The sequence below is a fragment of the Dama dama genome, chromosome X (genome assembly GCF_033118175.1).
Source record: "Dama dama isolate Ldn47 chromosome X, ASM3311817v1, whole genome shotgun sequence".
Classification (NCBI taxonomy): domain Eukaryota; kingdom Metazoa; phylum Chordata; class Mammalia; order Artiodactyla; family Cervidae; genus Dama; species Dama dama.
The window spans coordinates 61,667,965-61,738,707 of record NC_083714.1 but is presented as its reverse complement, the minus strand read 5'-3'; the positions used below and the strand labels follow the sequence as shown (position 1 = coordinate 61,738,707).

At 41.2% G+C, this 70,743-nt stretch overlaps 1 protein-coding gene across 1 annotated transcript; it reads left to right on the top strand.

Annotated features, from left to right (window-relative positions):
* Window positions 1-20,555: 20,555 nt before the first annotated feature.
* On the top strand, window positions 20,556-70,177 carry LOC133052689 (nuclear RNA export factor 2-like). Its single transcript, XM_061137582.1, has 22 exons — window positions 20,556-20,585; window positions 49,093-49,150; window positions 58,065-58,248; window positions 58,691-58,841; window positions 59,447-59,530; window positions 59,642-59,746; window positions 59,860-59,940; window positions 60,081-60,150; window positions 60,298-60,386; window positions 60,506-60,613; window positions 60,796-60,905; window positions 63,511-63,547; window positions 63,926-63,994; window positions 64,080-64,135; window positions 64,276-64,383; window positions 64,502-64,560; window positions 64,666-64,781; window positions 64,912-64,954; window positions 65,595-65,667; window positions 66,199-66,381; window positions 69,939-69,999; window positions 70,133-70,177. Exons 1-22 carry the CDS (start codon window positions 20,556-20,558, stop codon window positions 70,175-70,177), a joined length of 1,920 nt encoding a protein of 639 aa, XP_060993565.1.
* The last annotated feature ends 566 nt before the right edge of the window (window positions 70,178-70,743 follow it).

Here is a 70,743-nt window from a genome sequence, read left to right as displayed (position 1 = left end):
GCAGAAATACAATGGGTAAAGTAAAGGAAAAGTTCAGAGAGTAGTAGAAGGGGAGGAGTCTAGAGAAAGCAGATCCCAGGAAGTATGACAGCAAAATAAACTTAAATTGGAAGGAATACAAGAGAGAAGAGACTGTGGTAAAGATAGTAAAGGAAATAATAGAAAATAAAGATAAAAGTTTCAAATTATATAGACTGACAGAATAGATAACAGCAATGGATATACAAATAAATTTGTTGTAATAGGTGCAGTGTTGTGCTCTCCAGAATTGCCACACTTTTCAAGATAGAGACACTCATCTCCCCTTCTGGGGAACTGGCCTTGTCTTAAGGGAACTGCCTCTCCTTAGGTCATGCCCTCTCCTGGGCATAGCCCACATTGATGGGATAATGTAGGTATATAAATGTCAGGCCTCCTGTTTCAATTTTGGGCACCTCTGAAAGGCCATTGGATCTGCTGAGTCCTTTGTTAAGACTGTATTACAGTTCAATTTCTCTGCTAATCCTGCTTCCCTCAGAAGTGTTCTTCTGAGCATACCCCCTGTAAATTACCTACAAACTAATCTCTCTCACCAATTTCCCCCAGAAATCTACCCCAGACAAGAGGTACTGGGAATAGTCTTAAGGAACAGACTCTTTCGGAGCAGGCTATGAGATTCTGTCATTGGTAGTGAAAAAGGACAGTGAAAAAGGTGGCTTAAAATTCAACATTCAAAAAACGAAGATCATGGCATCTGGTCTCATGACTTCATGGCAAATAGATGGGGAAACAATGGAAACAGTAAGAGACTTTATTTTCTTGGGCTCCAATATCACTGCAGAGGGTGACTGCAGCCACAAAATAAAAGACCCTTGCTCCTTGGAAGAAAAGATTTGACAAACCTAGACAGCATAGTAAAAAGCGGAGACATTGCTTTGCCAACAAAGGTCTGTCTAGTCAAATCTATGGTTTTTCCCGTAGTCATGTATGGATGTGAGAGTTGGACCATAAAGAAGGCTGAGTGCTGAAGAATTGATACTTTTGAACTGTGGTGTTGGAGTAGAATCTTGACAGTCCCTTGGACTGCAAGGAAATCCAACCAGTCAATCCTAAAGGAAATCAGTTCTGAATATTCATTGGAAGGACTGATGCTGAAGCTGAAGCTCCAATAATTTGACCACCTGATATGAAGAGCTGACTCATTAGAAAAGACCCTGATGCTAAGAAAGATTGAGGAAAGAGTAGGATTAAACCTGGAAGAGTGACAGAGAGGGTTATAGTCATTAACTGTTTAGGTAAAAGGGGTCATTGAGAGTTTCTAGGCAAAAAAAAACGAAATGAGAGGGAGTTGGACTGTATGGTCTTAAGTGAATATAAAATATAATGTTCTCATTAAAAAATTAGTGTGAAGCTGGAAAGGTAAACAGGAGAGACCAGACACAGGATGTGTGACATCAGAGACTAGGGTGCTATCAGAGGAAACTGGGAGTAAGAGACAGATGAAGAGAGTCTGTGAGGTTCTCTTGGCAAGACTCTGAAATGCCAGAGCTGGGTCATAGATTTCTGAGAAATATATGAGCTCAGAGGCAAGAAAGTGGGAAAGCAAAGCTCAGCTTCAGACAGGCGAATTTCACAGTAATATCAAGAAAGTGAAAGAAGCATCATGATGTCATTAGAGGAAAGAGGTAACCTTACGATTAAAAAAAAACTTAACTAATTTAATAACAGACTGAAGTTTCCTGGGACCTTTTAATCAAGTCCAAAGAGAATTAAAAACTAAGTATTAGGACTTACCTGGTGGTCCAGTGGTTAAGAATCTGCCTTGCAATGTAGAGGACATAAGTTTGATCCCTGGTCCAGGAAGATCCCACATGCCATGGAGCAACTAAGCCAGTGTGCCCAAACTACTGAGTCCATGCTCTAGAGCCCATGAGCTGCAACTACTGAAGCCCATGCACCTAGATTCTGTGCTCCACAACAAGAAAATTCACCACAAGGAGAAGCCAGCACACTACAATGAAGAGTAGTCCCCACTTGCTGCAACTAGAGAAAGCCCACGTGCAACAACAAAGACCCACCATAGCTTAAAAAAAATTAAAATATTAAGAAAGCTTTAAGTACTAACATATCAATTGACCCATGAGACTTGAGGTCAGTAAAGTTTCACTCTGCACCTCAGTTTAAGATAGTCACTTGGAAAACAGATGTTTGGGAGTAGCAATGATAAATCATATTCTGGAAAGATAGAAGACGATTCCCCACAGATCTACTATCCTATAAACAAAATTAAATTATTAGCATAACCTCACTAGAGCTGAAAGGTTGTTGCTGAACCACAAAAGATGCTGGGATTCTTGGCCTCTGGAGAAGAATTCAATCCGGAGCCAGTGATGCGGCTTGATTGCTCAGAGCTTTTGTGTAATAAAGTTTTATTAAAGTATAAAAGAGATAGAGAAAGCTTCTGACATAGACATCAGAAGGGAGTAGAAAGAGTGCCCCCTTGCTAGTCTTTAGCCGGATGTTATATAGCTACTAGCAGTCTGCTAATTAAAGAAAGGAAATGTCTCAAAACTCAGACTGGCACCAGGCCCCTCACCCACAACATGCATTTTGAGATAACATTGGCACAAGGTGAGTTGTCCAGTGCCATAAAATGACTGGCATGAATCTTGAAGAAAGGCAGGTTTCCAAGCAAATACAGTCTCATCAACATAGCTTAAGAGAACATTTGCATGAGTAAAACATACTGGTTTGTCAAATCTGTTCTGAGTCTTAGGTTGAACAGCCTTGAAGACAGAGTCTGGGGTAAATACATAGTTCATTAACGTAGCTTAAGACAAACATTTCCATTAAGAAAAACACATTGGTTAGCTCAAGGTTTAAGAAAAGTTAAGTTCAGGTGGAGCCAGGTGTAGTCATGGCAACACAGAATTTTAAGAGAAACCTTTTTTTAAATTTGTATAGAGAAGGGGAAAAAAATCTAACACTTGTTTACTTCCTCCTGCTGCTTCAAGTGAAAGCGAAGTCGTTCAGTCGTGTCCAACTCTTTGTGACCCCGGGGATTGTAGCCTACCAGGCTACTCCATCCATGGGATTTTCCAGGCAAGAATACTGGAGTGGGTTGCCATTTCCTTCTCCAGGGGATCTTCCTGTCCCAGGGATCGAACCCAGGTCTACCCACATTGTAGGCAGACGCTCTACCGTCTGAGCCACCAGGAAATCCCTGCTGCTTAAGAGAGAGAGAAAAAAATGTCTGACACTTCTACCCTATTTCCTCCCTTTGGAGATACCTGGCCTTCCTGCTTGTTACTGTCTCAGAGGTTGGCTCCATTTATGTTTTCTTCCTTTTGTTTTTGTATAATTTTTAGGTATATTGTGGCAAGATTTCAGAGGAAGAGTTCATAAACTCTTTAATTGGCTCACTGAGGGTGGAACAATGGGTCAGAAAAATCTGTGTTGTATTTCTTTTCAAAAGATTAGCTGTACTTCAATCTTACCTCACCTAATATGTATCCAAGGAAGGAGATAAAGAATAATATAGCGAAGAAAGTAATCATTAATTTGGCATATGTTTTTCTTTTCCAAAGCTGACAGAGCCCTAGTGGGACAGGGCTCATTCCTATCCCACTGCATCTTATAGCCAGTGAATTCAGGAGGTGATTCCTGAGGCTTTCCCTGAATTCACTTCAGTGTAATATTTGTTATTCAGTGATTGGTAGCAACACTGTTATCAAGTGCCCAGGTAGCTTATAATGCAACAGGGGGAGAAAAAAAAAACATAATCATGGGGAGATGACACGGAGTGGTGCGGGCATTGGATTCAGATTCAGAAGACCTATGTTTGGAAGAACATTTTAAGCTGACTGCTTTAATGTAACTAGGGGCAGGTCATTCAACCTCTGAAACCTTACTTTTCCTCATCTGTAAAGTGAAGATTTTAAAAAACTCACAGGGTTATTTAAAGATTAAATGAGACAATGTATCAACATAGTTTCTGATGCATATTGAACTCTCAGTGAATGTTAATTAAATTAGAATATCAGGTAGAGAGTATTAGGGAGACCATGACTAAGTGCTAAATTACATGGTGGTGATGCTAAGAAAATGCCCTTTCTAGTGGTCATAGTTGTTCAACAGTAAACTGAGTTATATCAAGAAGTACTGAATACTGGCAGTGTTCAACAGCAGGATGATTATTATGCTAGGTTTACAGGGTTCTCTGAAGCATTAAATATGGGGTTCAATACCAACCTTCTCCTTATATTTCACTAACTTCACTCTTACTTTTTCTACTTTCCTTTATCTACCATTTCATCACTTAAAAAATTTTTTACCATCAAGCCCCTATCTTTGTAAGCTGCCTTGACATTTTTTGGAAATGAAGCCTGATATAAACAAATAAATTTCACAAAAATTGTATGTGGAATTAGACCTGGGAATTAAAAATTCTGTGGTTTCATTTTTTGTACTAGGAGAGATTTGATAGGAAAAGTCTGCCTTTAAGAAGGCTAAAAAAATGAGTATAAGTCACAAACTCTTTGCATTGACACTGTTTTCAGACTGTTGCTTTGTGGGTAGGCACATTTTAAACTTTTGTTTTGGCTACTCTGGGTCTTTGTTGTAGCATGCAGGCTTCTCTAGGTGCAATGCATGGGTTCTCTAGTTGTGGTGCATGGATGGGTAGACATTTACTATTAGCTAAGATTTTATAACAGTGACTATATAAATGAATAATTACACTGCCTCACATTGGTTAAGTTTGAGTTTGTAAAACATTTTCATGTCACCTTCATTATGCTCAGTTCATAGATGAGCAAAGTAAGTTTTCCTGTGATGTGCCCCAAATCACACATCTCCCTATCTGCAGGCAGTCATTATATAATATCTGCATATCCATCATAGTGTGTCTAATTTATCAAGCTTCATATCCTCTGCAAGAGTGGAACATCATTATCTACCAAAGATCTTCCCTAATTAGAAACACATGCAAACACCCAAAGTATCTGTAAAGGGGACTAGTCCCTCTTCCTAAATTGCGCTTCTCCCTAAAGAATTGACTTTTAATTCCATCAGAAAAGTTTAAATGCTGTGGGCTAAAGAGTGTCCTTTATGAGAATGCAAATACTCTTCAAAGAGTACCTTATCCAGCCATTACCAGCCACTAATTTCACCTGTGGAAACGTGGCAAAAGAGAAAAGAGACAGCTCGTGGAAGATTTGAATGTGAGAAGAGGGAACTGGAACTAGATTTGAGTATCAGTATTGGGCTAGGCAGGCTTCCTAGGTGGCGCTAGTGGGTAAAGAATCCTGCCAATGCAGGAGATGGAAGAGACGTGGGTTTGATCCCTGGGTCTGGAAGATCCCCTGGAGAAGGAAACGGCTACCCACTCCAGTATTTTTGCTGGGAAATCCCATGGACGGAGGAGCCTGGAGAGCTACAGTCCATAGGGTCACAAAGAGTTGGACACAACAGAGTGACTTAGCACACATTTGTTATCTTTTTAATTTATTGCATTCATTCTGAGACCCAAATGGAAAAAAGAGGAAAAGTGAATCTCAGAGTAGTTAAGTCCATTAGTCAAGATCATAGAGTTAAAGGCAGAGCTGGGAATTGACTTCCCATTTTTGTGACTACTTAAGCTGACAGGAAGTTCTCTATCCCTAGGGAAGGGCTAGTTCAGAATGGCTTCTAGGTACCAAGATTCTTGGCAGGAATAGGGATATCTTATCAATTAAGCACACTAGTCACAATGTCTAGGTCCCATGGTGCTTTTGGGGGTCCATGAAAGTGGTTTAATTTAGAGAAGTGGTGTCATTCAAATGGTAGTGTAGCAAACTCCTGTTCATGTATTGATAACAAAAGCAACTAAACTGGCAAAAACTCAGACTCAATTTTCACAGAACTCTGGAATCTATTCAAAATCACACAACAACCAGAAAAAAAAAGTTTAATGAAGAAAGAAGCTGTGGCATTTTAGTAAGAGAGAGCTATGGCACTTAAAATAACTCTCTTACCATCCCCATTTCCCAGACCAGCAGCAACCATGAAGATTCCTAGTGAAGGTTGCTAAGTGCCACATGGAACAGTACAAATCTTATTCTCAAAGATAGCGGTTGTACGCTTTGACTAGTATGACAGCTCTCTGAAAGACCATCTCAGGGACTTCCCTTTGTTTTTTTGACTTGGAGAGTTCCCAGGGCTGGAGAGACTTCTCTGGCAGCATTTGTGATGGTTAATTTTATGAACTTGACTGGACCATGGTTCCAAGACATTTGATCAAACATTATTCTAGATGTTTATATGAAGGTGTTTTTTGTGTGATAGAAATAATCAATAAACCTATCTATAGTAAGAATAGAGGAGAATTTTATTTGAGCCAAACTGAGGACTATTGCCCAGTGACAACCTCTCAGAAAGTTCTGAGGAACTGCTCCAGCAAAGCATAGTTTTCAACACAGTTTTATGTCTTATCAGAACAAAGAACATCAAATATGACAGAGGTACATTTGTTTAAGATTACAAAAAGTACAGATCAGCACATACACAGTGAGTCAGTATGGCATTGGTGCCTGGGAATGGAGCCTTATCATTGAAGGAATAGTAGCATTGATGTCCCAGAAAGGGAAGCATTTATCTCTGTATTCCAAATGAAACATTTCTGGACAACACATGCTTTTCTTTAATGGTTAAAGCAGATGTACAATGTATGTTTAATAGGCCACAAAACAGGATGTTCTGGTTAGCATAAAGTTTAAGTTAAACCATGAATAACCTAGAATGACTTCCCATACCTCAAGATGTGAACATTTCTTCCATCATTTATATGAATTTAACATTGAAATCAGTGAACTTTGAGTAGGGCACATAACCTTTCATAATGGGTAGGCCTCATCCAATCAGTTGAAGAACTGACTGACCTCTTACTTTTTATTTTTTTGGCCATGTTGTGCAGCTTGTAGGGTCTTAGTTCCCCAACCAGGGGCCAAAACTATGCTCCCTGCAGTGGAAGCTCCCAGGACCTCCAGGGAATTCCTTCCAGATTTTTTACTTACCAAACCTCCACCATTATGTGACTCAATTTCTTAAAATAAATAAACATCCTGTTGGTTCTGCTTCTCTGCAGAATCCTACCTAATATGGATTTTGGCACTGAGAAGTGGGGTACTGCTTTAACAAATGCCTGAAAATATAGAAGTAGCTTTGTATCTGAGAATGGATAGAGGCTAAAAGAGTTTTGAAGTGCATGTTAGAAAAAGTGTAGTGTGCCAGGAAGAGGCTGTTGGTAGAAACATGAAACTAAAGGAGATTCTGATGAGAACTCAGAAAGAAAAAAGGATCATGTGGTAGGAACCTGAAGGAAAGATGATTTTTGTTACAAAGTGGCAGATAACTTGGCTGAATTGTGTCCTAATGTTTTGTGGAAAGTAGACATTATAAGTGACAAATTTGGATATTTAGCAGAGGAGATTTTAAGCAAAATGTTGATGGCATTGCCCAGTTTCTCCTTGCTGCTTATAGTAAAAGGTGAAAGAGAGAGAGAAAAACTGAAGAAATTGTTAAGTAGAAAGGCACCATGCTTTAAGATTTGAGGAATTCTCAGTCTATCCATATTGCAAAAAAATGAGAAAACATATTCTGGAGAGAACAGTGAATTCCCTGGTGGCTCAGACAGTAAACAATCTGCCTGCAATGCAGGAGACCTGGGTTCAAGCCCTGGAGAAAACACCAAGTATATGATTAGACAGTCACTCCATTAGACTATGGATATGATTCATAGTCTAATCAGCCATCTCAGCAGAAGCGAGGAATAGAGATGGGGTTATATCATCAGAAACGTTGCCAGCTTCGACTGAAGAGAAGAGGGATGAGACAAAGTGAAGGAAGACTGTCAGACATCTGGGAATCTACAGGACAGGACAATAGACATATCCAACTGTGAACATGTTTTATCCTTCAAGAAAAGGTAGCAATAACCCCAAAGCTGAGGCTATCTCCTCCTTGGCTTCAACAAGTCAGGCCTGGGACCTCAGGAGTGGGGCTGCTACCCCAGTGGATCCAGAAGGTAGAGCTTCCATCCCTGTGAGCCTGGAGGACAGAGCATTGAAGCAAACAGGATTATTCTTAATCCTTGAAATCTAATGGAATTTTTTGTCTAGGTTTTAGACTTGCTTATGACCCTTGACAGCTCAGTGGTAAAGAATCTGTCTGCCAATGCAGCAGATGCACAGGAGATGCCAGTTCAGTCCCTGGGTTGGAAAGATCCTCTGGAGTAGGAAATGGCAACCCACTCTAGTATTTTTACCTGGAGAATCCCATGGACAGAGGAGCCATGTAGGCTACAGTCCATAGGGTCACAAAGATTTGGACATGACTGACCAACTGAACAACAATGACCCTTGGCACCTTTCCTCTTTCCAATTTCTTCCTTCTGAAATAGGACTGTCTATGCTATGCCTGTCTTACTATTATATTTGGTAAGCAGATAACTTATATGGTTTCACAGTTTCACCACTGGAAAGGAATTTTGCCTTAAGATCAAGCATCTCTTGAGTCTCCCCTATACTTGATTTAGATATTCTTTAGATAAGACATGGGGCTTAGAGTTGAGCTGTGGTGGGTTAAGACTTTGGGCTGTTGAGATAGAGGTAAATGTAAAATGCATGTGAGATGGACATGAAATTTGGGTATCTCAAGGGTAGAGTGTTATGAACCAAGTTGTGGCACCTCAAAATTCAGATGTGGAAGTCCTAACATCCCCTGCTTCGGAATGTGACTGTACATGGATATATGGTCTTTAAAGGGGTGATTAAGTTAAAATGTGTTACTTAGGATGGGCCCTAAACCCATCTGACTGGGATCATTATAAGACAATATTTGGACACACAAAGAGACACCAGGGATATGTGCACACAGAGTAAAGGCTGTGAGGACAGAGTAAGGAGAGAACTATCTGCAGGCCGAGAAGACAGGCCTCAGGAGAAATCAAGCCTGCTGACACCTTGATTTTGGACTTCTAGCTTCCAGAACTGTGAAAAAATTAATTCCTGTTATATAAGTCACCCATTCTGTGGTATTTTGCTATGAAAGTCCTAGTAAAATAATATAACATTCAAAGGTAAAAGTATCAACTGCTGTTGTTGTTTTTCAGCTGCTAAGTCATGTCCAACTCTTTGTGACTCCATGGACTGCAGCATGCCAGGCTCCTCTGTCCTCCACTGTCTCCCAGAGTTTGCTCAAATTTATGTCCATTGAGTTGGTGATGCTATCTAACCATCTCAACCTCTGCCATCCCCTTCTCCTTTTGCCTTCAATCTTTCCTAGAATCAGTCTTTTCCAATGAGTCAGCTCTTCACATTAAGTGTCCAAAGTATTGGAGCTTCAGAATCAATCCTTCCAATGGATATTCAGGATTGATTTCCTGTAGGGTTGAGTGGTTTGATCTCCTTGCTGTCCAAGGGACTCTCAAAAGTCTTCTCTAGCACCAGAGTGTGAATGCATCAGTTCTTTGGTGCTCAGCTTTCACTATATTCATACCTGACTACAGGAAAAATCAGCTTTGACTATATGGACCTTTGTTGGCAAGTGATGTCTCTGCTTTTTAATACACTGTCTAGAGTTTGATGACTCTACACATTGACATCTCCACATGGTCAATATTGAAATCAGACTGATTATATTCTTTGCAGCCAAAGATGGAAAAGCTCTATACAGTCAGCAAAAATAAGACCTGGAGCTGACTGTGGTTCAGATCATAAGCTCCTTATTGCAAGATTCAGGCTTAAATTGAAAAAAATAGGGGAAAACACTGGGCCATTCAGGTATGACCTAAATCAAATACCTGATGACTATGCAGTAGAGTTCAAGAATAAACTAAAAGTATTAGATCTGGTAGACAGAGTGCCTAAAGAACTATGGATGGAAGTTCATAACATTGTACATGAGGTAGTGGCCAAAACCATCCCACAGGGAAAAAAAATGCAAGAAGACAAAGTGGTTGTCTAAGGAAGGTTTACAAATAGCTGAGGGAAGAATAGAAATGAAAGGCAAGGGAGAAAGGGAAAGATATAACCAACTGAATACAGAGTTCAAGAGAAGAGTGAGGAGAGATAAGAAGGCCTTTTTAAATGATCAATGCAAAGAAATAGAGGAAAACAATAGAATGGGGAAGACTAGAGAATTCTTCAAGAAACTTGCAGATGTCAAGGGAATATTTCATTCAAGGATGGGCACGATGGACAGAAAAGGTAAGGACTTAACAGAAGCAGAAGAGATTAAGAAGAGGTGGCAAGAATACACAGAAGAACTAGACAAAAAAAAGGTCTTAATGGCCTGCATGACCACGATAGTGTAGCCACTCACCTAGAGCCAGACATCCTGGAGTGTGAAATCAAGCGGGCTTTAGGAAATATTTACTACAAACAAAGCTAGTGGAGGTGATGGAATTCCAGTTGAGCTATTTCAAATCCTAAAAGATGATGCTCTTAAAGTGCTATACTGAATATGTTAGCAAATTTAGAAAACTCAGCAGTGGCCACAGGACAGGAAAAGGTCATTTTTCATTCCAATCCCAAAGAAGGCCAATGCCAAAGAAATGCTCAAACTACTGCACAGTTGCACTCATTTCACATGCTAGCAAGGTCATGTTCAAAATCCTTCAAGCTAAACTTCAGCAGTACGGGAACTGAGAACTTTCAGATGTACAAGCTGGATTTTGAAAAGGCAGAGGAATCAGAGATCAAATTGCCAACATTAATTGGATCATGGAGAAAGCAAAGGACTTCCAGAAAAACAGCTACTTCTACTTCATTGACTATGCTAAAGCCTTTGACTGTATGGATTACAACAAACTGTAGAAAATTCTTAAAGCGATGGGAATACCAGACTACCTTACCTGTCTCCTGAGAAACCTGTAAGCAGGTCAAGAAGCAACAGTTAGGATGGGACATGGAACAACAGACTGGTTCAAAACTGGGAAAGGAGTACCACAGTTTGTTTAGCTGTTCCCTGTTGAAGGATATCTGGGTTATTTCTACTTTTTAACTGTTATGAGTAAAACTGTTATGAACATTCCTGTAAATGTTTTGGCGTGAATATAAATTTTCATTTCTCTGGGTAAATTGCCCAGAGTGTAATTGCTGTATTACCTAATTGCATGTTTAGTTTTGAAAAACAGCCAAATTGTTTTCCAGACTGCCTGTACAATTTTGCATTCCCATTGGTAATGTATGAGTGACTCAGTTTATGTATGAGTAATGTATGAGTGACTAGTCTTGCCTGAATTTGTTTTTTTAATTAGTTTATTTATTTTAGTTGGAAGATAATTACAATATTGTGATGGTTTTTGCCACACATAAATATGAATTGGCCACAGGCAAACATGTGTCCCCTCCCCACCCCCACCACCTCCCTCCTCCATCCCTCTGGGTGGTCCCAGAGCACTGGCTTTGGGTGCCCTGCTCCATGCATCAAACTTGCACTGACCATCTATTCTACATATGGTAATGTACATGGTTTTTCATTTATTTGGCTGCACTGGGTCTTAGTTGTGACATACAGAATCTTCACTGCATCATGTGGGTTCTTTCATTGAAGCCCATGGACTATCTAGTTGTGCACTTGGGCTCAGCAGCTGTGACATGTGGGCTCTCTAGTTGTGGCATGCAGGCTCCAGAGCACGTGGGCTTAGTAGTTGCAGTGCATGGACTTAGTTGCTCTGTGATATGTGAGATCTTAGTTCCCATACCAGGGATCAAACTCATATCCTCTCCATTGCAAGGCAGATTTTTAACCACCCGACCACATGGGAAGTAGCTGCATATGGTCTAGTCACTGTTTTCTTCAGCCATTCTGATAGGTGGAGTTAATATTTCATTGTGCTTTTAAATTTTAATTTGCATTACCATGATGGCTAAAGATGTTGAATATCTTTTCCTGTGCCTATTTGTCCTCTGTTCATGCTTTTTATCCATTTTATAGTTGGATTAAGAGGCATGAAGTTACCTCTAGAGAGCTGCCCTGGCTCAGGCTAACAGACAAAATAAGAGAATGTGAGGCCCCTTGAGACTCACTTTTCTTGACAGGGAGAGCAGAAATGGGGCTGAAACTGTTAAATGTGCCTCAAATTAGAAGTGAAATTGGATATGGAACAGGATTAAGAGGTGGGGCAATCTCTGGGTCCATCCCTGGAGATCTGGATAGGGCAAAAAATGAAGGGAGATGTGGGGAAGGGGAAAATAGTGGAAGGAGGGAAATACAGGGGGATGCCTTCTATATGATTCCTGCTCAATGGAATGCAAAAACTATTCTCCTAGACCTGTGGTTTTCAACTCTGGATATCCACTAGAATTCCTTCTAATGTTTAGAATCAACCAACTGAATTAGAATCTCTAGGGGTAAGTCCAGTCATCAGTAGCTTTAAGGTTTTCCTCAGTTGATTCTATTGAGCTGTCAAAATTGAAAACCTTATCAGATGATGTATTAGTTTGCTATGGCTGCCACAACAAGATACCACAGACTGAGTAGCTTAAACAACAGAAATTTAATTTTAAAGGTTGGAAGTCCAAGATCCATGTGCCCACAAGTTTGGTTTCTTCTGAGGCCTCTATCCTTGGCTTGCAAATGGCTGTCTTCTTACTCCTTCTTCACATGGTTGTCCCACTGCACATACACACCCTGGTATTTTTTTGTGTGTCCTAAACTTCTTTTTTAAAGAAATCATATTGGGTTAGGGTCCACCCTGACATCCTCATTTTAACTTAATCACCTCTTAAAAGGCCCTATCTTCAAACACAGTCACAATCTGAGGTACCAAAGATTAAAGCTTCAGTATATGAATTTGGGTAGGACATAGTTCAGTCCAAAACAGATGGTATGAGACATACCTTGGTCTGATAAATTCATCTCCCTTTTAGCTACCTTCCTGGAAATATTACACACTTCTGCAATCGCATTATTAGAGCGAAGTTGATCATGTGGCCATATTTGGCTGCAAGGGAGCTATAAATGTGGTCTTTTGCTAGAAACATTACTGTACAAAATAAATTAAGGATTCTTTTATTAAGAAAGGAGAATTGATATAGATTATATGCTACCACTTTTATGCCCAAAGCAGGTAGAAGCACTGCCTCAATTATCATGTCCTTTCTACTCAATTTTCCAACCACAGTTTTCATGGGTTCAAACAAAAGTGCTGCTTCAAAGACACCTGAGCTTACTCTCCCATCTTCCCAAATCCCATACCCCAGACTATGCCTGAGTCATCACAATTTAGCATGTTTAATCTATGTCATGCATTCACTCATTCATTCATTCAATAAATATGTTTTGGTTACCAATGATATGAGAGGCTCTGTGAAAGGTACTGGAGATACATCAGAGAGCTTGACAGACATGGTCATGGTTCCCATGGAGTTTATGTTCTAGAGGGGTTGATACACTCAAGAATTAAGAGCTATTAAGAAAATAATATGAGGAAATATGACAGAGAATGACTAAGGTTGGGAAGGCAAGGAAGGATTTTCTGAAGATGTGACTTTGGTCTAATCAAATAGCAAGATGTAGTCAGCAGTGGGAATATACAGGAGCTGAGCACTTGAGGCAGAGGGAACAGCAAGAAGAAAGGTTCTTAGATGTAGGCAAGCTTGGCACTTCTAGGAAACAGCTTGTGTGCCAGTTTGTATTGGGATGACAGTGTCAGAAAATGAGGTTAGAATGATAGAAGGGGCTCAATAACAGAAGGTCTTGTGGGCCATGGTAAGGACTTTGGGTTTATTCTTATTATGATGGAGCCACCGGCTGCTTTTTAAAAGGAAAGGATAATACTATTAAAACCTACTTTATTAAAGCTTACTCTAAATGTTCTATAGAGAAAAGACTGAAATAGAGCAACTGTATGATCAAGGAGACAAGTTTAGGAGACTACTGCAGACAGAGTGAGAGGTTACAGTCTTGTAGACCAGAGTCTTAGCAATGGAAGGGATGAGAAGGGGTTTGAAATGAGATATATCTTAGAAGTACATGTTATTTGTGAAGCCTCTGAAAAATCTGGTAGGGGTGGCATGTGGTTGGATGTATAAGTCAGGAGATCCTGAGAATATTCTTGCATGTGTGGGTACTCCATCACTCAGTTATGTCCGACTCTTTGTGACTTCATGGCCTGGAGCCCACCAGGCTCCTCTGTCCATGGGATCTCCCAGGTAAGAAAAGTGGAGTGGCTTGCCATTTCCTTCCTCACTGGGTCTTCCCAACACAGGGATCGAACTTGCATCTCCTGTGTCTCCTGCATTGGCAGGTGGATTCTTTAACACTGAGCCACCTGGGAAGCCCCTGAGAATATTCTTGGCAATGGCAAAAAACAAAATAAACAAGCAAGCACACACAAAACCCAACTGCACAGCTTCACAGTCTAATTCAATCAGAAAACACATGTCTATTCCATATATGAGCATGACACAACTCTAGATTCAGGAAGGGATACAAAAACATTAAAAACCAACATCACCATGGCTGATTCATGTTGCTATATGGCAGAAACCAACACAATATTGTAAAACAATTATCCTCCAATTAAAAAGAAATAAATTTAAAACAATCAACTTCACTGAGCTATAATTTATGTTTAGCATAATACATCCATTTGTTTTTGGTTGTGCTGCATGGCTAATAGGATGTTAGCTCCCTAGCCAGGGATTAAACCCAGGCTCCTGGCAGTGAGATCACCAAGTCCTAACCACTTGGCCACTAGGGAATTCCCAAATGCATCCACTTTAGGTATATAATTCAATAAATTTAGATATGTGCGTTCACGTATATAACCACTGCAATCAACATTGATATGAAGGTTTTTGAGAGCTCTATTACTTTCTTCATGAAGCTCATCATGTTTTTAGAGAGAAGGAAATGCATACATGTAAGTTAGAGAAAGGTATAAAGAGGAAAAGGATAAATTTCAATTATTGAAACAGTTCTTAAAGGTTGTGGCTTTGGAGAGAATATCCACTGGGACATGTTTGGTTCTAACGCAAATATATTTGGGGCAAGAGGCTTACCATCAACATAGAAGGTCAAGGGAGAAGTCAGGCTAAGGTACCACATGACTTTCTTGTCCCAAAATAACTTGCCAAACTGAAATACCCATAATTATTCACTACTTTGGCTTAAAATATTTAGAATTATCTTTGGATTATGAGTAGCAAAATGCACATAAATTTCCCAAGAGAGATGTGTTTAGGATATGTAGAAAGCCAACACTCCACTAACATATGCACGTGAAGTCATTTATAGGATTTGCTGGCTACCACCTTATTAGAGGATAGTGATCTCTAGGACAAATAAGGAACTGCAAAACAAGTACAATAGTCTCTCATCTTCTCTAATTATATTTTTTTATCTTTCAAGAGAGAGCTTTCTTGCTTTTAGGATATCTTAAGTCACATTGTGGTGGCAAGCCCCATTAGGAAGCATATGACACTTGTTTTTAATCCAGAGACAATGAAAATTTTGAGGGGGAGCATGAGTTAGTTCATCTAGGGATTGGAGGAAGCCCTAGCAACTGGTGTGTGTGGGGGGCATATACACAAAGTCCAAGGGCAAATTAAAGTCTAATAACTATGTTTATCCGTATTGATGAGAACACGTCCAAAGTGGCCATGGTGGGAACGATGGAGGCTATGCCCGGGCTTAACAGCCTGGGCCTTAACTTACCTAAGTAGATATAGGTTTGCTATTGTTTGATGTCCAACCTTTCAATAATAGAAACTAACATTGAGGCTGTGGAGAAAAGGGAACCCTCTTACACTGTTGGTGGGAATGCAAACTAGTACAGCCGCTATGGAAAACAGTGTGGAGATTTCTTAAAAAACTGGAAATAGAACTGCCATATGACCCAGCAATTCCACTCCTGGGCATACACACCGAGGAAACCAGATCTGAAAGAGACAGGTGCACCCCAATGTTCATCGCAGCACTGTTTATCATAGCCAGGGCATGGAAGCAACCTACATGTCCATCAGCAGAAGAATGGATAAGGAAGCTGTGGTACATATACACCATGGAATATTACTCAGCCATTAAAAAGAATTCATTTGAATCAGTTCTAATGAGATGGATGAAACTGGAGCCCATTATAGAGAGTGAAGTAAGCCAGAAAGATAAAGACCATTACAGTATACTAACACATATATATGGAATTTAGAAAGATGGTAATGATAACCCTATATGCAAAACAGAAAAAGAGACACAGATGTACAGAACAGACTTTTGGACTCTGTGGGAGAAGGCAAGGGTGGGATGTTTCAAGAGAACAGCATCAAAACATGTATATTATCTAGGGTGAAGCAGATCACCAGCCCAGGTTGGATGCATGAGACAAGTGCTTGGGCCTGGTGCACTGGGAAGACCCAGAGGGAGCGGGTAGAGAGGGAGGTGGGAGGGGAGATCGGGATGGGGAATACATGTAAATCCATGGCTAATTCAAGTCAATGTATGACAAAAACCACTACAATATTGTAAAGTAATTAGCCTCCAACTAATAAAAATAAATGAAAAAAAAAAAAGAAACTAACATTGAGCCCCAAATATGGGGACTGTTTGAATAAACTGGGCCTTTTCACCTTGAAAAGAATATTGAGTCTTTTGAAAGAAAAATATCCATACTCTAGATGGTTGTTTGCCTTCAAGGTCTCAGCCATCACCTCTGTCTGAGAGCATGCAGAGTGTTAGATTCACTATCTGTCATGAGATTCCCAGAAAACATCATAACAGATGAGGAGACCCATTTTACAACAGCAATGCATGGAAATGAACCCATGAATAGGGAATCCACTAGTCATACAGCATTCTATACCATTCAGAAGCTTCTGCCTAACAGAGGCCTGCTGAAGGCCCAAAGTTCTTTTTGGAGGCAATAGTTTAGTGGCATTGGGAATCATCCCCTATGACTTGGTATACACCATGAATAAATGACTTTTGTATGATTCTGGTCCTCAAAAGGAATAATACATTGATCTGGGAAACAAGGGGTATATACTGCAGTGACCTCATTTGCCATCATTCCAATCGATTCTCATTGGAGAAATTTGGGCGCTTGGTTCCTAGAACTCTGAGCTATTGAATTATAACCTACAAATGCCACTTGTGCACTTTATTCTCTTTGTGTCTATAAGCCATAATGCAGAAAGAGGAGTCATCATTCTGGCAGAGGTAATTGATTCTGATCACAAGATAAAGATATTATTACACATTGAAGGCAGGGAGCAATATTCTTGGCTCCCAAGTGATCTATTGAGTGCTTCTTGGTACTCCCCTGCCAAATTTTGACAGTAAAAAGAAAAATAAGACAAAGGAGAAATTTAAGCGGCAAAAGAGTTAAGTGACCAGGGATGAGGGTTTGAGTAATGTCACTTGTAACCTATTAACATCATCAGAGGTAAGTTGAAGATGAAGGGAATCTAGAATGTATAGTGGAAGAAGGAGATAAATATTAGTTGTGGCCACAAGACTAGCTGCAGAGATATGGGCTGGCAGTTATTTTTTTTTTATTTTTAAAATTTTATTTATTTAGTTTTGGCTGTGCTGGGTCTTCATTACTGCACGAGGGCTTTCTCTAGTTGTGGCAAGTGGTGAATACTCTCTAGTTGCAATGCATGGGCTTCTTATTGTGCTGGCTTCTCTTGTTGTGGAGGATGGGCTCTAGGACTGTATGCTTCAGCAATTGCAGTATATGGGCTCAGTAGTTGCGGTGTGTGGGTTTAGTTGCCCCATGGCATGTGGGATCTTCTCAGACCAGGGATCAAACCAGTGTCCCCTCCATTGCAAGGTGACTTCTCAACCACTGGACCACCAAGGAAGACCCTGGGCTGGTAATTATCGTCTCCTAAGCTTCCTTCAGTAATATAGATCCAGCGGGTCCCAGAGAAACTGCTCCCTGGATAAAAATGAAGAAATAGATCCAATCAGAGCAAAGGATAGATTGTGACGAACACAGAATCATGCTCCCTCTATTTCCTCTTAAAGGAAGGACTTGCCCATTTTGCTGGCTTTAACAACATCAGATAGCATTTGGCTGTCAGTGGTTTCAAGGATAACCTCTGCTGCAGAGAGCTGTCTTGCCCATGCATGCATGCAGGCTAAGTTGCTTCAGTCATGTCCGACTCTTTGCCCATAGTCATGCCCTTACTATGGCATTCCTCATTGACTGAGGAAAAAATATAAAGGCCCAGCCATTTAGGCCCAATGTTCGACAAATCTGGGAGAACATTTTAGCTCCACAACTCCATACAGGGTGGGCAAAAGCTATTACTGTGCCTGCATCATAGACTAATTTTTTCCTTGTCTCAATCCTACTTCCTCCTCCATTCTACAGTTGTTCATCCCTATAAGACTTTGCAATAAGCATCCAGAATACTAAACATAATCTCAGAGATTGTATTCTAGAGACCTCCTTGGGACCTCCTCCAGCTCTTCTAAATGAGAACCTACATATTCATCTGCTTTGTTCAATGCTATATTCCTAAGTATCTAGAAGAATGCCTAGAACAGAGTAGAACCTCAATGATCACTGGTTGAGTGGGAATATAAAATGGTACAAACACTTTGAAGAACAGTTTGGAAGTTTTTTAAAAGTTAAACTTAGACCTATCACTTAATCTATCCATTTTACTTCTAGATAATTACCCAAGATAAATGAAAACATATGCCTATCCAAAGACTTGTACTTCAGTTTCATAACAGCTATATTCATAATATCTCAAAACTAAGAAACAGCTGAAACATATACCAATTAAAGTGAAAGTTGCTCAGTCATGTCCAACTCTTTGCAACACCTTTCTCCAGGCCGGAATACTGGAGTGGGTAGCTTTTCCTTTCTCCAGGGGATCTTCCTAACCCAGGGATCGAACCCAGGTCTCCCACATTGCAGGCGGATGGATTCCTTACCAGCTGAGCCACAAGGGAAGCCCAAGAATACTGGAGTGGTTAGCCTATCCCTTCTCCAAGGGATCTTCCCAACCCTGGAATCGAACCGGGCTCTTCCTGCATTGCAGGCAATTCTTCGCCAACTGAGCTCTCAGGGAAGCCCCATACCAATTAATGAATGGAAAAATAAATTGTGGAGTGCTACTCATCAGCAAAAGGAACAAAATATTGATCCATTTAACAACATGAATGAATCTCAAAACAGTTATGCAAAATCAAAGAATCTGAGAGAAAGTTGGGATGAACTATATTCTTCCATTTATATAAAACTCTAGAATATACAAACTAGTTGTCTGGGCATGGGGGATGGTGATGGGGATGAAGGAGGGAGTGAGGAGGAGTTAAAAAGAAGCATGAGAAGTTGGGGGGTTAATTAATATGTTCATTGTTTTTATAGTGGTTATAATATCATAGGTGCATGCATATGTCAAAACTTAAGTTGTAAAATTTAAATATATACAGTTGATTACATGTCAATTATATATTAGAAAATCTGTTAAAATAATTATCAGTTGGATAAACTAATGAATATATAACCCAGGACTGTTATTCCCCAGAAATCTACCTCAAATGCACATTCTCTGCTCCTTGTTTCACAATGCAGAACCTAGGCCTTTGACTCTCTGGGTCTTAGGAATGGGCTTAAGAAATATGGCTGCACCCTCTACCTTTATTTTTTGTGTGGAAAAACACAGCTCCACCCTAAACCTTAATAAAAATTGATGTAAAATAAAATGCTTTTTAGACAAGCAGCTCTTACCTTGCCAAGACCAGGAGGCAATGAACATACTTGATATTTCAAGGACCAAAAAAAAGGGACTTGCTGGAATTGTTGGCTCAAGGCGAGAACCACAGCTGTATAATCTGTTGAAAAGAGACATTGTGGTCCATGACTGAAAATTCCTGTGATGAGGAGGAGCTATATTGGGAGTTATGAGAAGGAAATATAAAAATCAATATGAGAGTGAAAAAAACATCTATTATATAAAACTCTCCCATGTTTAAAAGAAGAGGGACATAAAGAAGAATCCTCTGTATGTTGAACGGGGTGATATATATGAGGATTCCATCGTGAGAAACTGAGAAAGGTAAATGGCTCCACTCAGGACAGATTTGGAGAGAAGGAAATTATTCAAGAAGGGCAGGAGCTAATGCTTATTCATCTCATTAGGCTGTAGGGAAAGGAGGCAGGTTGTCAAAGAAGTTTGATGAGGTTTTGCCCTGAAAAACCTCCATGGAAAAATTGAACAACAGAATGTGACTGGATTTGAAGATAGGGCCTTTAAAGGGTGATTAAGTTAAATTAAGGCTGTGAAGGTATACGTTAATCCAATCTGACCAGTATCCTTATAAGAAGAGGAGTTGAGAACACACAGAGAGAAACAGCAGAAGTGTATATACACAGAGAGACAACCATGGGAAAAGCAGCAAGAGGATGGTCATCTTCAAGCCAAGGAGAGAGGCCTTAGGGGAAAAACAAACCTATTCACACCTTGATCTTCTACTTCTAGCCTCCAGAACCTTGAGAAACAAATTTATGTTGTTAAGCTACTTAGTCTGTGGCATTTTTGTTGTGGCAGTCTTAACAGTCTAATACAGACGTTATGAACGTGTTTCAGCAGGCCGTGAAACAGGTACAGTTGACTGTCAGAAAGGATAAAAATAAAATGATGATAAAAAAAAAAAAAACAATGACTAGTAAACTGACCAATTAAACTGAAAGGTGGTTAATTTGTATTAATATTAGGCAAAATAGACATCCAGCAATTGCAATAAAGAAAGCTATTATCTAATCATAAAATAAAATGTATTAAAAAGATAAAAATTCTGAACTTATATTCACCTGATAACATATCTTCAAAAACATATAGCAGTAATTAATGAAGTTATAAGTTGTTGTTATTATTCAGTCACTAAATTGTGTCTAACTCATTGTGACCTCTTGGACTGCAGCACATTAGGCTTCCCTGTCCTTCGCTATCTTCCTGAGTTTGCTCAGATTCAAGTTCAATGAGTTGGTGACGCTATGTAACCATCTCATCCTCTGCTGCTCTCTTCTCCTTTTGCTTTCAATCTTTCCCAGCATCAGGGTCTTTTCCAATTAGTCAGCTCTTTGCATCAGGTGGCCAAAGTATTGGAGTTTCAGCTTCAGCATCAGTTCTTCCAATGAATATTCAGGGTTGATTTCCTTTAGAATTGACTGGTTTGATCTCCTTGCAGTCCAAGGGACTCTAAAGAGTCTTCTCCAACACCACAATTCGAAGGCATCAATTATTTGATGCCCAGTCTTTATGTTCCAACTTTCATATCCATACACAATTATTGGAAAAACCATAGCTTTGACTAGACGGACCTTTGTTCGCAAAGTGATGTCTTTGCTTTTTAATTATGCTGTCTAGGTTTATCATTAATAGGGCCCACATGGGGTCTCATTGATAAGATGGCTCATTATGTCGTCGACCGTCCCTTCAGAGAATTTTTCACTGGTGGGGTATAAGAAGGACTCCATCAGAAAGGGAGGACGCTGGTTCTCCTTAAGAGCCAGTCACCCTCTCTTTTCCCTTTAATAAATTTCCCTTTTCTTGCCTGACTGCCTGGCTTGATCTCTTTTTCTCTGCACTCGCCTTACATTCTGGTGCTGAAACCCAGGAGGGAAGATCCATCGCAAGTGGGTGGGCTCCTCTCACAAGCCCACCTCTGGTGGTCCCCTCCCTTGGACCTTGCCGAGAAACTGAGATGAGCTCCAGGACGGGACTCTCCACTTGCCTTGCTGCACTGACATCCACACACCAGTCCACATTTCATCGGTCAGTTACAATGGTGAGTGAAATCCCATTCTCTTGGATCCCCTCTCTTGCCTCATTTCCAAGTCCTAGCGCTAGGGGTAAGGATCCCCATACCCCTTGGCCCCCGGCCTTGTGCCCTATCTGACTTTAAAATAGGGGACGCCCATTTCAAAGCAGACTATTATTACTCTCTGAGAAAGTCTTGAGAATGGGGATGCCTTTTCTCTTGGACATTTCTCCTCGCTTTCTCTCACCCTTGTCTAACCTCCCTATTCAGCCACAGTGGGAAATTCTGGATCCCAGCCCTCAAAATCTATTCCTTTAGGATGCCTTCTCCAAAACCTAAACGCTTTGGGCTTCCAAGGGGAGATAAGACCAAAAAGACTTATTTACAATTCTAACACTGTCTGGCCGCAATACAGACTTGATAACAGCTCCTGATAGCCTGAAAAAGGAACTCTCAATTATAATACTCTACAGGACCTCGATAATTTTGCCGCCAAATGGCAAGCGGTTAGAAATCCCTTAAGTTCAGGTTTTCTTTGCTCTCTGCTCTTGACCCTCTGTCTGTGAATCCTGTTCTACTTCTCAAATACTCTTCTTAGCCCACTCTGGGCCACATCCTCCTAATACAATGTCTCCTGATCCCTGTTCAGACTTTTCTTCTTCCTTTGACCCTTCCTACCATAGCCCACCCCCTATCGCTCCCAATCCCTTTGCAGCCACTCCAGATACAGTTCCACAACCCTCACCTTACATCCCCTCCTCCCTCACTCCTTCTCAAGTACCGGCTGACTCCGAAGCTCCCAACCTCCCTCCCCAGCCAGTGCCGGAGATAAGCTCTGAAACCTCAGCTCCACCCTATACCCTGAGGGTCCCAAGGCTTTATCCTGACCTCCGTAGATCCCCTCCCCATACCTGGTCCCAAACAAATTTAAAACAGGAAACTTCACCGCAGGACTCCACTTCCCCTGCTCCACTCCTCCCTTTAGGGGAAGTAGCTGGACCTGAAGGCACTGTTCGGGTTCCTGTTCCACTCTTCCTCACTGATCTATTTCAGATTGAAAAGCGTCTTGGCTTCTTCTCCTCAGACCCCGATAATTATCTAAAAGAATTCAAGTATATCACCCAGTCTTATGACTTAACCTGGCATGATATTTACATCATCCTTTCCTCCACTCTTCTCCTAGAAGAGAAGGAATGAGTATGGCAAGACTCAGGCACATGCTGATGAGATACACAGGACAGATGACACTAAGCCCATAGGGGCAATGGCTGTCCCCCGAGATGATCCCAACTGGGATTATCAGGCAGGGAGACCTGGATGAGCAGTCCGTAATCATACTATTGCTTGCCTCATTCTGGGCCTTCGAAAGGCAGGGCATAAAGCCATCACCTTTGATAAGCTCTGGGAAATAACTCAAAAACTAGACAAAAACCCCAGCACAGTTTCTAGCCCTACAAAACAAAAACCCTTCAAAAATATACAAAAGCCCTAACAGAATCCCTACAAAAATATACAAAATTAGACCCCACTTCAGCAGAGGGTACCCTTGTCTTTAAAATGCATTTTATCTCCCAGTCATTCCCAGATAGCTGAAAGAAACTAAAAAAGGCAGAAGGCGGCCCTCAAACCCCTCAATAAGACCTTTTAAATTTAACCTTTAAAATTTTCAAAAACCAGGAAGAACAGTCAAAACTAGAGAAGGCCCAATGAGATTAGGCCAAATACCACCTTTTAGCCACTGGCCTACATGGCTCCAAGCTTCCATCAACCAACAACGAAAGGAAGCCTCCTGGGCCCTGCTTCAAATGCAGCAAAGAAGGCCACTGGGCCCACTCATACCTAAAGCCAAGGCCCCCTCCAGGTCCATGTCCCAGCTGTGTCATAAAGGGACATTGGAAGGTTGACTGCCCAAATCCTGCTCTAGGGATCCGGACATCCCCTCCTGGTCCCGAGCAGGAGTCCTCCGACCCAGCTCTGCCCAGCCTTCTCAGACTGGCTGCTGAAGACTGAAGGTGCCCAGGGCCCCAGGCCCTGATTCTCATCACCTGTACAGAGCCCAGGATAACTCATACAGTGGCAGGTAGGCAAATCTCCTTTCTCATTGACACGGGGACCATTTACTCTGCTATGTCTGCCTACTCCAAAAAAACCAAGGTCTCTCAGAGAGAGGGTTGACGGTTTTATATCTACACCACAAATAACTGAGTCTCTACCTTGCACATTTCAAGATACCCCATTTTCCCATTCTTTTCTCATACGATTTCTCCCAAAATGCCCCTCTACTATTCTTGGGACAGACCTTCTCTCAAAATTCAAAGCCTCTGTTACTATTCCAAGCCCATCCTCTGATCTAGCCTGGCTACTGCTCCTCAATGCCACCTCCTCTTCCCCCACCCCATTGCCCTCCTCATCCATAAACCCCATAGTTTGGGATGCAGATAACCCATCTGTTACCTCTCACCATGCTCCAATTCATATCTGTCTCAAAGACCCCTCTAAATTCCCCAATCAACCAGAATACCCCATCTCCCAAAAACATCAACAAGGGTTAAAGCCTATCGTCACTAAACTCCTACGTCAGGGCCTCTTGCGTCCAACTCACTCTCCCTATAACACCCCTATCCTACCTGTCAATAAGCCAAATGGTTTCTATCACCTGGTCCAGGACCTGAGACTTATCATTGCAGCTGTTATCCCCAAACACTCATTAGTTCCAAATTCCCATACTCCTCTCTCTCATCCCCTCTTCCACTACCCACTTCACTGTTCTAGACCTCAGAGATGCCTTCTTTACTATTCTTTTACACCAGACTCTCAAGACCTCTTTGCTTTTACCTGGACTGATGCAGACAGTCATCACTCCCAACAGCTGACATGGCCAGTCTTGCCACAAGTCTTTCATGATAGCCCTCATTTCTTTGGCCAAGCTCTACCATCAGACCTAACCTCTCTTGACCTTACTCCAAGTAGTGTCCTCCAGTATGTGGATGATCTCCTCCTTTGTAGTCCTTCACTTACACACTCTCAACAACACACTATACAACTCCTCAGTTTTCTAGCTGATCGAGGCTATCGAGTATCTCCTACCAGGATTCAGCTCTCTCTTCCTAGAGTCACCTATCTTGGAGTCCTTTTAACACCAACAAAGAGATATATTCCTACCAATAGAAAGTTCCTTATATCTACCCTACCACCCCCTACATCAAAAACAGAGATCCAGTCCTTCTTGGGGTTAGCTAAATATCTACACCTCTGGATTCCTAATTTCACCCTCTTGGCACAACTCCTATATCAAGCTACCTGAGGAGATCTTTCAGAACCCCTAGAGCTAAAATCAAATACCCGTTCAGCCTTTAATACCCTTAAGCCATTCTTAGCCCCATTCTCAGCCCCAGCTCTAACACTTTCTGATCTTTCTCGCCCCGCCCCTTTATACTCTACGCTATTGAGAGATACAAAATTGCCCTAGGAGTTTTGAGACAAAATCAGGACCCCTCCTTCACCCCTGTCATTTATCTATCAACAATTAGATACCACAATTCAAGGATGGCCAGCCTGCCTATGTTCTCTGGCAGCAGCTGCACTCCTCACTCAGGAAAGTAAAAAACTTACTTTTGGAGCACCCACTGTCATTTGTTCACCACATGACTTTAAGGACTTACTTTCTCACAAATCTATGACCCTTCTATCTCCATGCATTCAACTAATTCATGTCACCCTTCTCGAATCTACTGAGTTCTCCTTTGAATGCTGTTCTACTCTCAACCCTGCCACACTTATCCCTAATTCTTCTGATCCCCCCATCCATACTTGCAAAGAGGCATTAAAAGACCTGATTCCCCATTTCTCCCACATTTCCTCAACCCCTTTAAATAATCCTGACTTTACTTGGTATATTGATGGCAGCTCCTCTACGACATCAGAAGGGGAAAATGTAGCTGGATATGCAATTGTCTCTGACACCAAAATTATTGAATCCCAGCCTCTCCCCTCAGGAACCTCTTCCCAAAAGGCAGAATTTGTTGCACTAACTAGAGCCCTTACCCTCACAGCTAACAAGAGAACAAATACATACACTGATTCTAAACATACTTTCCACATCATACACTCACATGCTGCCATCTGGAAGGAACGAGGGCTCCTATCTACTAAAGGCTCTCTCATAACTAACACCCCACTTGTACTCCAACTTTTAAAAGCAGCTAACATGCCAACTGAAGTAGGCATCATACATTGCCAAGGTCACCAAGTGGCCTCAGACCCCATTTCATGGGGCAATGATGCCACAGACAGAGAAGCAAAACAAGCCTCACTCCAATCATCAGTTCAACAACTTATAGTAATCCCCAACATAAAGCCACTTTATGCCTCTAAAGAAAAAACACGATTATTACAAGAGGAAGCACAACCACAATGAAACTGGTTACAAAAACAGGGCCGCTATGTCCTTCCCCAATCTCAGGCCACACAGATTCTTACAGACATTCATCAGGTCCTACACTTAGGCACTAAACTTCTTTATCATCTCTTGCTATCTCTTATCATCTCTTGCTTGGTGGTGGTTTAGTCGCTAAGTCATGTCTGATTCTTGCGACCCCATGGGCTATAGCCCGCCAGGCTCCTCTGTCCTTGGGATTTTCCAGGCATTGGAAATGGATTGCCATTTCCTTCTCCAGGGGATCTTCCTGACCCAGGAATTGAACCGGGGTTTTCCGCATTGCAGGCATACTCTTTACCGACCGAGCTACGAGGGAAGCCCAATCATCTCTTAAGACCTCTTATCACCTATCTTAACCTTCCTTCACTCCTACAACAAATCACTCACTCTTGCATTATCTGTTCCTCAGTCTCACCACAGGGAGCCTTAAAGCCTATTCCCTCATTCCCAACACATCAGGCTTGAGGACATATCCCAGAAGAGGACTGGCAAATTGACTTCACGCACACGCCTCCAACATGAAAAATAAAACTCATGCTCACTCTAGTAGACACTTTTTCAGGGTGGGTTGAGGCTTTTCCTATGAGATCAGAAACTGCCTCAGAGGTAACACAATTTCTCATACAAGAAATCTTCCCTCGCTTTGGCCTTCCACTCTCTTTCCAATCCAATAATGGGCCAGCTTTTATCTCCCAAATCACTCAACAAGTAGCCCAATCCTGTTACAGAAACCAGTACTCAAGAAACCAAGCACCACACTTGGAGACTTGGAGAACTCAGGTTTTTATGCCAGCGGGCCCAGAGGAATTAACACTACAAGCTCTGAGCCCTGAACAAAGGGATTACAGAGTTTCTATAGACAGACTGTAGTGGGCAACACTAGCTGTTAATAGGCTGGTTTAAACTAAGGGGTTTCACAAACATGGGAACAGCAGTCAGGATGGGGAGGGGGATGCCTGGCCCAGACAGGCATGATTAAGCAGGTTTGCAGGGGCTGGGCAGTTGCAAAGAGCAGGACTAGGGTGAGTGTTCCACCCTGCGACTACGTGACCTACATGATCTATACTTTGCAAGGGGCAAGCTGAGTTACAGAGGCAGAAGGAGAAGGAGATTATGTAAAATTTGAACTTTTCCTCTTCAATCCCTTGGCATAACCTGGAAACTACCCTTATTTCTAACCTTCTACTTAGCCTTATTCTAACTTTCAGTCCATGTTTAATGCATCTTTTTTCAAATTTCTTCAGGATTGCTTACAACCCCTCACCAACCAAACTATCCAGGAGCTACTTCTAACTCACTCAGATTATCAAAAACTTCTACTCCACACAAAATCCCCTTGACCCACATTCCAGCCTTCTCTTATCTCACCCCGACAACACCCTTGTCCTGCAGGAAGAAGTTACAGAAGATTAACCTTCAACCATTATCCTAAATCAAAAAAGGCTGGAATGATAGAGGCCACATGGAGTCTCATTGATAAGATGACTCATCATGTCAACCTCACAAAGAATAGAATCACAATGATTCTTGAGACTGACCAAATTGCCCAAATGATATCCTTTTTTCTCACTGGTACCTATCTTCTCAAAGCTGCGAGACCACCAGATTCAAGACCTCCAGCTACGTGATCATCCCTTCAGAGAATTTTTCATTGGTGGGGTATAAGAAGGACTCCGTCAGAAAGGGAGGATGCTGGTTCTCCTTAAGAGCCAGTCACCCTCTCTTTTCCCTCTAATAAATTTCCCTTTTCTTGCCTGACTGCCTGGCTTGATCTCTTTTTCTCTGTACTTGCCTTGCAAGTTTCCTTTAAGGTTCCTCTCTGTTACATATCTCTCCCAAGGTGTTGGGCTTGTCCTGATGCCTTTAAAATATTTTTCTGTCCTTCCTGGTTATATAGAGATATTTCTTGCAGCTTTGGTTGTGTAGATCTTCCGCCAGTTTCCAATTGTGTTTTTTGTGAGAACTGCCTCACATGTAGGTGCATTTTTAATGTGTTTGTAGGGGGAAGTGAGTCCCATGTACTCCTACTCCACCATCTTGATTCCCACCCCCCATTAAAGAGATTTTTAATTGTATAAAATTGTTAGGTAGTGAGAACAGGGAAAAGGAGTCCAAAATGGCGGTGGCTAAAAGACCTGGAGGGGAAAGCCCGTGTAAATAGAACAAAGGAAGGTCCGAGGACCTGAGTGAGAACCTCAGGTAAAACAAACAACACTCCTGGCTGGCCCAATCTACATAAGACAGGCCCAGGGACAGAGAAACATATAAAAAGAGGAGCCAAAGCTCGCTCGCTCTCGCTCTCGCTCTCGCTCTTGTACGATGGGGCGCTCTTCTCTTCCCGTCTTTGAATCAACGTGCCCTCATGCCTCGAAGATGGATTTTCCTGCTATTATCTAAATAAATAGAGCTGTAACACTGAGCTGTAACACTGATTTATTTAAGAGCTATAACACAGTCTGTCCTCCGAGAGCTGTGACCCGCCAAGGGGCTTTAACGTCCGTCACTCCAAATTTTTGTTGTGACCAGACAAAGAACTGAGGAGCATACACTCGAGTGACAAAATTATTCCATATAAAAACAGATACTCTAGACTAAATTAAAATTTCAGACTCCAGTTATAGTCAACTATTGCAAGTACCTGTTAGATTTTAGAAAGCACAGGATATGCCACATTTTTCTAGATTTTGTGGGGAAAAAAGGTAGAGCATCTTGCACATTTTCGATTATAATTGGACCAAAACAGGCTACATGAAGTAGATAATTAACAAATCATCTGGTGATTTTATGGAAATACAAAGTTCACTGATATAATTTAGTCTTCAAACCTAACTTCATTCTAAAGAAAGCTGGCAAAGGTCACTCTTTTACATCATATGTGAACATATCCACCAGCATCAAATGAAAGTGTGACATTATAATAAAACAATGTGGCTGTTTATGTAAAAACTGGTCTCATAATATTTCCAAAGACAATAGTTGGAATTATTTTGGGGGTGGAAAAAATAGTTACAATGAGTAGATAACAAGAATCAAGCTAAGGCCACTTAAATTCATTTCTAACAATTTTTAAAGTCTTGAACCACACATTTATTTTTTAATGGTCTTCATGTGGATGGGATTTTCAAACTGTGAATCATACCATCACAAATGGCATAGTTTATGAACAAAAACCCTGTAAGGAATCCCAGCCTTCACACTTTTTCCTATCCACTGACCACAAAAGAAATTTTCATTGTGGATGTGATTTCTTATTTCCATAATGGGGAGTCCCCAAGAATGAGCTCATCACCTAGAGCTGTTAAATTTTACATTGTGTTGGGAGAAGGGAGCATATGGAGTACTTTGACAGGGAGCACTATCTACAATTGATTCTCTTCTTTCCCACTGTTTGATAGTAAAGTCACTTCTAGTTAATTAATGAATTTCTTAAAGGAACAAAGAAAAACATGTTTTGATTACAAATCCCATAAAGGTACAGCCATATCTGATCAATTCTTTTGAATATTATTACCAGATTAAGTCAATTTTACTTTCTTAAAGTAAATTCACTCAGGATTTCTTCTTTTGTTGTACACATTTGTGTTTGGACCAAAAGCATTTGAGTAGTTGTGTGTAGTTTTGGCAGTATCACAACTGTCTGTTATTCCCCTTTCCCATTTATCTGTGTTAAATAAAGCATGATAGGAGGTGTTGAAGCAAGGAAAATGACTTTATTCGAAAGCAGCTGACCAAGAAGATGGCAGGCTAGCACCTCAAAATAACCATTTTTTCAGGGTCTGGATGCCAGGTTCTCTTTTAGATCAGAGATGGGAGAGGTTAGGAAGCAAAGTAAAAAGGCCATTAATCTTGCAAACATTTCTAGAATGGCAAGCCTCAGGCAGGGGATGTGTTAATTTCTTCCTTCCTGACATCTATAGGTGGACAGGGTTCTGAACAAAGGCACTTTAGTTTAACAGTCTGTCAGAGGGGCAGGGTCCTTCTAAGCAAGCCATTATGTATGATTATAATAACAAAAACAATGAATAGCATGTCAAAAAACGGTTCCAACAGGGAGTCAGAATTAATTTGCTTCTTTGCAACACTAGCACTGACCTCCAAAATGTCCACCACAAAACAGAAATATAAAAGAAGTAAATGTTTCCAGTAAATCTTGCCAAATAGTATTTAAGAAGAATGGCTTACCAACTCCTGCCTCATCTAAATAGTAACAACATCTGGTAAATGCAATGTCTAAACAGCTTAGCTCATATAAGCTGTGTTCATGTAGGTGTTTATCCATAGGCTTAGCTTCCCTTCCACAATGTATATTAGAAAGAGCTGACAGGCACCCATCAGTGTAACTAAATATATTTTTTAATCTCCAAAAAAAAAAAAGAAACCACCTGGTAATCATCTCAGAGAAAAAATAAATGATATGACCATTAGTTCTGACAGGAGACTATCTGACCCTTCCCAAGAAAAGTTATAATTATAACTCCAGGGTTTGTTTTTTGGTGAGAGAAGTTGACCTCAGTAGCCATTAGTGGATTTGTCCATCCATAGGTAATTACAGAAGGGGCTTCCCTGGTAGCTCAGTCGGTAAAAAATCTGCTTGCAATGCAGGTAACCCAGATTCAACCCCTGGGTCGGGAAGATCCCCTGGAGAATTAAATGGCAACCTCCTCCAGTATCCTTGCCTGGAAAATCCCATGGACAGAGGAACCTGGCAGGCTACAGTCCATGTGGTCACGAGAGTTGGACATGAGTTAGCAAATAAACCACCACACCACCAGGTAATTACAGAAACTAGAGTTGGGACAGACATCAGCTCATGATGATTCCATCCTGTGATTGTATACAGATGCTTCCTACATCCACCTCAAAGTTTCACAGTAGGTTCTATTGTAAATATGTGGCTTCATTTTCATACTCTGCATTTACACGTGTCCCATAAATAATCCAAAATTATCTAAGAAACACCAAGTTGCCCAAATATAGTCACTCCAAGAAATCATGACTCCCTTCAAAAGGCTTAGAACTACAAACACACAGTCTGCTGTCTTTACTAGTATATTCAGATTTAACCATGGTGCAAAATTTGGTCTGTGGTATTTTCTTCAGATTATTTATATAGCCATGCCACATTGCAGGGTGCTAGCAAAATAATCCCATTGCTTGTACAGCATTAAGTTTGCCTAAGCCAGCAAGCCAGAAAGACCACTTCAAATTTATTTTGGATATACAGACAAAGCTTCATTTTTCCACACTAATCAGCAAAACCAGTGTCTGTAAAACAGCAACTAAAAATAAATATGTATATATATAGCATATGTCCTTCCCCCTTTCTCTGTTCTTTCTAGGAAGGTGCAAACTAAATGTAAATTCAGATTCCACTCATTTTTAACTTTTGGAATTCCACCAAGAGCTATAAAGACTGTCATATTTCTCTTGTAGTCTTTAAAAATAAAAGAAGGAGGTTTCCCTGGTGTCTCAGTGGCCAGTGCAGGAAACACAGGTTCGATTCCTGATCTGGGAAGATTTCACATGCCGAAGAGCAACTAAGCCTGGAAACCACAACTACTGAGACTGTGGGCCACAACTATAAAAGCCCGAGCACCCTAGAGCCCATGCTTCACAACAAGAGAAGGCCAACACAATGAGAGGCCTGTGCACCACAACTAGAATAGTCCCCACTCACCACAACTAGAGAAAAGCCCATGCAGCAGTGAAGATACAGCACAGCCAAAAATAAATAAATAAAATTATTTTAAAAAATTAAAGAAGGAAATGTTTTAACCTAGCATCTAGCATGTTATATCACCTTTTATATACACAAATACCTCATGTATTAAGGATAAGTTTATATTAAAATGAATTAAATGAATATACATTAAAATGAATCTGAAGGATTTAATTGGCTTCAACTTTGATTAGCTCTAATAATAATAATGGTAGTACTTGAAATTATTTAAATGGTATTTTAAAGAGGTCCTCTATGATCTCAACTTTTCGGTAACTGAGGATGGTTTTCCAATTAGTAGAATAAGGAAGATTGAGTCATTCTTAATTTCCTTTGGAAAATCTTGTGGGTGATCAAAACACAAAGTCTGGAGCCAGAGTGTCTAGGGGTAACCCCTAACTTGGCACCTATAAATTCAGTTACTTTTTAGGCGAATGACTTCACACATCTGTGCTTCACCTTTCTCATCTGTGAAAACTGGAATAATAATAGTTCCAGGGACTGGAACTTCCCAACCCAGGGATTGAACCCAGATCTCTCACATTGCAGGCAGATTCTTTACCAGCTGAGCCACAAGGGAAGCCCAAGAATACTGGAGTGGGTGAAAAGAAAGTGAAGGTGAAGTAACTCAGTCAGGTCCGACTCTTTGCGATCCCATGGACTGTAGCCTACCAGGCCTCAGTCCATGGAATTTTCCAGGCAAGAGTACTGGAGTGAGTAGCCTATCCTTTTTCCAGGGGATTTTGCAGACCCAGGAATTGAACCCTGTTCTCCTGCATTACAGGCAAATTCTTTACTAACTGAGCTGTCTGGGAAGCTGTTTATAGAATTACCACTATTAAATGAGTTAACATAATGTTTTAAAGTGCTTGACACACACATACACAAATAAAGTGCTTGACACATTGAAATCATTTATACACATTTTGTTTTTCAAATTAACAACTGAAATTCACTTACTGGGTTTGCTTTAATTTCTCTTAGACTTGCATGAAATTAAGTCAACAAAGCTTACCTATACCCACCACTTAGGTTTTTTAAGTAGTCCTTACAATACGGCAACAGTTTGGGTTTTAAGGAGGACTGTGTAAAGAGTAGGACATGACTCAGCAACCGAGCATGCAGCATGCACAGTTCATTGTTATGCATTAATTTATGTATTAAATTTCGTGTATTATTAGGAAAAACAAAATTAGCACATTAAAGAAATTTACTAGCACATTAAAGGGATTGGATTAGCCAAGGCTTGTGTGCTCAAGAAGATCACCCATAGACACCACCGTCAACGGGAAAACCAGGAATGTGAGCAATCTCGGATCTTCAGGTCTCAAAAAAAGAACGGTTTCCTGAAACACGCAGCCACGAGAACCCTACTGTCACCGTCACTCAGGAAGCTGATCCAGCTTGTGATTATCCTGGGTACCTAAGGCTGTGGTCACTTGGATGCTGCCATCTCGTGGACACTACAGATGCATGGCAGGCCCAGACCTGCAGATCATGTCAGCATCACGAGATCTTAAATCCAAGTCTCTCTGGACCGATTGCCATTATGATCATGTCAGAGGTCCAGCTTTTCTTTCTTTTTTTTTTTTTTAAGTGAATTATAACATTTATTTTTGTTTATTTATTTATTTTATTTATTTTTTGGGGGGGCTTTTGTCATACATTGATATGAATCAGCCATAGAGTTACACGTATTCCCCATCCCGATCCCCCCTCCCACCTCCCTCTCCACCCGATTCCTCTGGGTCTTCCCAGTGCACCAGGCCCGAGCAGGTCCAGCTTTTCAAATCACTAGAGTACAGCGGACTCCTAAACCTTTCACATCGTGTGGATTCATCCTGTCACGTGGCCTATACTAGCTAATAGCATGTGGAAACCTCAGCCCTCCAAGTCACAAAGATGACCTGTTTCTTAGAATCATATGGATGCTATGGTCCCCCTTGGTCACATAAGAGGCTCAGCCATCTCTATCTTGTAAATATTGCTGGCTACCCAATCAAGATCCCTGCATCAACAGTGACATGGCTCCTACCATCACATGGCGAGCAAACTGCTTGCAGTCATATGAACAACTGCACCTATCCAGTGGCTCTTGGTTGTGTATATTCATTCTATGGTCCATGTGACATGCTGTGGTCACTTGATGGTCAGTTTTCAGTTACATGAGGATTGAGAGCTCCTGATCCCAGAGGTGACTTCGATCTTTTTATTACGTGGTCCATGCCCGTCAAACCCCTGGAAGTTCTGAGCGGGGCGGGGGCTGGTGCGCCCCCTGGTGGCGCACTACGTGAATCTCGCAGTCACGTGACTCTCTATGTTCGCGCGAGAGGGACCGCTGTTAAAGCGTGTGGAGAGCCGCTGAATGGCGCTCGGTAGCTCAGCTTAGTCCTCTGAGGAGTCAGACCAGTCAGTGAGGAAAACCTTTAGATTTAAGGTATGTGTCCTGACTCGGGAAACTTTGAGGAGACTGTGGCTCAGATTCCAAGTTTTCCACTAACTTTTATATCCAGCTGCCAGAGGTTTTAGTCGGGTAGGATGGACGCCCACCAGTACCAGGTTTACTCAGAATTGGTGGAACAGCAGGCGGCTCGGAGACAGGGGTTGAGGGACTTCTCTCAGCATCCCTTGGGAAAAGACAAGGACTTTTCTCAAACCCGAGGGACTTCTCAGGCTTGGGAAACTGGGTTGACTCCCCCGCTTCTCTTTCCCCTTCCCCACCCCCATATTAAAGCCACACGTTTTGCTTATCTCCACTCGGTATTCACTTTCTGCCACGTGACGTGGTGACGTCCATTGCGCTCCTCTGACCACATGTTTATCAATACCCGAGAACTCCTAGATGACAATTTTATATAGATAATTTCAGGTCTGATCTTAATTTCTGTCTCTTAATTGGTTCCGTATATCGAGAGGAGACTATTTTTTTAAGAATTTGATATTTTTTCAGTAAAAGTGTGAAACTAGCCATTACATGAAGATTCAGAATTTGGTTTTTGTTATTTGCTTTGCCGATCAGTAGTTTTTCAAAGTGGGTGGGGGATGGAGGAGCCTGGCAGGCTTCCATCAGTCTGTAGGGTCTCGAAGAGTCAGACACAACTGAAGCAACTTAGCATGTACTCATGGGGGATGGGATGCCATAGTCCTTTTTTGCTTGGAATCTCTAAATGGGTTAGTCTAACCAGACACTGCTAGCTTCTGATTCTCCTCACCATTACTTATTCGACTTCTTGAAAACTACCCCATTCCTTCATGTGGAAAAAACAGTGAATTTATTTAAGAAAAACATATTAAGTAAAATTATAGGTGATGCATTTCACAAAAATCACGTAGATGGTACTTAAGGAGTAAAATTCAGCAAATAAGAGATCGTGTTTACATTTGTGAGGGATTTAAATATTGTTTAAGAGATGTTTATGGGGTGGTATTTTTATTCTATAATAGCTGTTTTTTCTCTTATTTCAGCACTTTGAGATTTTTTTCTACAAAACACTATGTCTGAGAAACAACACCAACAAAAAAATACTCATCCATCAGAGAACAATGGGACATACAAAAATGAAGGTAAAAGGATTTCTATATTGTCTTACTTTAAAGATAACATGCTAGTATGCAACTTGAATATCAGAGAAAGGGGTAGTGACTGACTTTGTTCAGTCTGCTATAGTAGAACACTGTGGACTGGGTGGCTTATAAACAACAGAAATTTATTTTTCACAGTTCTGGAATTTCTGAAGTCCAAAATCAAGACACCAGCAGGTTCAGTGTCTGGTGAGATCTGCTTCCTGCTTCATAAAGGGCTTTCTTCATGCTGTATTTTCACAGGGCAGAAGAGCAAGTGAGCTCTCTGGGTTCTTTATAAGGGCACAAATCCCATTCATGAGGGAACCTCACTCATGACCTAATCACCTTTCAAAGACTCTACCTCCAAATACTGTCACCTTGGAGATTAGGTTGGAACATAAACATTCAGTCTGTAGCAGTTGATTTCCTCAGTTTCTGTGGGAATGGAACATTTTCCCACAGACCATTTGAAGTACCAGTGTTCCATAGAAAACATTTTGGGAGAACCTGTTCAAACTAAATCTCTTCTAACATATTAATGCCTTGTACCTTTGTTTACTAAGAACAATGTATGTTTACTGATAATTATAATCTGTTCTCATTAAGAAACTACTTATTGCTTACTCATTTTGTCTTATTTCATTAGTCATTCTTTTGCTTAGCCTTTCCATTTTTTTCATGTTTTATATATAACCTCAATTTATGTTTCTGATATCATGGTGGCAAGAAATAAGTGCATAAGTGCTAGTCATTAGGAAATCTTACAAGCAAAATAAAATGCCCCACTCTGGAGAATATGATACAACTTACTTGTAAGGGTGAACTGTCTCACATTTTATACCAATTTCCACACTTTTTCAAAACTAATTAGTTATTATTTAACAATTAGAGCTGCTATTTTTTGAATTCCTATTATATGTCAAACATTGTGATAACCTTGTCATACAAGTTTTCTCATTTAATCCTCAGGAAAATCCTGAAAGGATGTTATTTTAATTTACAGATAAGATAGAAGAATCAGGATAGGCTAGATTGCATGCTTGATAAGTCACTTCTGTTGTGTCCAACTCTGTGTGACCCGCTCCTCTGTCCATGGGATTCTCCAGGCAAAAATACTGGAGTGGGTTGCTATGCCCTCCTGTAGGGGATCTTCCTGACCCAAGGATCAAACCCACATCCTTTATGTCTCCTGCATTGGCAGGCAGGTTCTTTACCACTAGCACCACCTGGGAAGCCCATAGGCTAAATTATACTATAATAATAGATGATCCCCATATCTCAGTGGCTTACTCCTCACTCCTACTACATGTCTATGGCAGGTGCATGCCCATCACAGGATGGTAGACCTTGGAGACCCAAACTGACAGAGCAGCCATCATCTAAGCTTATTCTTGACAAAGACTGCATGAGAATGCAAAATTACTGCTCAATCTTAATTGGTTATAAAAATGTAAAAAAGCAGAAATAAGATAATGACAAACTTAATCCAGCAATAGCTAAAACAGATAATATAGTTGGGCAAAGTTGTGTTTATACCAAATTTGCATTGTTGGTTTAACATTAGGAGATCCATAATGTAATTCGACACATTAATAAGGAAAAGGAGCTAGAAAAGAATGATTATCACAAAGATTCCAGAAAAAAATGCATGCAACAAAATTCAATAACCAATCAAGATTAAACAACAACAAAAATAACTCTCAGCTAACTGGGAATAGAAAGATATTTCTTTAAAATGATAGTGGGTATTTAAGAAAAACTATAACAAACAACATACATAATACTGATACATTAAAACCACTGCATTTTAAATCAGAAGAGGCAAAGATGATTCACATAATCACTGCTATTCAACATCTTACTGAGTCTCTGAGGCATTGCAGTAAGTCAAAATATGTACATACATACATTAACACTTGTAAAACTGAAAATAAACAAAACTGTCAGTATAATTGTCTTCATATAAAACTCAAGAGAAGCTATGGAAAATTATCCCTGGTGGCTCAGATGGTAAAGAACCTGCCTGCAATGCAGGACACCTGGGTTCAATCCCTGGGTCAGGATGATCCCCTGAAGAAGGGAATGTCTACCCACTCCAGTATTCTTGCCTGGAAAATTCCGTTGACATGGGAGCCTGGTGGGCTACAGTCCATGGGGTCTCAAAGAATTGGACACAACTGAGGAACTAATACTTTCACTTTTTTTTCACTTTCCAACCAGCTTATTATATGTGAGACTAATATATGCAAAATAATTGCACCAAATAGGAAATAATATTTTCACTGTGAATATATCATTTACAATAGAAAAAAAAAACCAGATCTTGTGGAATATACCACAAACTGGTCACTTGGCAACTATTCCAACACTCATAAACACTCTTTATTAAATGTTTTCCTGTACTATAGAGATTAAGGGCTTCCCTTGTGGCTCAGCTGGTAAAGAATCTGCCTGCAGTGTGGGAGACCTGGGTTTGATCCCTGGGTTGGGAAGATCCCCTGGAGAAGGGAAAGGCTACCCACTCCAGTATTCTGGCCTAGAGAGTTCCATGGACTGCATAGTCCATGGGGTTGCAAAGAGTCGGACACGAATGAGCGACTTTCACTTCCACTATAGAGACTAGAAAGCTAAGAACAAGAATAGAGACCTATATTAGTGTGGGTGTATATGTTTTCTAGACATGCCCTACTTGTGTCTAGGGTGCCAAACAAGATCTCTATGTATCAAATATATGCACCATAGTAAAGCTTGGAGGTATAACTGAGTAATGTGGGAGCCACATGTAGGATCAGCTATGTATGGTGGGAGAGGTGTTTGGTTTTTATAGGTAGCCACAGCAGAGTGCTTGAATGCATGAATGTCAGTTAGCCTGCTGGCAGCCGTGGTTTTCAGCTATAACAGTGAGGGGGATTTCCCCTGGATGTGCAGCATCCAAGCATGCTTTTCTGGCCCTCACAGAATTTTTGTAAGCTATGTCATATGTTTTATTAAAGGTGTCTTACTTTTATAAAATAGCTAGAATGAATATCTAGCATAGGTAAGTGGGAACGTTGTTTAACAGACTACTTGACACCGAAATAGTTTGCAAGCAAAGAGCCCTGAAGGAAGTGGGGATAGGTTATCTGGCCTAGGTGAATCTGAAGATAGTAAGGATACAGTTGATAATAGAAGATGAAATATTTGTATTCCATAGCACACAATGGTGAAAGAGTTGCAAGAGTGTTACTGAATAGAATTTGTTTGCCTGCCACACAGCAAAGCCAATCTACTGACATTGGGTTGTTGGTGAAGGAAAATACAGTGTTTATTTTCAGGGTGCCAAGTAAGGAGAACTGACTGCTTGTGTTCAAAAGACTTGAATTCCAGGCTTGCCTTTCAGAGAACAGTTTTAAAGGCAACATCTGGGGTGAGGGCCACAGTATACATGATGCTCTTCTGATTGATTGGTGGTGAGGTCACAGGGTTGTGTTTCAGGAATCTTAATCATCAACATTCTAGTTCCAACCAGTCTGGGAACTGTGTGCTTGTGGTCAGCATGTAGTCACCATTCTCCACCTGGGCAGGGGGTCTTAGTTTCTGTATAACAGCTCAAAAATATCTAGCAAATTGTTGTCCCTTGAGGAGGAACTCAAAACTATAGATTGCTTTGGGTAATATACTCATTTTCACTTTACTGATTCTTCCAATCCAAGAACATGGCATATTTCTCCATTTATTTGTGTCATCTTTGATTTCCTTCATCAGTGTTTTATAGTTCTCTGTATACAGGTATTTTCTGTTTTTTCTCTTTTTGTTGCAATGGTGAATGGGATTGTTTCCTTAATTTCTCTTTCTGATTTTCCATTGTTAGTGTATAGGAATGCAAGATATTTCCGTGTATTACTTTTGTATCCTGCAGCTTTACTATTTTCACTGATTATCTCTAGTAATTTTCTGGTGGCATCTTTAGCGTTTTCTATGTAGAGGATCATGTCATAGGCAAACAGTATTTGTTTTACTTCTTCTTTTCCAATCTGGATTCTTTTTATTTCTTTTTATTCTCTGACTGCTGTCTCTAGGACTTCCAAAACTATGTTGAATAGTAGTGGTGAGAGTGGGCACCCTTGTCTTGTTCCTGATTTTAGAGGCAATCCTTTTGCTATTGAGGATAATGTTTGTTGCGGGTTGTCATATATGGCTTTCATTATGTTGAGGTATGTTCCTTCTATGCCTACTTTCTGGAGACTTTTTATCATAAATTGGTTTTGAATTTTGTCAAAGACTTCCCTGCATCTATTGAGATAATCATATGGTTTTTATCTTTCAATTTGTTACTATGGTGTATCACATTGATTTGCAAATATTGAAGAATCCTTGCATCCCTGGAATAAAGTCCCTTGATCATGATGTATGATCTTTTTAATATATTGTTGGATTCTGTTTGCTAGAATTTTGTTGAGGATTTTTGTGTCTATATTCATCAGTGATATTGGCCTGTAGTTTTCTTTTTTGTGGCATCTTTGTCTGGTTTTGATATCAGGATGATGGTGGCCTCATAGAATGAGTTTGGGAGTTTTCCTTCCTCTGCAATTTTCTGGAAGAGCTTAGTAGGATAGGTGTTAGCTATTCTCTAAATTTTTTGTATCAATCACCTGTGAAGCCATCTGGTCCTGGGCTATTGTTTGTTGGAAGATTTTTGACTATAGTTTCGATTTTCGTGCTTGTGATTGGTCTGTTCAAATTTTCTATTTCTTCCTGGTTCAGTTTTGGAAGGTTATACTTTTCTAAGAATTTGTTCATTTTTCCCAAGTTGTCTATTTTATTGGTATATATTTGCTTATAGTAGTTTCTTATGATCGTTTGTATTTCTGTGTTGTCTGTTGTAGTTTCTGCATTTTCATTTCTAATTTTTTCATTTATTTGTTCTCTGATTTTTATGATTTATTTTCTTCTGCTAACTTTGGGATTTTTTTTTTTTGTTCTTTTTCTAGCTGCTTTAGTTGTAAAGCTATGTTGTTTATTTGATGTTTCTCTTGTTTCTTGAGGGCTTCCCTGGTAGATCAGGTGGTAAAGAATCTACCTGCAGTGTGGGAGGCCTGGGTTCAATCCCTGGGTTGGGAAGATCCCTGGAGAATGGAATGGCTACCCACTCCAGTATTCTGGCCTGGAGAATTCCGTGGACTGTATAGTCCATGGGGTCACAAAGAGTTGGACATGATTGAGCAACTTTCATTTTCATTTTTTTGTTTCTTGAGATAGGTTTGTAGTGCTATGAACTTCCCTCTTAGCACTGCTTTTACTGAATCCCATAGGTTTTGGGTTGTCATGTTTTCGCTATTATTTGTTTCTATGTGTATTTTGATTTCCTTTTTTATTTCTTCAGTGATGTGTTGGTTACTCAGAAGTGTATTGCTTAGTCTCCGTATGTTTGGGTTTTTAATAGCTTTCTTCCAGTAGTTGATATCTAATCTTACAGCATTGTGATCAGAAAAAATGTTTGAAATTATTTCAGTTTCTTTAAATTTACCAAGGCTAGATTTGTGGCACAGGATGTGATCTATCCTGGAGAATGTTCCATGTACACTTGAGAAAAAGGTGAAATCCATTGTTTTTGGGTTAAATGTCCTATAGCTATAAATTAGGGATAACTGGTCCATTTTATTGCTTAAAGCTTGTGTTACCTTGCTATTTTTCGGTCTGGATGATCTGTCCATTAGTATGAGTGGGGTATTAAAGTCCCCCACTATTATTGTGCTGTTAACTTCCCCTTTCATACATGTTAGCATTTATCTTATGTATTGAGGTGCTCCTATATTGGGTGCATATGTTTTTATAATTGTTATATCTTATTAGATTGATCCTTGATCTTTAGGTAGTATACTTGTCTCTTATAATGGCCTTTATTTTATTTTTTAAAATTAATTTACTTATTTTAACTGGAGGTTAATTACTTTACAATATTGTAGTGTTTTTTGCCATACATTGACACAAATCAGCCATGGGTGTACATGTGTCCCCATCCTGAATTGCCCTCCTACCTCACTCCACATATGTTATATGTGAATGTGTGTACATATGTGCCTTTTAAAAATAATTTGAGATCGTACTATGAAAATTATTCTGCACACTATTTTTCATCTTAGATACCATGTACAACATTTTATCAGCTGTAATAAAATTCTGTAGTGTGAATTTACTAAAATTCAACCTATCTATTACAGCCCAAAAGTCTGTTCTTTACATCTGTGTCTCTTTGGCTGTCTCACATATAGGGTCATTGTTTCCATCTTTCTAAATTCCATATATATATATATGTGTGTGTGTGTGTGTGTGTGTGTGTTAATATACTGTATTGGTGTTTTTCTTTCTGACTTACTTCACTCTGTATAATAGGCTCCAGTTTCACCCACTTCATTAGAACTGATTCAAATGTATTCTTTTTAATAGCTGAGTAATATTTCATTGTGTATATGTACCACAGCTTTCTTATCCATTCATCTGCCGATGGACATCTTGGTTGCTTCCATGTCCTGGCTATTGTAAACAGTGCTGCAATGAATATTGGAGTACATGTGTCTCTTTCAATTCTGGTTTCCTCGGTGTGTATGCCCAGCAGTAGAATGGCTGGGTCATATGGCAGTTCTATGTCCAGGTTTTTAAGGAATCTCCACACTGTTCTCCATAGTGGCTGTATTAGTTTGCATTCCCACCAACAGTGTAAGAGGGTTCCTTTTTCTCTGCACCCTCTCCAGCATTTATCCTTTGTAGACTTATTGATAGCAGTCATTCTGACCGGCATAAGATGGTACCTCATTGTGGTTTTTCTTTTTTTTCTTTTTAATTTTATTTATTTATTTATTTTTACTTTTTTTTTCTTTTTTTTCATTTATTTTTATTAGTTGGAGGCTAATTACTTTACAATATTGTAGCGGTTTTTGGCATACATTGACATGAATCAGCCATGAATTTACATGTGTTCCCCATCCCGATACTCCCTCCCGCCTCCCTCCCCATCCCATCCCTCTGGGTCTTCCCAGTGCACCAGCCCTGAGCACTTGTCTCATGCATCCAACCTGGGCTGGTGATCTGTTTCACCCTTGATAGTATACTTGTTTCAATGCTATTCTCTCAGAACATCCCACCCTCGCCTTCTCCCACAGAGTCCCAAAGTCTGTTCTGTACATCTGTGTCTCTTTTTCTGTTTTGCATATCGGGTTATCGTTACCATCTTTTTAAATTCCATATATATGCATTAGTATACTGTATTGGTCTTTATCTTTCTGGCTTACTTCATTCTGTATAATGGGCTCCAGTTTCATCCATCTCATTAGAACTGATTCAAATGTATTCTTTTTAATGGCTGAGTAATATTCCATTGTGTATATGTACCACAGCTTCCTTATCCATTCGTCTGCTGATGGGCATCTAGGTTGCTTCCATGTCCTGGCTATTATAAACAGTGCTGCAATGAACATTGGGGTGCACGTGTCTCTTTCAGATCGAGTTTCCTCGGTGTGTATGCCCAGGAATGGGATTGCTGGGAAATATGGCAGTACTATTTCCAGTTTTTTAAGAAATCTCCACACTGTTCTCCATAGTGGCCGTACTAGTTTGCATTCCTACCAACAGTGTAAGAGGGTTCCCTTTTCTCCACACCCTCTCCAGTATTTATTGCTTGTAGACTTTTGGATAGCAGCCATCCTGACTGGCGTGTAATGGTACCTCATTGTGGTTTTGATTTGCATTTCTCTGATAATGAGTGATGTTGAGCATCTTTTCATGTGTTTGTTAGCCATCTGTATGTCTTCTTTGGAGAAATGTCTGTTTAGTTCTCTGGCCCATTTTTTGATTGGGTCATTTGTTTTTCTGGAATTGAGCTGCAGGAGATGCTTGTATATTTTTGAGATTAATCCTTTGTCTGTTGCTTCATTTGCTATTATTTTCTCCCATTCTGAAGGCTGTCTTTTCACCTTGCTTATAGTTTCCTTTGTTGTGCAAAAGCTTTTAAGTTTAATTAGGTTCCATTTGTTTATATTTGCTTTTATTTCCAGTATTCTGGGAGGTGGGTCATAGAGGATCCTGCTGTGATTTATGTCGGAGAGTGTTTTGCCTATGTTCTCCTCTAGGAGTTTTATAGTTTCTGGTCTTACATTTAGATCTTTAATCCATTTTGAGTTTATTTTTGTGTGTGGTGTGAAAAGGTGTTCTAGTTTCATTCTTTTACAAGTGGTTGACCAGTTTTCTCAGCAACACTTGGTAAAGAGGTTGTCTTTTTTCCATTTTATATCCTTGCCTCCTTTGTCGAAGATAAGTTGTCCATAGGTTCATGGATTTATCTCTGGGGTTTCTATTCTGTTCCATTGATCTATATTTCTGTCTTTGTGCCAGTGCCATACTGTCTTGATGACTGTGGCTTTGTAGTAGAGTCTGAAGTCAGGCAGGTTGATTCCTCCAGATCCATTCTTCTTTCTCAAGTTTGCTTTGGCTCTTCGAGGTTTTTTGTATTTCCATACAAATTGTGAAAGTATTTGTTCTAGTTCTTTGAAAAATGCCGTTGGTAGCCTGATAGGGATTGCATTGAATCGATAGATTGCTTTGGGTAGTATAGCCATTTTCACAATATTGATTCTTCCAATCCATGAACACGGTGTATTTCTCCATCTATTTGTGTCCTCTTTGATTTCTTTCATCAGTGTTTTATAGTTTTCTATGTATAGGTCTTTTGTTTCTTTAGGTAGATACACTCCTAAGTATTTTATTCCTTTTGTTGCAATGATGAATGGTATTGTTTCCTTAATTTCTCTTTGTTAGCGTATAGGAATGCAAGGGATTTCTGTGTGTTAATTTTATATCCTGCAACATTACTGTATTCATTGATTAGCTGTAGTGATTTTCTGGTAGAGTCTTTAGGGTTTTCTATGTAGAGGATCATGTCGTCTGCAAACAGTGAGAGTTTTACTTCTTCTTTTCCTATCTGGATTACTTTTATTTCTTTTTCTGCTCTGATTGCTGTGGCCAACACTTCCAAAACTGTTGAATAGTAGTGGTGAGAGTGGGCACCCTTATCTTGTTCCTGACTTTAAGGGAAATGCTTTCAATTTTTCACCATTGAGGATAATGTTGGCTCTGGGTCAAAGGCTTTTTCTGCATCTATTGAGATAATCATATGGTTTTTATCTTTCAATTTGTTAATGTGGTGTATTACACTGATTGATTTGCAGATATTAAAGAATCCTTGCATTCCTGAGATAAAGCCCACTTGGTCATGATGTATGATCTTTTTAATATGTTGTTGGATTCTGTTTGCTAAATTTTGTTAAGGATTTTTGCATCTATGTCCATCAGTGATATTGGCCTATAGTTTTCTTTTTGTGGCATCCTTGTCTGGTTTTGGTATTAGGGTGATGGTGGCCTCATAGAATGAGTTTTGAAGTTTGCCTTCTTCTGCAATTTTCTGGAAGAGTTTGAGTAAGATAGGTGTTAGCTCTTCTCTAAATTTTTGGTAGAATTCAGCTGTGAAGCCATCTGGTCCTGGGCTTTGGTTTGCTGGAAGATTTCTGATTACAGTTTCGATTTCCGTGCTTGTGATGGGTCCGTTAGGATCTTCTATTTCTTCCTGGTTCAGTTTTGGAAAGTTATCCTTTTCTAAGAATTTGTCCATTTCTTCCAAGCTGTCCATTTTATTGGCATAGAGCTGCTGGTAGTAGTTTCTTATGATATTTTGTATTTCAGAGTTGTCTGTTGTGCTCTCTCCATTTTCATTTCTAATTTTGTTGATTTGGTTCTTCTCCCTTTGTTTCTTGATGAGTCTGGCTAACGGCTTGTCAATTTTATTTACCTTTTTAAAAAACCAACTTTTAGCTTTGTTGACTTTTGCTATGGTCTCTTGTTTCTTTTGCATTTATTTCTGCCCTAATTTTTAAGGTGTCTTTCTTTCTACTAACCTTGGGGTTCTTCATTTCTTCCTTCTCTGGTTGCTTTAGGTGTAGAGTTAAGTCATTTATTTGACTTTTTTCTTGTTTCTTGAGGTAAGTCTGTAATGCCATGAACCTTCCCCTTAGTACTGCTTTTACAGTATCCCATAGGTTTGGGGTTGTTGTGTTTTCATTTTCATTCGTTTCTATGCATATTTTGATTTCTTTTTTGATTTCTTCTATGATTTGTTGGTTATTCAGAAGCGTGTTATTTAGCCTCCATATGTTGGGATTTTTAATAGTTTTTTTTCCTGTAATTGAGATCTAATCTTACTGCATTGTGGTCAGAAAAGATGACTGGAATGATTTCATTTTTTTTGAATTTACCAAGGATAGACTTAGGGCCTAGGATGTGATCTATTCTGGAGAAGGTTCCATGTGCACTTGAGAAAAAGGTGAAATTGATTGTTTTAGGGTGAAATGTCCTATAGATATCAATTAGGTCTAGCTGGACCATTGTGTCATTTAAAGTTTGTGTTTCCTTGTTAATTTTCTGTTTAGTTGATCTGTCCATAGGTGGGAGTGGGGTATTAAAGTCTCCCACTATTATTGCATTATTGTTAATTTCCCCCTTCATTCTTGTTAGCATTTGCCTTACATATTGTGGTGCTCCTATGTTGGGAACATATATATTTATAATTGTTATATCTTCTTCTTGGATTGATCCTTTGATCATTATGTAGTGTCCTTCTTTGTCTCTTTTCACAGCCTTTATTTTGAAGTCTATTTTATCTGATATAACTATTGTGACTCCTGCTTTCTTTTGGTCTCTGTTTGCATGAAATATTTTTTTCCAGCCATTCACTTTCAGTCTGTATGTGTCCCTTGCTTTGAGGTTGGTCTCTTGTAGACAGCATATATAGGGGTCTTGCTTTTGTATCCATTCAGCCAGTCTTTGTCTTTTGGTTTGGGCATTCAACCCATCTACATTTAAGGTAATTATTGATAAGAATGGTCCTGTTGCCATTTGGTTTGTTGTTTTGGGTTCACGTTCATACAACCTTTCTGTGTTTCCTGTCTAGAGAAGATCCTTTAGCATTTGTTGAAAAGCTGGTTTGGTGGTGCTGAATTCTCTCAGCTTTTGCTTGTCTGTAAAGCTTTTAAATTCTCCTTCATATCTGAATGAGATCCTTGCTGGGTACAGTAATTTGGGTTGTATGTTATTCTCTTTCATTTCTGTAAGTATGTCCTGCCATTCCCTTCTGGCCTGAAGTGTTTCTATTGAAAGGTCAGCTGTTATCCTTATGGGAATCCCCTTGTGTGTTATTCATTGTTTCTCCCTTGCTGCTTTTAATATTTATTCTTTGTGTTTGATCTTTGTCAATTTGACTAATATGTGTCTTGGGGTGTTTTGCCTTGGGTTTATCCTGTTTGGGACTCACTGGGTTTCTTGGACTTCGGTGGCTATTTCCTTCCCCATTTTAGGGATGTTTTCAGCTATTATCTCCTCGAGTATCTTCTCATGGCCTTTCTTTTTGTTGTCTTCTTCTGGGACTCCTATGACTCAAATGTTTGGGCGTTTCACATTGTCCCAGAGGTCCCTGAGGTTGTCCTCATTTCTTTTGATTCTTTTTTCTTTTTTCCTCTCTGCTTCATTTATTTCCACCATTTTATCTTCTACCTCACTTATCCTATATTCTGCCTCCGTTATTCTACTGTTGGTTCCCTCCAGAGTGTTTTTGATCTCATTTATTGCATTATTCATTTTTAATTGACTCTTTTTTATTTCTTCTAGGTCCTTGTTAAACATTTCTTGCATCTTCTCAATCATTGTCTCCAGGTTATTTATCTGTAACTCCATTTTGTTTTCAAGATTTTGGATCATTTTTTTTTAATTTTTTTTTTTTGTATCATTTTTATTATCATTATTCTAAATTCTTTTTCAGGTAGATTCCCTATCTCCTCCTCTTTTGTTTGGCTTGGTGGGCATTTTTCATGTTCCTTTACCTGCTGGGTATTTCTCTGCCTTTTCATCTTATTTAGATTGCTGGGTTTGGGGTGGCCTTTGTGTATTCTGGTAGTCTGTGGTTCCTTTTTATTGTGGAGGTTTCTCCCAGTGGGTGGGGCTGGATGTTTGGCTTGTCGAGAAGAAGCTTGTGTCGGTATTCTGGTGGGTGGAGCTGGATTTCTTCTCTCTGGAGTGCAATGGAGTGTCCAGTAATGAGTTTTGAGATGGGTCTGTGCGTTTGGTGTGACTTTGGGCAGCCTGTTTATTGACACTCAGGGCTATGTTCCTCCGTTGCTGGAGAATTTGCGTGGTATGTCTTGCTCTGGAACTTATTGGCTCTTGGGTGGTGGTTGGTTTCAGTGTAGGTATGGAGGCTTTTGGATGATGTCTTATTAATTAATGTTCCCTGTAGTCAGGAGTTCTCTGGTGTTCTCAGGTTTTGGGCTTAAGCCTCTTGCCTCTGGATTTCAGTCTTATTCTTTCAGTAGCCTCAAGACTTCTCCCCCCATACAGCACTGATAATAAAACTTCTAGGTTAATGGTGAAAGGATTATCCAGATTTGAGGGACACCCAGAGAGGTTCACAGAGTTACATGAAGAAGAGGAGAGGGAGGAAGGAGATAGAGGTGAGCAGGAGGAGAAAAAGGGGGATTCAAGAGAGGAGAGACAGATCTAGGTTGTACTCTGTTCCCTAAGTGTTCTCCGCAGCCCAGAACACCCACAGAGATTCACAGAATTGGGTTGAGAAGAGAAGGGGAAGGGAGGAAATAGAGGTGATCTGGGGGAGAAAAAGGAGGGTCAAAAGGGGGAGAGAATGATCAAACCAGTAATCACACTCCTGAGTAAAAATGAGTACTAAAGGTTGGATTCTTAAATGTCCAAAATTGATATCAAATACTGAAAAACAAAGATTAAAAATCTAGGGTAGAGGTTAGACTCTTAAAAATGCGATATTAAAAAAACACAAAAACAAAAAATTTAAGAAATATATATGAAGTTTGCTTTAAAAATAGGGTCCTTTTTTTCTTTGCCAGGTTATAGTGGGTTATAAAAATGAAAATTAAGGAGTAATAGAGGAGTAATAGAGGACTTTAGAAAAAAAAAGAGAAAAAAAATTTTTAATTAAAAAAAATAATAGTAAAAATATATCTAGAAATTTCTCTGGAGCTGTTGCGGGCAGTGTGGATTCAGTTCAGTTTCAGATAGCTCCTTGTTCGAGCTTACACTTCTCAATATCTATAGGCCCCTTCCAGTGTAGTCAGTGTTGACTACAGGGATTTTAACCTGTTGCACCTGTCACTTCTGAAGCAGTTCCCTTTGTTTGTTTGGCTTCTGTTTGCAGGTCTCTTCAGTGTCTAATTTCTGCCCTGAGACAATTGGGCGGAGGTGGTCTCTTGTTTAGGTTCACTTGTTCAGTTGTGCTGTGGGGAGCGAGGGGCACTGCAGACAAATATCACTGGTGTGTGTGGGGAGGACCCACAGTGTTCCAGCCACACTGGGTTTGCCCCCATTCACGGGTGTGTGCTTTCCCCGTCTACACTGCTCAGGCTCCAGGCTGCTCTCCAGGGAGCGGGCCCTGAGTTGCATGCACTTCCCAGGCCTAAGCTGCTCAGATTCAGGTTTTCCCATACTCCATAAAGACGCAGACTTGGTTGGGCCTGCTTTTTGTGCCTTCCCCGCCCAGCAGCTCAAGCAGCCAGGAGCTTGATGGGCGCACTCTCCCCAGGTGCAGTGCGCCTTATCCCCTCCACGGTCCCGCTTCGGTTTCCAGGCGCTCCGGTTGGGTGCGCCTTGTGTCTGTTCTGGGGAGCTGGACTATAGCTGTGACCCTCCCGGCAGATATCCACCATGCAGAATCTCAGGAAGTCTTTGGTTAGAGACTGGAAGCCTGTTTGCAGTTTGGTAGGGGATGCCGTCTCTGGGGCCGAGTTTGCCCCTTTCTCCTCCCCACTGCCTCCTGCCTCTGGCGGGGGATGGGCCGGTCCGCAGCTGGCTAGCTCTTCTCTGGTAGTCGCTCAGTCCTTCATTCTGGGAACAGCGGGTAGTGCCTAAATTTAGGGCTTTTCTCTTTCTTGTGATCCCACAGTTTAAGTTGCTATCTCACGTTAGCTCCCTCCGATTGCCCCCAGGGCTTTCAGGCCCGGTCCTTACCCTAAGCAATGCCGCCTGTTCTTCTCGGTTCTGCCCCCACTTGCTGGTGGAGGATGCGAGCGTCTGGGGTACTTTTCTGCTGGGAGTTGCTTTTAGGCATGTAATCTGTGGGTTTTATTTATTTTTTCCTCCCAGTTAGGTTGCCCTCCAAGTTTCAAAAACTTCCCCCAGACCCGCCAGTGAGAGAGTTTCCTGGTGTTTGGAAACTTCCTTTATTAAGACTCCCTTCCTGGGACGGATCTCCGTCCCTAACTCTATTGTCTCTCTTTTTATCTTTTATATTTTGTCCTACCTCCTTTCGAAGACAATGGGCTGCTTTTCTGGGTGTCTGATGTCCTCTGCTAGCGATCAGAAGTTGTTTTGTGGAGTTTGCTCAGCGTTCAAATGATCTTTTGATGAATTTGTGGGGTAGAAAGTGGTCTCCCCATCCTATTCCTCTGCCATCTTAGTTCCCTCCTCCTCATTGTGGTTTTGATTTACATTTCTCTGATAATGAGTGATGTTGAGGATCTTTTCATGTGTTTGTTAGCCATCTGTATGTCTTCTTTGGAGAAATGTCTGTTTAGTTCTTTGGCCCATGTTTTGATTGGGTCGCTTATTTTTCTGGAATTGAGCTGCAGGAGTTGCTTGTATATTTTTGAGATTAATTCTTTGTCATTGCTTCATTTGCTATTATTTTCTCCCCTTCTGAAGGCTGTCTTTTTGCCTTGCTTATAGTTTCCTTCATTGTGCAAAAGCTTTTAAGTTTCATTAGGTCCCATTTGTTTATTTTCGCTTTTATTTCCATTACTCTGGGAGGTGGGTTATAGAGGATCCTGCTATGATTTACGTCAGAGAGTGTTTTGCCCATGTTTTCCTCTAGGAGTTTTATAGTTTCTGGTCTTACATTTAGATCTTCAATCCATTTGAGTTTATTTTTGTGTGTGGTGTTAGAAAGTGTTCTAGTTTCATTCTTTTACAAGTGGTTGACCAGTTTTCCCAGCAGCACTTGTTAAAGAGATTGTCTTTTCCCTATTGTATATTCTTGCCTCCTTTGTCAAAGATAAGGTGTCCATAGGTGTGTGGGTTTACCTCTGGCCTTTCTATTTTGTTCCATTGATCTATATTTCTGTCTTTGTACCAGGACCATTGTCTGTCTTGATGACTGTCTTGATGACTGTGGCTTTGTAGTATAGCCCGAAGTCAGGCAGGTTGATTCCTCCAGTTCCATTCTTCTTTCTCAAGATTGCTTTGGCTATTTGAGGTTTTTTGTATTTCCATACAAATTGTGAAAGTATTTGTTCTAGTTCTGTGAAAAATACCGTTGGTAGCTTGATAGGGATTGCATTAAATCTGTAGCCTGCTTTGGGTAGTATACTCATTTTCACTATATAGTGCTTCTGATCCATGAACATGGTATATTTCTCCATCTATTTGTGTCATCTTTGATTTCTTTCATCAGTGTTTTATACTTTTCCATATATATATATAGGTCTTTTGTTTCTTTAGGTGGATTTATTCCTAAGTATTTTATTCTTTTCGTTGCAATGGTGAATGGAATTGTTTCCTTAATTTCTCTTTCTGTTTTCTTTTTGTTAGTGTATAGGAATGCAAGGGATTTCTGTGTGTTAATTTTATATGCAACATTACTATATTCATTGATTAGCTCTAGTAATTTTCTGGTGGAGTCTTTAGGGTTTTCTACATAGAGGGTCATGTCATCTGCAAACAGTGAGAGTTTTACTTCTTCTTTTTCAATCTGGATTCCGTTTATTTCTTTTTCTTCTCTGATTGCTGTGGCTAAAACTTCCAAAACTATGTTGAATAGTAGTGGTGAGAGTGAGCACCCATGTCTTGCTCCTGATGTTAGGGGAAATGCTTTCCATTTTTTACCATTGAGGATAATGTTTGCTGTGGGTTTATCATATATGGCTTTTATTATTTTTTTATTTTAAAAAAATTTATTTTTTTTAAAGGAGGCTAATTACTTTACAGTATTGTAGTGGGTTTTACCATATGTTGACATGAATCAGCCATGGGTGTACATCTCTTTCCCCATCCTGAACCTCCCTCCCCATCCCATCCCTCAGGGTCATTCCAGTGCACCAGCCATGAGTACCTTGTCTCATGCGTCAAACCTGGACTGGTGATCTGTTTCACATATGATAATACACATGTTTCAATGCTGTTCTCTCAAATCATTTTATTATGTTGAGGTATGTTCCTTCCATGCCTGCTTTCTGGAGGGTTTTTATCATAAATGGATGTTGAATTTTGGCAAAGGCTTTCTCTGAATCTATTGAGAACATCATATGGTTTTTATCTCTTAATTTGTTAATGTGGTGTATCACATTGATTGATTTGCAAATATTGAAGAATCCTTGCATCCCTGGGATAAAACCCACTTGGTCATGATGCATGATCTTTTTAACATGTTGTTGGATTCTATTTGCTAGAATTTTGTTAAGGCTTTTTGCATCTATGTTCATCAGTGATATTGGCCTATAGTTTTCTTTTTTTGTGGCATCTTTGTCTGGGCTTGGTATTAGGGTGATGGTGGCCTCATAGAATGAGTTTGGAAGTTTACCTTCTTCTGCAGTTTTCTGGAAGAGTTTGAGTAGGATAGGTGATAGCTTTTTTCTAAATTTTTGGTAGAATTCGCCTATGAAGCCATCTGGTCCTGGGCTATTGTTTGTTGGAAGATTTTTTCATTACAGTTTTGATTTCCATGCTTGTGATGGGTCTGTTAAGATTTTCTGTGTCTTCCTGGTTCAGTTTTGGAAGGCTATACTTTTCTAAGAATTTGTCCATTTCTTCCAAGTTGTCCATTTTATTGGCATATTGTTGCTGATAGTAGTCTCTTATGATCCTTTGTATTTCTGTGTTGTCTGTTTTGATTTCTCCATTTTAATTTCCAATTTGATCCTTCTCCCTTTTTTCTTGATGAGTCTGGCTAATGGTTTGTCTATTTTATTTATCTTCTCAAAGAACTGGCTTTTAGTTTTGGTGATTTTTGCTATAGTCTCCTTTGTTTCTTTTTCATTTATTTCTGCCCAATTTTTTATGATTTTTTTCCTTCTACTAACCCTGGGGTTCTTCATTTCTTCTTTTTCTAGTTGCTTTAGGTGTAAAGTTAGGTTATTTATTTGATTTTTCTCTCATTTCTTGAGGCAAGCTTGTATTGCTATGAACCTTCTCCTTAGCACTGCTTTTACTGAATCCCATAGGTTTTGGGTTGTCGTGTTTTCATTTGTTTATATGCATATTTTGATTTCTTTTTTATTTCTTCTGTGATTTGTTGATTATTCAGAAGCGTGTTGTTTAGCCTCATATGTTGGAATTTTTAATAGTTTTTTTTTTTCCTGTCGTTGACATCTAATCTTACTGCATTGTGATCAGAAAAGATGCTTGGAATGATTTCAAGTTTTTTGAATTTACCAAGGCTAGATTTATGGCCCAAGATGTGATCTATCCTGGAGAAGGTTCCATGTGCACTTGAGAAAAAGGTGAAACTCATCAAGTTGATGATGCCATCCAACCATGTCATCCTCTGTCATCCCCTTCTGCCTTCAGTCTTTCCCAGAATCAGGGTCTTTTCCAGTGAGTCAGTTCTTTGCATCACGTGGCCAAAGTATTGGAGCTTCAGCTTCAGCATCCATCCTTCCAGTGAACATTCAGGACTGATTTCCTTTAGGATTGACTGGTTTGATCTCCTTGCAGTCCAAGGGACTCTCAAGAGTCTTCTCCAATACCACAGTTCAAAAGCATCAATTCTTAGGCGCTCAACCTTCTTCATTGTCCAGCTCTCACATCTGTACATGACTGCTGGAAAAACCATAGCTTTGACTATATGGACCTTTGTTGGCAAAGTAATGTCTCTGCTTTTTAATACACTGTCTAGGTTTGTTAGAGCTTTTCTTCCAAGGAGAAGAGCTGCCTTGGTGGTGGTGAATTCCCTCAGCTTTTGCTTGTCTGTAAAGCTTTGCTTTCTCCTTCAAATCTTAATGAGATCCTTATTGGCTAGAGTAATCCAGGTTGTAGGTTTTACCCTTTCATCACTTTAAGTATATCCTGCCATTCCCTTCTGGCCTGCAGAGTTACTTTTCAAAGATCAGCTGTTATTCTTATAGGGATCCTCTTGTATGTTATTTGTTTCTTTTCCCTTGCTGCTTTTAATATTTGCTCTTTGTGTTTAGTTTTTTTTAGTTTGATTAATATGTGTCTTGGTGTGTTTCACCATGAGTTTATCCTGTATAGGACTTTCTGGGCTTCTTGGACTTGGGTGGTTATTTCCTTCCCCATTTTAGGGAAGTTTTCAGCTATTATCTCCTCAAATATTTTCTCATGCCCTTTCCTTTTGTTTCCTTCTTCTGGGACACCTGTGTTCAAATGTTGGGGTATTTCACATTGTCCCAGAAATCTCTGAGGCTGTCCTCCTTTCTTTTTATTCTTTTTTCCACTCTGCTTCATTTATTTCCACCATTCTATCTTCTAGCTCACTTATCCTCTCTTCTGCCTCAGTTCCTCTACTGTTGGTTTGCTCCAGAGTGTTTTTAATCTCACGTATTGCATTGTTATTTACTAATTAACTATTTATTTCTTCTAGTTCCTTCTTAAACACTTCTTGCATTTTCTCAATCTGTGTCTCTAATCTATATATCCATAACTGTTTTGTTTTCAAGATTTTGGATCATCTTTCCCATCACTATTCTGAATTCTTTTTTCAGGTAGACTCCCTATCACCTTGTCTTTTGTTTGGTTTGGTGGGTTTTTATCATATTCTTTCACCTGCTGGATATTTCTTTGCCTTTTCATTTTGTTTAGTTTGCTGTGCTTGGTGTCTGCTTTCTGCAGGCTGGAGGATCATAGTTCCTCTTAACTGTGAAGTCTGTTTCCTGTGGGTGGGGTTGGATCAGTGCCTTGTGAGGGTTTCTTGGTTAGGGGGACTTGTGTCTGTGCTCTGGTGGCTGGAGCTGGCTCTCATCTCTCTGGAGGGTAATGCGGTGTCCAGTAGTGAGTTTTGAGGTGTCTATGGGTTTGGTATGACTTCAGGCATCCTGTTTTTAATGTTCAAGATTGTGTTCCTATTTTGCTGGAGGATTAGCATGGGGTGTCTTGCAGTGGAACTTGTTGGCTCTTGCATGGAGCTTGGTTTCAGTGTAGATATGAAGGCTTCTGGGTGGGCTTTTGTGTGTTAATTTTCCTTGGGGCTAGGAGTTCTATGATTGTCCAAAGTTCTGAAGGTGAGCCTTCTGCCTCAGGGTTTTTGTTCCCCTTTTAGAGTAACATCAAGACTCATTTCGAAGAGATTGGTTTGCTTTTCTGGGTATCTGAGGTCTTCCACCAGCATTTAGAAGTTGTTGTGTGGAAGTTGCTCCACATGCAGGTTATCTTTTGATGTATTTGAGGGGGAGAAAGTGGTCTTCCCATCCTATTCCTCTGCCATCTTGGGACTGACCTGCACTATTGTTTCTTGACTGCTTTCCCTTTGTTTCTGCATTCCCTCACCTCCCTAATTAGTAACTGCTTGAGTCTGTTCTTTGGAACTCAGGGAAAACTGAGGGGCCCAAAGCCTTTTTCTCCAAACAAGAATCAGGGAAGACAGAGGGGCTTTTGTACTCAGGAGGGCCCTGCAGGTTTCTATTCAGTTTCAAACCCGCCTTTTCTTGGGTACTCCTCAGTCCTGAGGAGATCATGAGTGGGACAAGAGAGGGAATGAAGTTTTGGATAGAGAAGTTAGTCATAAACTTGACAAGTGAACTTGGTTTTAGAGGGACTCAGTTTCAAGAGTTAGCACTTGCAGTCACTTGAATTGAAATACCTTTGAAGTCAATGTTTCAGTGGACCAAGCACCTGCTGTTTGGAACTCAGAGGTCAATCCTTTCCCCATAGCATTGAGAAACATATTAGTGAGGGGGGCATCTTCATCTTTGAAATGTTCTGAAGTGGCTGACTTGTGTAGGACACAGATGAGATGGGAGATCCTGCCATTGACATGGTCACCCTCATTTCAGTGGGTATGATGGGGTCCTGGAATTGTAGGCCCAGGAGGAGCACTTAACCGCCTGCCTCAAGGTGAGTGCAGTTCATCTGATAAACAGCAAGACTGGAAGGGGAGTCACATTGGTTTGACCTCAAGATGGCTCAATTGGTAAAGAATCCACCTACGATGCAGGAGACACCGATTCAATTCTTGGTTTGGGAAGATCCACTGGAGAAGGGATAGTCTACCCACTCCAGTATTCTTGGGCTTCCCGTGTGGCTCAGCTGGTAAAGAATCCGCCTGCAATGCGGGAGACCTGAGTTCGATCCTTGGGTTGGGAAGATCCACTAGAGAAGGGAAAGGCTACCAACTCCAGTATTCTGGCCTAGAGAATTCCATGGACTATACCCATGGGGTCGCATAGAGTCAGACATGACTGAGCGACTTTCACTTTCAGTCTCTGAATGTAGCTAAGTGATCAATAGATCCCTTGCATCTTGAAATATCTGAACATACCCTTAAGTTGCATTTGATCCATGTATAAATAAATAAAATTTGAATAAATATGTATTTATAAGATATAGAAGAACATAAAAATAAGTAAATCAAGCTCTAGACCTGGTGATTTGAGCTGTCTTGTTGGTGAATGGTAATCCCTTACTCAATTCTCACATTGACCCAGAACACCATGAATGAGTGGACTGCTGAGGAAGGACCCTACAGTGAAGCCACAAGGAATTATAGTAAATCTTCCCAGGCTTAGCCAAAGGGATGGTCAGCCATTTACCACAGTTATTGTGCATTTGCTCTAAAGACACTCGCTCTGAGCCAGAGCTCAGCAAACTTTTCCTGGTAAGGGCCAGATCACAAATATTTGAGGCTTTATGGACCATTTTATCTGTTTTGTAACTACTCAACTCTGCTGTTGTAGGGTGGAAGCCTCCAGAGACAAGTATGGCTATGTTCCAATAAAACCTTGTATATGGACACTGATGTGTGGATTTCAAATAATTTTCACATGTCAAGAAATATTACTTTTTTAAACCATTCAAATATGTTAAAACCATTCTTAGCTTGCAGGCCCTAGAAAAACAGGCCACAGATCAGGTTTGGCCCATGGGTTATGGTTTCTCAATGTCTGATTTAAGCTAATGGAATCACCAGGTCCCTAAAACAACAAAGTGGAAAGCTAGCAAAATGAGGTGGCATCCATTTCTAGGATCTCTGGCAAACACGTTTTGTCCAACTCTTTGTGACCCCATAGACTGTAGCCCACCAGACTCCTCTGTCCATGGAATTTTCCAGACAAGCATACTAGAATTGGTTGCCAATGCCTTCTCCAGGGGATCTTCTTGACCCAGGGATTGAACCTTTGTCTCTGCATTTCATGCGGATTCTTTACAGTCTGAGCCACTAGGAAAGACCATAAACCCAAAGCTTATACTTTTAACACAGTGACTTTCAACTGTGGTTGTACACTGCAGTCACATGGAGAATTTAGAAAATGTGGATGCCTTTAATTATTGTGAGTATAGCTTGGTGCTGATGATATTCTCAATCTCCCCAAGTACCTCTACTGTGTAAACAAGGTTGAGAGCTACAACCCATACAGTGGGATATTACACAGCAATGAAAAAGGCAAGAACATAACTGAATTTCAGAAACATTATGCTGAATTTTAAAAGCCAGATGGAAAGTTATACAGTATGTATGATTCCATTTACAAGAAGTTCTACTTCTCGGATCTCTGGCAAGCAAAACTACTATGTAGAAACTGAACAGATAAAGGTTTCTGTGGACCTGGGAGATGAAAAGATTAACTGGGAACAATTTGGAGTGTGGCATATGCTTTATATCTTGATTGAGGTGGTGTTTAGCTTTAATCCCTGACTTTTGCATATTATTATAAGTAATTTGAGATCAGGAGAAGTTGGGTGAATTGTCCAAAGTGATGTAGTTTAATAATCAGAGAGAAGACAGGTGGATCTAATTATCAATAATTGTTTCTATTATGTTATGTAATGAGTCAATAGTAATAGTGCTTCCCCCCAAGCACCTGGTAAAACTCTGACCTAACTTTTTTATACAAGTAAAGCATGGACATGAAAGTATAACTATTGTGCATTCCAAACACCTGCTTTCCAAACACCTGCATTCCAAACCCCTCCTCTTCCTCATCCTGCTTCTCCTCAATTTCTCCAATGATAGTACCATCTCTCAGATAATGCTTCCCTGAGGGCTCAGCAGATAAAGAAACTGCCTGCAATGCAGGAGACACAGTTTGATCTCCGGGTCAGGAAGATCCACTGGAGGAGGAAATGGCATCCATTCCAGTATTCTTACCTGAGAAATCCCATGGACAGAGGAGCCTGGTGGGCTACTAGGTCACAAAGAGTCAGACAGGACTGAGGGACTGAGTAAGCATCTTGAACTGGCAGAAGAGTTTCCTTTTGGGGTGTGTGGGATTGAACCCTTAGGCCAGGTTGGCATTTTGCTTGCCTGTTGTCCTATTAGCCTAAGACATTGTACATGGTGAGTGGGCCACTGATGTGTGTTCAAACTTGTATTTTTGTTCTGCTTTTCAGAATACAGAGGTGGTGATAGTTCACCTGAAGGAAGATATGAAGGTTGGAGTTCTTTCCAAGATAATTTTGACAAGAGGAGCCCTTGTTATGAAGATAATGGATATGAGACTCAGCCTTCACACCACCGTGATAATGATAGAAGTGTGGTGATGAGGGGTGTCCAGGAGGACCCCAAAGGAAGACAGTACGTGACCAGGCAGCAGGGTTTGCACACAGCAGCCCCTGGGACAGTGCAGCTCTCCCTGTGGGCTTCTTTTCCTTCTCTCACTATAAAACTGAAGTATGCTAGAAGTGGAATAATGGTTGTGCAACCCTAATTGTGGAGTTTTCCCTGGTGATCAGTGGTAAAGAATCCACCTGCCAATGCAGGAGACGAGGGTTAAATCACTGGGTCAGGAAGATCCCCTGGAGAAGGAAATGGCAACCCACTCCGTTATTCTTCCCTGGGAAATCCCATGAACAGAGGAGCCTGGTGGGCTACAGTCCATGGGGTTGCAAAGAGTCAGACACAACTTAGTGACTAAATAACAACAATCCAAACTGTAGTGCTGGTGTCAAAGAGACGAGTGTGTACGGAAGACTTTCTTAGCACTTATGGCCACTCACCCTTCTTCTCTCCATGTCAGCTCTCCCTATCCCTTCCGAGGCAGCGGGAGGAGAGTGAGATGGCGCAGAGAAGGCAATATCCATGTTACTGTGTCGGGAAATGGAAAACCTGTGATGAGAGAAATGAAGAACACACAAGATGGTGCCCAAGGGAGCTGGTTTAAGGTCACAGTGAGTATCCTGAAAAAAGTATGAACTGCGAAAGAGAGAAAAGTCAGGAGTTATGTTGGTCTCATGTGGAGATGCTAGTTTATTTTGCTGGGGACAGTTTGTAATCTGACCATTTTATTTCTAGGAGTTAACAGTCTTGTTCATCTAAGGGCAAATTCAGAGAAGCAATATAAAGGGAACAGACCGACTGTAAGGAGAACGTTGGAGACTATCTCAAGGCAAAGACATGAACTACTGACTAGGATATGGAGCAGCTGTGCACTAGAGGTCTCAGTTTGGCTATCTGAGTGTGGGACATGGGGTGCTGAGTCTCTGGAGACCTTGTCTGAGGGGCAAGCAGTATCTGCGCTAGGTAGGATCTCCTGGAACTTTATTAAAGAAAGATCATCTCTAACACCTTGATTATTTGGTAGAGAGCTTTGACTGGAGAGGAGTATTTTGGAAATCCATATTATGCACAAACGTAAGAAATCATACCAGTGGTTCCTTCTTTAGATGCCCTTTCAAGCTCAGTAGAAGACTGGAAAAGAACAGGAAAAGGTTTGTTCTCCAGGCTCAATTCCCTGTCATCTGTCCTCTGTCCCAACCCCTCTTTTCATCCTTAGATTCCTCATGGGATAAAGTATGACAAGATATGGCTAATGAACTCAATCCAGAGCCTTTGCAGTGTCTGCTTTACTCCAGTGGATGTAAGACAGGATGCCGAAGCCAGATGAGTGGGCATAGGGAAGGGGGAGAGAACTGGTATAGCAGGGTCTGTTGGCCTCTGATACTATTTCTGTTGCATTCGATCCCTGTAGTTCCACTATGTGAAAAATGGGGCTCGATTCTTTGTCCAGGAAGCTAGCACTGCCTCTGCCTTGATGGATGTCAGCTACAAGATCTATGATGAGGAGAACCAAAAGGTGTGTGTCCGGGTCATTGCCTATAGTGCATCCTGGGACAGGAGGACAGGCCTGGGGCTAGTCGTCTTCTTTGGAACTAGAGTTGCTGCTTACCCCACCTCTTCTTCCTGCAGATACCTATCTTTGTCAACCCCTCTGCTGTTCCCTACTCTGTGCGTAATAAGTTGGAACCAGAAGAAATGGAGAAGCTAAAGGTAATGCCAACTCAAGGCATGCTGTATGCCAACACTCACCTCTACCTGTTCTTCCCCCAGCCCACCATCCCTCTCACCCCCGATTTCCCTGCCATCACCACAGTCTCAGAGCTGCTCTCTCCCTCTCTCTGTCTCTGCAGCTGGCCTTTAACAAACGATTTGATGTCTCCCAGCAATCTCTTGACCTCCAGAAGCTCCGCTTTGACCCAAGTATGGCTGACAGTAGTAATTTGAGGGCGGGTGCAGGCAGAGGGAATCTTCCTAGAGGGAGACTTGGGGATGGTAATGTGGTGAGGGGCTGATTATGGGCCTGGACCCCACTTGGTGTTCTGAATCCCTCCCCTCTCCTTCCTGAAGACTTGGTGAGCCAAGATATTGAGATAATTCTGAATCGAAGAAACTGCATGGCTGCTGCCCTGCAGATCATCAAGAAGAACTTCCCTAAGGTGAGGCTGAAGGCCCAGCTCTGATATTATGGTAGGGGGTGGAATAGATGGGGTGGAGGGCAGATTTGTCTCCAAGATCCAGGATAGTAACCTTCACTCTAACTCTTCTTCACCCAAAGCTATTGTCCTTGAACCTGAGCTGCAACAAACTGTACCAGCTGGACGGCCTGTCTGACATTGTGCACATGGTCCCCACAATCAAGATACTGAACCTCTCCAAAAATGAGGTGAGAAGAGGGAGTCAGATCAAAGTTGTGACGAGAGTAGGGGAGGTGGTCGTGGTCATCAGAGTGATAATAGGAGACAGGTGAGGGTACCTGTGGGGGAGGGGTGGAGGCTGGGCTGCAAGGGCCTGGTTGTTTCTCTTTCCCTGGGATTCGTTTTCCAATTTCCTCTCCATATTTCTCAGCTGAACTCTTTGTGGGAGTTGAACAAGATGAAAGGGCTGAAGCTTGAAGAGCTGTGGCTGCGAGGGAACCCACTGTGTGACAGCTTTCCAGACCAGTCCACCTACGTAAGGTCTGTGTGAGACCATCCTGTCACTCTTCGTAGTGACCTTTACCCATGGGGGCCTAAACTATTTCTGACAGTACCTCTTTGCCAAAGGTGGCAGCCCTGGTATTCTGGGAGGATCAAGGGCTCTGCCTTCTCTTTTCTGTGTCCCTTCAGGTCAATTCAGTCACTCAGTTGTCTCCGACTCTTTGCAACCCCATGAACTGCAGCACACCAGGCCTCCCTGTCCATCACCAACTCCCAGAGTTTACTCAAACTCATGTCCATTGAGTCGGTGATGCCATCCAACCATCTCATCCTCTGTCGTCCCCTTCTCCTCTCTCCTTCAATCTTTCCCAGCATCAGGGACTTTTCAAATGAGTCAGCTCTTCGCCTCAGGTGGCCAAAGTATTGGAGTTTCAGCTTTAGCATCAGTCCTTCCAATGAACAACCAGGACTGATCTCCTTTAGGATGGACTGGTTGGATCTCCTTGCAGTCCAAGGGACTCTCAAGAGTCTTCTCCAACACCACAGTTCAAAAGCATCAATTCTTTGGTGCTCAGTTTTCTTTATAGTCCAACTCTCACATCCATACATGACTATTGGAAAAACCATGGCCTTGACTAGATGGACCTTTGTTGGCAAAGTAATGTCTCTGCTTTTTAAAATGCTGTCTAGGTTGGTCATAACTTTTCTTTCAAGGAGTAAGCGTCTTTTTTTATTTCATGGCTGCAGTCACCATCTGTAGTGATTTTGGAGCCCCCCAAAAAATGAAGTCTGCCCCTGTTTCCACTGTTTCCCCATCTGTTTGCCATGAAGTGATGGGACCAGATGCCATGATCTTAGTTTTCTGAATGTTGAGCTTTAAGCCAATTTTTTCACTCTCCTCTTTCACTTCCATCAAGAGGCTCTTTAGTTCTTCACTTTCTGCCATAAGGGTAGTGTCATCTGCATATCTGAGCTGATTGTGTCTCTTGCCTGTGAGGAATTTCCTTCCTCTGACCTGCTTACCTCTTCAGGTCTCAGAAGTCTGCTTCTGGTTCTCTGCCCCCAGCATTCTCCACCAGGGCCTCCCAAGAGCATGGTTCAGGAGTCAAGGCTCCTCTCCCTCACTGAGACCAGGAGTGACCAGACTTGACCCTAATGCTGGGCCCTTGACTGAGAAGGGTCCTCCAGGTTCGGACCTCATGCTGAGACCGGCCTTCCTTCTCCATGCTGAGACGGGGCTTCCCTCCTCCATTCAGAGAGGGTCCTTCTCCCCCTACCTCCAAAAGGGTTCCCCTTCTCTTCTATGTTGACACAGGGGCTTTCTTGCCCAGTGCTGGGGGCTGAGGTCCTGGGTGGCTGCTGTCATGACATCCGTTCCCCTGGCCCAAAGCCAGGGACTGGATCCTTCTTAGGAAAAAAGCAGGGTTCCTTGAGTCAAGGGGCCAGAAGTTGGCCACCGTCAGTGAGCAGAGAGCTTCCTTAGGCAGGAGAGGAAGGCAAGGGGCAGAGGAGTTAGAGGAGACTGCAGGACAGGCCTCTCAGGGGACAACACCTGTCCCTCCCTGTACACGTCACATCATCCTGCCTGTCCTCCAGAGGAACCCCCTGTAGCCTGAGACACATGTGATTCCTCAGAGAAAGATCCAATTCAGATAGGCGCAGAGGCCATCAGGAGAGAAAGTGGTGATCATAAGGGCGGGCTAAAGACCCTCAGCTCTACACTGAGCTGGGACCTGGCCCTTTATTCCTTCTGGGGAAGATCTACCCCCATGGCTACTCCGTTTTCCCATGCCCAGGTCTGACTGAGCTCACACAGGTGACAAAGCTTCAACCAACATCCAGTGGCTGGCCCCCAGCCCAACATGTGCATAGTTTCCATTCCTACCTGGGGTGCCTGGGCTGTTCCAGGGCAGGGGAAGGAAAGGGCTGCAGCAGGGGTACTACTTCCTCTTTCTTCTGTCTTCTCCCTTGACCCCCACAATGGTAGAGCTTCCTTCCCTTCTCTTCCCTTTGCTTTCTCTCTCTCCCTTATCTCTGAGCCCCTATATCTCCCTTGTTTCTCCCTTCCTCCCTCCACTCTCTTTCTGTCTTCATCCCTCTCCCTCCCTGCTGAGCCCCACCTCACTCACCTCCCTTCCACAGCATCCTGAGCCATCCCTGAGGTGTGACCTGACTTGGCAGAGTGCTGGATGCCCAGTGAGGTAGCAAAGCCCCAGGCTCCCATTCTCCCATTCCCTCTTCTCTCCACAGCCTTCACTGGGCCCTGGAGGAAGGAAGGCAGGGAGGAGAGGAAGGCCTGCAGACTGGATTTGAAATGTTGGTCCCTGTGGCACAGGAGAAGGGAGTCATGACAGTCTAGGTGGGAGCTACCCAGGGGAAGGGAGAGGGAGAAGGAGAGGAGGAAGGAATATTAAACTTAAGGTACTGAGAGAGATGGTGCCTTTCAATCAGATGAGAGATACTCAGCGTTCAACAGGGAAATCAACCCAAAACCCTCAAAATCAAAAGTTGAGGTGGGTACAACGGGCTGCTGAATGGGCAAGAACACCCCAATCTCTGTTTATCATGTTAATGTTTTAACTCAAATTAGGCATTACAATCTTGAACTATCAACCACCTCTTCTCTATTTTTGGTTTTGGACAGTGCCATCATAGAATGTTTCCCAAAGTTACTACGCCTGGTAAGTTCCTATGTAAATCATTGTTATCTTACTAACATTTCTGACCTCCTACACTCAAGCCCTTTGGTTCTTGCCTAGATTATGTGTTGGCATCAGACCCTTGACCACTTTAGGGGATACGGAGTCCTGAAAATGCCATGGATATGCTCACTGGAAAAATATCCATAAACACACACACAGACACATAAAAGTTGCATATAATACTAGAGACCTCTAGGACTTCATGATGAAGACACCCACTGTAAACTTGTCTATGCACTTTCTAGGACCCTTTTACAACTTACCTCCTATCCTCCACAACCTGGGATCATCCTTTTCCCTGATCATCCAGGGTCACCCCCCTGGTCTCCACTCCTGACTTCCCCTTCCATTCTCCAGGATGGCCAGGAGTTACCCTCACCAGTTGTGATTGACAGTGACACTCCCTGTGCAATAAAGCCCAGCAAGGTGAGGAAGAGGATCAAACAATATTTGGGGCTATTGCAGGTGAGGGTTTATCCACTACATAGTCCCAAATGCCTTTTGATTCCAGGAAAACTATGAAGGATCTGACACACTGAAGAATATGATCCTTCAATTCCTGAAGCAGTAAGTTCACTTGGGACCATGAGGAATAGAGAGGGCTGAGACTGGGTCAGGTCACCAAACCGCAGGTCTCCTTGCAGAGACTTTCAAGTCTCCTTTGGGGCTCGGATCACTGACAGCCTGTCCTCATTGCTGTTCCACAGGTATTACTTGATCTATGACTCTGGAAACCGATATGATCTCCTCAGTACTTACCACCACAAGGCCTGCTTCTCCCTGACCATTCCATTCCACTCTGAGGATCCAGCCCTGTGAGTATCACTGCCAAAACTCCTCCCTCAGGCTGTGTGGTTCCCCAGCAGACACAGGCCAGCTCTTGCTAACATCCCTGCTGGTTGGACCACCACCCATTGTTCCTCTGTTTTCTAGAAGCAGCTTATGCGCTTACTTCAAGGACAGCAGGAATATGAAGACGGTTAAGGACCCCAGTGAGTGTGTGGTGGCAAGGCTGGGCAGAAAGGGTGGTGAGGGAGTCAATCATAGGGTCCAGGCCATGGCAACCCTAACTTTTGCTTTCTTTCCCTCCTCTACAGACCTGCGTGTCCAGCAGTTGAAGCACACAAATGGTGACATTGTGCGTGCCCTCTGTGTGTTGCCCAAAACTCAGCATGACCTCAACTCCTTCATGGTGGACATGTGGTTCCGGACAGTGAGTGACTGCTTCTTCCCTTGGTGGGGCGGCAGTGGTGGGGGGTGCCCTGTAGGGGGATAGTCAGGCAGGAAGCCACAGGTGGGGAAGAGGTTGAGGGGGTGACATTACCTGGGCTCTTCCTTTTCAGAGTACGATGGTCTGCTTCTCTGTCAGTGGGGTGTTCAAGGAAGGTGAGTGTGTGTAGCCCTCTTCCCCCAGATGCCCTACTGCTCCCTCCTCTGGCTAGGTTCCCCCTTCAAGAGCCCTTCCAGCTTCTCTCCACTCCCCTCCCCTCCCCTCCCCTTTCATTCTGTCCCCTCCCCTGGACTCCCCTCCCTTTCACTCACCTTCCCTTTCCTTCCCTCCCTGTTCTTTCCCTCCCCTCCCCGTTCTTTCCCTCCCTTCCCCTCCCTTCCCTCTGTGTCCTCCAGCCCTCGGTCTTCCCACAGACAACCCAGATCTGAACTGCGTCCATGTCTGCCCTGCCTGCCTTGGACATTACGGACATAGGCTGTGGAGTTTGGTGACTCCCATCTCAGATCCTTACGCTGAGAACTTGGGCCATTACTTAACCTCACAGTTTCCTCATTTGCAAAATGGGGTCATAATATCCACCTCTTGGGCAGCTGTGAAGAATGCATCCCATGAACTTGTAAAGTGGTTGCCATGGGGACATGTCACTGGGAGCAGACAGCTCCTACAGTTGCCCTCTCCATTCCCAACACCCTGGTTCCCCAAGTGAAGAGCTGTCCCCTCAGCATGACTGGGGTCCACCATGGGAGCCTGTAAACATGTAGGTCTCTAAGAGCTATTATTTGTTGTTTGTTGAAGTGGAAGGAGGGTCTCAGGACTGTGTGCGTGCCTTCACCCGGACCTTCATCACTACCCCTGCCAGCTTTTCCAGGTGAGAGCCGTTTTGTGGGCGGAATGACCCATCCAGTGTGATTTCCGGGTCCTGGACATGTGGTGGTGCAGACTTTATGTTTACTCAGTATTGTGGAAAGCCAGCAGGGAGCTCCAAGGAACAGTCTAGCCTAGTGGTTAGGAAGAGCATGGCCTCTGGAATCAGCACATGGGTTCTCTCCCTGACCCAACACTCTCTGTGTGACCTTGGTCAAGTCACATGACCTCTCCATGACTCAGTGTCTTCTGAAAATGGGGATTAGACTGTACACTCCTGTACTGTAGTGCTATTCAGGGTAAATGTGAAGTTGTCCCTGGGTTGGGGGTCAACCTATCCATTGAGTGAAGCTGGTAGACAATCTCTCTGAAGGTGGGCTCTGTGTGAGGGGCAGAGGAACCAGTCAAGGAGTCTGGGGACAGACACAGGAGAGGGATGGAAGGAATCTGGTTGCTGAGTGGTGGTGGCAGCAGTCAGGATTGGGGGTGCTGGTTGTCCATCCATTAGTTATCTAAATGTGCATTTTTCCTCCAGTCTTTGTATAGTGAATGACGAGCTGTTTGTGATGGAAGCCAGCCCTAAAAACACCCAGAGTGCATTCTCCATCCCAGTGCCCACACCATCCACCAGCTCCGTGGCCACTTTCTCCAAGGAACAGCAGCAAATGGTACAAGCCTTCTCCACTCAGTCTGGGATGAACTGTCAGTGGTCTCAGAAGTGAGTATTGCGTGTGCATGAAGATAAGAGGGAGCTGGGAGAATAATGGAATTAATAATGGGAACACACAAGCAATTTGGAAAAATAAGTATTTGGATATTTTGCTTCCAAAAAAAGTAAGCTTGTGAAAAAGATAAACAAATTTTATGATTATATATGTAAATCATTTTAAAAACAGTATCATGCTCATTTGACATGATATTTTATATGGAAAATGATAAGAAATTCACTAAGACACTGTAAGAATACATAAACAAGTTCAATAAAATTTCAGGATATATGATCAGTATACAAAAGTCATTTATATTTCTATGCACTTAAAATGAAAAAATCCTAAATTGAAATTAAGAAAACAATTTGATTTATAGTAGGATCAGAAAGGATAAATGTTTAGAGCAAAATGTAACTAAAGAAGTAAAAAAATTGTACTTTAAAATCTTCAAAACATTGTTGGAGTAAATTAAAGAAAATCTTAAAAAAAAAAGAAGGATATTCTGTGTTCATGTTGAAAGACTTAATATTGTTAAGATTGTAGGTGCTATTCAAAGTGATCTACAGAGTCTAAACCATAGCAAAAATCCCTTTTGGCTCCTTTCCAGAAATTGATTAAATGATCCTCAATTTTCACATGGAAGTGCATGGACTCAGAATAGTCAAAACAATATTGAAAGGGAATAATGTTGAGGACTCACAAATCCTGGTCCTCACAATTTCTAAACTTACTACAAAGATACTATAATCAAGGCTGCATGGCACTGACATTTGATAGATTAGTGCAATAGATTTGAGAGTCCTGATATAAACCCTGACATTTGTAGCTAATTAATTTTTAGTGGGTGCCAAATTAATTAATGGTGAAAAAAAAATAGTCTTTTTGACAGATGGTGCTGGGACACATGGGTATTCACATGCCAAAAAAAAAAAAGAATTTTGTCTCCTATCACAGACCATATACAAATATTGACTCAAAATGGATCAAAGACCTAATATAAAATCTACAAGTGTAAAAACTCTTACTGACTTTCACTTAGTATGACAATCTCTAGGTCTATCCATGTTGCTGCAAATGGTATTATTTCATTCTCTTTTATGACTGAGTAATATTCCATTGTTTATATATACTGTATCTTCTTTACCCATTTCTCTGACAGTGGACATTTATGTTGCTTCCATGGCTTGTCTAATGTAAATAGTGCTGCTATGAACATTGGGATGTGTGTATCTCTTTGAATTATGGTTTTCCCTGGATATATGCCCAGGAATAGGGTTGCTGAATCATATGATAGTTCTATATTTAGTTCTCTAAGGCACCTTCGTGAAAAGTGAAAGTGAAAGTCACTCAGTCGTGTCCAACTCTTTGCGACCCCATGGACTATACAGTCCCTGGAATTTTCTAAGCCAGAATACTGGAGTGAGTAGCCTTTCCCTTCTCCAGGGGATCTTCCCAACCCAGGGATCGAACCTAGGTCTCCTGCATTATACGCAGATTCTTTACCAGCTGAGCCACAAGGGAAGGCTATACTATTGTCCAGATTGGTTGTACCAATTTACATTTCCACCAACAGTGTAGGAGGGTTCCCTTTTCTCCACACCCTTTCTAGTATTTATTGTTCATAGATTTTTTAATGCTAGCCATTCTGGCCTGTGTGAGTTGATACCTCATTGTCATTTTGATTTGCAATTCTCTAATAATTAGTGATGTTGAGCATCTTTTCATGCGTTTTTTGGCTTTCTGTATATAATCTTTGGGGAAATGTCTATTTAGATCTTCTTCCCATATTTTGGTTGGGTAAGTAAAGTAAGTCAGACAGAGAAAGACAAATATAATATGATACCACATGTGATGTCTAATAAAAATGATACAAATGAACTTATTTACAAAACAGAAATAGACACAGATCTTGAAATAAATTTATGGTTACCAAAGGGAAAGTGTGGGGAGAAGTGATAAATTAGGATATTGGGATTAATATCTATACACTGCTATATACAAAATAGATAACTAATAAAGACCTACTATATAGCACAGGGAACTCTACTCAATGTTCTGTAATAACCTATGTGGGAAAATAACCTGAAAAAGAATATATATATATATATATATATATGAATATGTATGTATGTATATGTATATACTCAGTTTGTTATATACCTGAAACTAACATAACATTGTAAGTCAGTTATACTCCAATAAAAATTTTAAAAAGCACTTAGAAAAAAACATAGGTGTATATCTTCATGACCTTCAATCAGTCACCAGTTTCTTATGTGACACCAAAAACACAAGCAGCCAAAGAAACAAATAAATTGCACTTCATCAAAAGTAAAAACTTTTGTGCATCAAAGGACACTATCAAGAAAGTGAACATACCACCCACAAAATGGGAGATTTGCAAATCTCATATCTGATAAGGTTCACTGTCTAGAATATTGAAGGATTTTACAAGTCAACAATCAAAACATAAATACTAATTTAAAAATGGAGAAAAGATTTGAATAGATATTTCTCTAAATATGGTGTACAAATGACCAGCAAGCACATGAAAACATGCTCAACATCATTAATCATTAGGAAAATACAAATCAAAACAACCACTCACTTCACATACACTAAGATGGCTTTAATCAATGAAACAAAAGATAAGCATAGGTGAAGGTGTGGAGAAGTTAGAATGCTCATGTATTAGAGGTATATGGAATACTCACTTCGGAAAAACATTTGGAAGTTCCTCAAAATGTTAAAATGGAATTACCATATCACCCGGTAATCCCACTCCTAAGTATCTCCCAGGAGAAATGAAAGCATTTGTTCACTGTAAAACTTATTCAGGAATAGCATTATTCATAATAGTCAAAATATGGAAAAAACTGATGAATGGATGAATAAAACTGGTATAGCCATATAGTAGAATATTATTCAGTCATAAAAAAAGAATGCAGTTCTAATATATGTCATGACATGGATGGACCTTGAAAACATGATGCTAAGTGAAAGAAGCCAGTCACAAGAAGTCAGATATTGTAGGAAATGTCCATAATTGGCAAATCCACAGGGACCAAAATCATATTAGTGGTTGCCAGAGGAAGGGGAGGAATAGAGAGGGATCATTAATGGTTAAGGAGTTTCTTTTTGAGGTGTTAAAATGATTCTGGAATTAGATAGATGTGATAGGTGCACAATCTTTTGACTAATAAAAAGCACTGATTTGTATACTTTAAAATGATGTGTGCATTATATCTCAATAAAAGACAGTTCGAAACTAGTACTTTATAATTTTTCATTTGTCATTTTCTTGAATGTCTTTCTTGATCAGTATATATTGAATTCCCTTGTTCTTATGCACAGCTCTATTTTTCTGTTTTGATTTCCAGTGGGCATGAACGCTAGTGACAGATGATTTGGTTTTCACTGGTCTTTCTTCATCATTACACATACTGTTCACACTGGTCCATGTGTCCCAGCAAGAAAAGTGGCATGAATTTAGTGGTGGCATTGCAGTGTCAACATGTCTGTATTGTGGTACTAATGGAGAGCACCTGTTCTTCTCCCACTACAGGTGCCTTCAGGACAATGGATGGAACTACACCAGAGCTGGTCAAGTCTTCTGTATGCTCAAGGTGAGGTCTGGGAATCAAGGAGGTTAAAGATGAACATTTCTGGGCCTTCGGGGAGGCCAAGAAAGTGGAGGCTGGTGGCCTGGGAATGGAACTTGGGGACTGGCTTTTTAACATCCCAACTCCTTCCCTCCAGACCGAGGGCAAGATCCCAGAGGAAGCCTTCAAAGAAATCCCCTGAAAGGAGCCCTTGGATGTCGTCTTTGGCTTCATCCACTCGTCTTTTTCTCTCTAGCCTCAGGCTGCACCCGTGACTGGGGTTGGAGACTGACCAAGAAGCCAAAGTTACATTATAGGCCAGTTAACATATCCTGAGGGTCAGTTGTTCTGCATATTTCCCTCACTCATTATTGCTGTGTTTGTTTTCATAATAAAGAGTGATGTTGCATGTTATATGTTATGTGTCCTGCATTGCTCTTCCTTGCCCCAATCATGAGCCAGTGGGTCCAGGCCTGAAAAGTCCTGCCCTCCTCCCCGACCCACATTCTCCTTGGTAGTCCCTGGCAGATACATCAGGCTTGATGCCAATAAATTATGATGAGAGGAGACATGATATGCTTCCAGGGATTGGTTTTTGGAGGTGGTGTGACCCAGATGCTCTTCCTAGAGATTCTCAGAAGCAGGCATGTGACCTGGAACAACAGAGGCTTTGCAAGGGATGCTGACTGGCTAGTGAGGGCAGTGGAAAGAAGGAAAGATGAGGACGTACATGTTTTACTTCTTATTCCTAATTACTTCCAAAGACCA

What these genes read in the sequence shown, in the direction of transcription:
- LOC133052689 (XM_061137582.1), top strand. Translation starts at nt 20,556, where the DNA reads ATGAACGTGTTTCAGCAGGCCGTGAAACAG. An exon ending in GAAGCTCCGCTTTGACCCAA is followed by an intron (nt 60,151 to 60,297) that starts GTATGGCTGACA and finishes TCCTTCCTGAAG; the next exon opens with ACTTGGTGAGCCAAGATATT. An exon ending in TCCCAAAGTTACTACGCCTG is followed by an intron (nt 63,548 to 63,925) that starts GTAAGTTCCTAT and finishes TCCATTCTCCAG; the next exon opens with GATGGCCAGGAGTTACCCTC.